General features: G+C 40.7%; 1 protein-coding gene, 1 long non-coding RNA gene and 1 pseudogene across 2 annotated transcripts; 2 read left to right on the top strand and 1 right to left on the bottom strand.

The window, feature by feature from the left end:
• The first annotated feature begins 785 nt into the window (after nucleotides 1-785).
• LOC117508997 lies at nucleotides 786-4,223 on the top strand (annotated as a pseudogene).
• A 37,567-nt stretch (nucleotides 4,224-41,790) lies between these two features.
• On the top strand, nucleotides 41,791-44,032 carry LOC117508996 (odorant receptor 131-2-like). Its single transcript, XM_034168821.1, has 2 exons — nucleotides 41,791-42,491; nucleotides 43,854-44,032. Exons 1-2 carry the CDS (start codon nucleotides 41,861-41,863, stop codon nucleotides 44,030-44,032), a joined length of 810 nt encoding a protein of 269 aa, XP_034024712.1. The 5' UTR covers nucleotides 41,791-41,860.
• A 1,907-nt stretch (nucleotides 44,033-45,939) lies between these two features.
• Nucleotides 45,940-62,993, bottom strand: LOC117509241. Its single transcript, XR_004560326.1, has 3 exons — nucleotides 62,983-62,993; nucleotides 46,828-46,834; nucleotides 45,940-46,012 (listed from the first exon to the last, which is right to left on the bottom strand). It is a non-coding gene; the product is annotated as an uncharacterized LOC117509241 (long non-coding RNA).
• Between the last annotated feature and the right edge of the window lie 9,096 nt (nucleotides 62,994-72,089).

The following is a 72,089-nucleotide window of genomic DNA, read 5'->3' as shown; positions in this document are numbered from 1 at the left end:
CACAAAGCTGATGGCGGAGCAAAAGCGCCACCGTGTTGAAGTCTCACAGGACATGTTGTGACATGCCCACCTCTTCCACCATTCGGAAGGTTCAGACGGCTTTGGTGGCTTTTCAGTCATGTGACTATCCGAGAAATTGTGGAAGAGGTGGACATGTCACAACATGTCCTGTGAGGCTTCAACACGAAGGCGCTTTTGGAAATGATCTGGTCATTTCAGCATGCGATACTTTTCTAACAGACCTCGGATTTACATATTTCCTGCAAATTCTGTTCCCCCACCATTTTTCCCCAACAAGAAAAAAAAAAATGCTGAATATTCCCACATTTCAAGGATCCCCAAAAGGTAAGGAAAAATTTCTTTAAAAAACATTTGAAAAATCTTGCTGACAGACAAACAGCAAGCAAACACCAGTGAAAACATAACCTCTTTGAAGATAACAAAATACACAAAAATGTATTTGGAGGAGCCCAACTGATGAGGTCACATTGGAGTCTCTCCAGGACAAAACTCACCGATACTGAGAGTCACAGTAAATGTCAGTCAGTCTTCTATATGTTTCAGAAAACTGCACAGAGCTCATCAGAAGACATCTACAACACTGTGCTACTCCTGGGAACATTTGGTAAACTGCTGTTGCTGAACTAAGATTGCAGCACCACAGACAAACAGGACTTTGTTTCTGGAACTGGAATTCAGTTTTTTAATGAATTACACATGATATTGATTGTATATTTGCACTGCCACAGATATTTATGTTTTTTTTTCCAGAACTGAAGTAACAAATGGGTGAGAACAGTTCCTTCATTAATGTTGGATATTCAGAACCTAAGTATTGTGTTGGATTCATCGTAATTCACCTTCTGGTGGTGATTTTTTTCCCTATCAATTTGTTAATGATTGTAACCATTTTAAAAATGACTGCTTTCATGCAGTTGCATGTTACATCTTGTTTACCGTCATTTTACATTCTGATAGTTTCATTTTACTAATGAATGATATCTTGATGATTTTAATGCAGTCCCAGATAACCATTCCAGTTTGGCTATGTGTCATTATTTGTATTGTGACAGTTATGTACATGTTAGTCACACCTCTAACACTGACAGCGATGATTCTGGAGCGATATGTGGCCATCTGCATGCCCCTGCGATACGAAGAGCTGTGCTCGACACACCGCTCTGTGCACTGTATCCTCATTATTCACACTCTCAGCTTATTCCCCTGCATGGTTGATTATTCCATATTTTTGCATCAGTTGAACAAAATGTCTATAAGCAACAGCAGTTATGTTCCCTGCAGACATTCATTATTCACAGGGGACAGGGTCACCTTAAGTCAGCGTTACATCAGTTCTACTTTTTGGTCATGTGTATTGTTATTGCATTCTGCTATTTTAAAATCTTGAAAGTAGCCAAAACTGCAGCAGGAGAGGATAAAGAATCAACAAGTAAAGCTCTCAGAACAGTGGCTCTTCATGCTTTCCAGCTGCTCCTCTGCCTCATCCAGCTGTGGAGCCCGTTCATACAACCCCTGGCAAAAATTATGGAATCACCAGCCTCGGAGGATGTTCACTCAGTTGTTTAATTTTGTAGAAAAAAGCAGATCACAGACATGACACAAAACTAAAGTCATTTCAAATGGCAACTTTCTGGCTTTAAGAAACACTATAAGAAATCAAGAAAAAAATTGTGGCAGTCAGTAATGGTTACTTTTTAGACCAAGCAGAGGGAAAAAAAAATATGGACTCACTCAGTTCTGAGGAATAAATTATGGAATCACCCTGTAAATTTTCATCCCCAAAACTAACACCTGCATCAAATCAGATCTGCTCATTAGTCTGCATCTAAAAAGGAGTGAACACACCTTGGAGAGCTGTTGCACCAAGTGGACTGACATGAATCATGGCTCCAACAGGTGAGATGTCAATTGAAACAAAGGAGAGGATTATCAAACTCTTAAAAGAGGGTAAATCATCACGCAATGTTGCAAAGGATGTTGGTTTTTCACAGTCAGCTGTGTCTAAACTCTGGACCAAATACAAACAACATGGGAAGGTTGTTAAAGGCAAACATACTGGTAGACCAAGGAAGACATCAAAGCGTCAAGACAGAAAACTTAAAGCAATATGTCTCAAAAATCGAAAATGCACAACAAAACAAATGAGGAACGAATGGGAGGAAACTGGAGTCAGCGTCTGTGACCGAACTGTAAGAAACTGCCTAAAGGGAATGGGATTTACATACAGAAAAGCTAAACAAAAGCCATCATTAACACCTAAACAAAAAAAACAAGGTTACAATGGGCTAAGGAAAAGCAATCGTGGACTGTGGATGACTGGATGAAAGTCATATTCAGTGATGAATCTCGAATCTGCATTGGGCAAGGTGATGATGCTGGAACTTTTGTTTGGTGCCGTTCCAATGAGATTTATAAAGATGACTGCCTGAAGAGAACATGTAAATTTACACAGTCATTGATGATATGGGGCTGCATGTCTGGTAAAGGCACTGGGGAGATGGCTGTCATTACATCATCAATAAATGCACAAGTTTACGTTGATATTTTGGACACTTTTCTTATCCCATCAATTGAAAGGATGTTTGGGGATGATGAAATCATTTCTCAAGATGATAATGCATCTTGCCATAGAGCAAAAACTGTGAAAACATTCCTTGCAAAAAGACACATAGGGTCAATGTCATGGCCTGCAAATAGACCGGATCTTTTTCCTAATTTCTTATCATGTTTCTTAAAGCCAGAAAGTTGCCATTTGAAATGACTTTAGTTTTGTGTCATGTCTGTGATCTGCTTTTTTTCTACAAAATTAAACAACTGAATGAACATCCTCCGAGGCCGGTGATTCCATAATTTTGCCAGGGGTTGTAGAAGCTGCAGTGTTTCATATGACTTAAAGATGTTTGTCACTGTGAGGTTTATTAACTATTTCTGCTCTAATATTACTCCAAGGTGTCTCAGTTCACTTATTTCTGGATTTAGGGATGACAAATTATTTCATGTACTTAAGAAAAACATGTTTTTCTTGCAGAAATTAAAAGAATAACTATAATAATGATTGTCACACTGGAAATTTGCAACTAAAAATGCCAGTGATTATCAATTTTTATTTATTTATTTATTTATTTTACTTTCCTGAAACATGTCAGAGCATACCAAATCATGTTTCAGATGAAGTATGGTTTAGGAGTCTTGATATGAGCTTGATTTCCTTTGCTTTGGTCATTATCTGTCACATCTGCAAGGAGTGTGATGAAGAAAATAAACTTTGCACTTGATCAAGGTAAAATAATTGTGAAACATATTGTGAGAAATGTAAATGAGAAGTTTACTTCACACACACTGAAAATTTGGTTGCAGTTACAGATCGTGTCAGCACGACCCCCCCATCTCCATGCTGGTGCACAGAGCCGGCTCAAGACATTTTGGTATCCTTGGCAAGATGATGGTATGGTGTCAAACACCCCCCACACACACACACACGCATGCTCCTCCGTGTGAACACACCACTCCAAACAAATGGACAACAGCTGTATGACACACTTTAAAGGTGCAATTGTTGATCAAGCACACAAACACACACTAAAATATCATGAAATAACATGAATAACAATAAAAAATAAATAAATAAAACCAGAGTTCCTGTTCAGATTTAGTGCAGATATTTAGAAAGTCTTGACAGTGTTGTGGTTCCCCCTCACCCTGGTTTTATCTGCTTTTAACATTATTATGTGAGTTTTCCCCCAAATGGCGTCCTCAGTTCTGTTCCTCACCTGCTGCTCCCCACTGCTGATCTTGGCTGCACACCTGCTGTGAATGAGCGGCTGATGAGCGGCAGACTATATAAACTTAGACTTTCAGATCAGTGGTTGCTAGAGTCTTCCAGGCTCTTCCCAGAGCATATGCTTCCATGATTCATGATCGGAGGGCCGAGCCTGATTCCTTTCTGTGACTCCTTGACCTTGATCGCGTCTTCCTGTTGCCCCCAAGTGCTTAAGACTTCGGAGATTCCCACAGCTAAACTCAAGGTCACCTGGACAGCTCTCTAATTCCTGTATTAGAGCGAACTGTCTTTCCTGGTGTTCCAGATGCTATCCTGCACGGTTCCTACCCTGCCCTGGTTCCTGGCTACCTGCACAGCAAAGTCACTTTGGAACTCTCCAGCTCTCCCCTCAGAGCGCGCGGCTCTGCTTCACACCAGTTAAGTCCCTTCATGTCTCAGTGGGATTCTACTCTTACTCATCCTGCCTGTGACTGTGCATGATAAAGAACTGTCCAAGAACTCTTCCTCAGAACTGTATGAACTCTGTCCTGCTGTCAAGTCCTGCGTAATTGGAGCTGCGTCATAAACACACAGCACTTAGCCTCAGACCTCTGGAAACAATTTATAAACTGAACTATTTTGAACAGTAAACCTTATTTTCTAAAAGGAGAACATTATTTCCAGAACAATGAAAAATTTTGTTTCCAGCGTTCAGTGAACTGTGAAAGGCTTCCAGTGTTACGAGTGCTATCACTCACCATCTGTTTCTTTCATTCCCTCAGTTCCTGGTCTCGGCTCCGTGAGTCCCACCTGCTCCTGATCCCAGAATCCAAGTTTTCAGTTCTCCTTCAAGACTGGCTTGGGAACCTGCAGCTTCTATTTTCACCACTAGGAGTGAGCTACCCTCCACTCTGCAGGCACCCCCAGCTCAGCATCATTATTTGTCCTTTGTCAATAAATATCTTCTCTTACAACCAACTCTGTTTCTTGTTCCCAGCGTTTGGGTCCATAGCCTGTACCGGTCCGGTCTCATCTGCACCTCCAACCATAACAGACAGCTCCCACATTAAGAATAATAAAAAGGTGCAATGTTCAAAAATACAAAACAGAGCAACATAATATAAAAATGGAATAAAATAGTTGCAGTGTGAGTTTAACTCAAAGTCTTTCCAGTAACATTTTTCAACAACATAAATGGAACTAGTGCTATGGTCAGTGAATACTTTGTACTTGTATTTGGTAACAATGGGCCTTATAGAAGCAGAATGTGGAAACAAAATGACTGCAGGGGCAGACGGACTGAGGATGAGGGTCCTTGCACTGACGACAAACATGGGAGAACAGGCAATCATGACAGGTGCAGATGTCCTCATTGAAGTTATTACAGATAGCATGGTACTGGAAGTAGTGGACAGGGTGACCCATTTTATCAACACCAGGTGTTAAAGGTGGAGTAGCAGGACTGTGACAAGAGAATGCAGCTTTCAGACACATATACTGTATATAGTATGGCCGTATAAGCCACACATGCTGTGGGCACATTGACTGCCACAATGGCACACTAACAGCTCGGTGTCCACAGTGGACCAATCCATTCTGAGATTCCACATGGTATCGAAGCTAGCTGCCTTGGCGAAGAATGATTTATGATACTCATAAAAGAGCAAACCTCCATACCACCTGCTGAGATCCACAATCAGAGGCAGGTATGTGTGTAGTTCAATGCGACGCTTGGAAAAAACAAAGCACAGCACATCCCGAAAAACTCCAAAATGCAAGAATAAAATTGTCTTCTCTAGAGCAAGATGAAGTCCACAGTCCTGAAGACTCCCTCTTTGGAGTCTGCACTATTGGTACTTACATCCACATGGATGAATTTATAGTTCCCATCCACCAGAGCCAGCAAGATTATGGAGTGGAAGCCTTTGTTATTGCAATAGTATTCCACAACAGCAGCCAGACATGCCACTGCCGGTGGTAGGAATATGGGATTGACTTTGGACTCTGTTGGCTTGGCCTTAAGAGGGACTTGCACCATCATGCACTTTTTTGTAACTGCTTGTAACTTTGTAACTGTTAGAATGGTCTAAGTAGTGGGTAATTTCTCTGAGCCTGGTCTACTTACAGTTTCTTTTTCAAGAACGACAGAGAGAGTTTTTCCTTATCGCTGTCGCCTATGTGCTTGCTCAGGCATGTGAAGTGCCTTGGGGCACCTTTGTTCTGATTTGGTGATATATAAATAAATTGAATTGAATTGAAACATATCATAATAGCCACCAGAGTTATTCATCCCTCCACTTCCCTCTGGTGGCAGGTTTTTCTTCGTGGACTAAAAAGATGCTGTCTTAAGACCATGTGCCAATTTCTGACAGCTCAATACATTGTAATTAAGAACAATGATCTTTTGACTCTTTTTAGACCTCAGCATGGCACTACAATATTTATAAAACCCAACTTCTATAATGATGCCACCTTGTGGATAAAGGAGGGTGATGAGTTGAAGACGGCTTTTAATCCTTTTGGCTTAGCTGATACGCCTGCACCTTTTCAGTCATGAGTAAGAGCCCCTTCACACATAGTACGAATAAGTACAAATCAGGACGAATCATGGAGGAACAGCCAGTATGAGTGAACCACAAAAACACTGAGCCAACGGGCAGGCGTGAACGAACCCCTGCGACAGTTTTGTGCATGTGGAAACACAGTGCGAGAAGCTGTGTGATGTGGTTACCCATCCCGCAGCTGCTGTGAAAAAAATAAAAAAATACATGCCACATTATTTACATTATTTATTTTTTCACACACTGTAAAAAAATAAATAAATACATGCCACCCACGGGATTCAAACCTGAAATTTCCAAAAGCTCTGATTGCTAGCCAGAAACTTTACCACTGAGCTACCATTGCTGTCCTGTATAAGGTGCGGTAAAAGACACCGCATCATGTGGAACAGAGCTCACGTGGGCAACATAATATTCAGATCACCCACTGTGTGTTATGATCTGATGGTCCGTTTTACCTGAGGTAGCCTGCCACGACCTCGCTGCAGCTTGTCACAACAACGATATATGTTTTTATGTATGTCCACGTGAAGACAGCAAGCAGAAACTTGTGCATCACAGTGGACAGTTGGTAGGTCATGCCATACGTGTTCTCCAGCTAGGATGTCCAGATCCACAGATCTCCACAGCAGCTTCTGTCGGCGGCCACACCCCTGTCAGTTCAGCGCACACATCAACATGTCACTGTGTCTGTGTTATGTGAGCTGTCAGTGAGTCTGTGGTCAGCAGCTGACAGGCACCTCGCTGTGCTGTGTGCGCTATGACCTGCCTATCCGGCCCCCATATGATCATGTCTGTGTAGCATATATATCAGCATTTTGAAAGCACGCCACATGTGCGATACACGCACAAGTGCGATACACATGCAGACCACATGGGTGTTCCTGTTTGCAAAGCCACAGTCATGGGGGCACTTAGACAAATTTCCCATCCAGCTCGAAAGTGATCATCTACTGACTGTTTTTGTGCTAATAGTGTAAATGGAAGTGACAAGTAAGCAGTTTTAGATGTTCGTGTGTGTCACCTGGAATTTGGCCGACATCTGCTGCGAGAGGGATCAAATGGGCTCTCACAGGGCACACTCTGTCTTTCAGCTTTTAACAAGCTTAGACATCTGTGCACCACTTCAACAGTTCTTAATCAACCAGAGCCTACTTACCAGTTCATTGAAGAGGTTGATGCCTCTGACAGTGGTAAAGGGGCCATTCTCTTCCAGCAGTCAGACTCAGACCACAGACTTTGCCCATGACTTCACACACAGTGGAGGTCAGACAGCAAGTCTGTGTGTCTGAGTCCAATTATGATGTGGGTAACAGAGAACTGCTTACTGTACTTACTGTGGAGTAATGCATCAAATGTGAAATGGTCAAATATTTTGCCACCGTCAAATCTATATTTTATGGGCGGAAATCTCACATGATTAACCAATCAGATTTGCAGAACAAACAACCCCAATTCCAATGAAGTTGGGACATCGTGTAAAATGTAAATAAAAACAGAATACAATGATTTGCAAATCCTCTTCAACCTATATTCAACTGAATACACCACAAAGCCAAGCTATTTAATGTTAAAACTTATAGACTTTGTTGTTTTTGTGCAAATATTTGCTCATTTTGAAATGGATGCCTGCAACACATTTCAAAAAAGTTGGGATGGAGCAACAAAAGACGGGGAAAATGATGAATACTCAAAGAAAACCTAATTGGAAACAGGTGAGTGTCATGATTGGGTATAAAAGGAGCATCCCCAAAAGGCTCAGCCATTCACACCAAAGATGGGGTGAGGATCACCACTTTGTGAACAACAGCGTGTAAAATAGACCACCAGTTTAAGAACAATGTTTCTCAGTGTTCAGTCGTAAGGAATTCGGGATTCTATCATCTACAGTCCATAATATAATCAGAAGATTCAGAGAATCTGGAGAATTTTCTACCTGTAAGCGGCAAGGCCGAAAACTAACATTGAATGCCCATGACCTTCGATCCCTCAGGTGGCACTGTATTAAAAACCGACATCATTGTGTAAAGGATCTCAGCGTGTGGGCTCAGGAACACTTCAGAAAACCATTGTCAGTTAACACAGTTCGTCGCTACATCTACAAGTGCAAGTTAAAATTCTACCATGCAAAGTGAAAGCCATACATCAACAACATCCAGAAATGCCGCCGCCTTTTCTGGGCCCCAGCTCATTTGAAATGGACAGACGCAAAGTGGAAAAGTGTGCTGTGGTCTGATGAGTCTTCGTTTCAAATTGTTTTTGGAAATCATGGATGTCGTATCCTCCAGACAAAAGAGGACAAAAACCACCCAGACTGTTACCAGCGCAACGTTCAAAAGCCAGCATCTGTGATGGTATGGGGTTGTGTTCGTGCCCATGTCATGGACAACTTACACGTCTGTGATGGCACCATCAATGCTGAAAGGTTCATCCAGGTTTCGAGCAACACATGCTGCCATCCAAGCAATGTCTTTTTCAGGGACGTCCCTGCTTATTTCAGCAAGACAATGCCAAGCCACATTCTGCACGTGTTACAACAGTGTGGCTTCATAGTAAAAGAGAGCGGGTACTAGAATGGCCTGCCTATAGTCCAGACCTGTCGCCCATTGAAAATGTGTGGGGCATTATGAAGCACAAAATATGACAACGGAGACCCAGGACTGTTTAACAACTGAAGTTGTACATCAAGCAAGAATGGGAAAGAATTCCACCTACAAAGCTTCAACAATTAGTGTCCTCAGTTCCCAAATGCTATTGAGTGTTGTTAGAAGGAAACGTGATGCAACACAGTGGTAAACATACCACTGTCCCAGCTTTTTTGAAACATGTTGCAGGCATCCATTTCAAAATGAGCAAATATTTGCACAAAAACAATAAAGTTTATCAGTTTGAACAATAAATAGCTTGTCTTTGTGGTGTATTCAATTGATATAGATTGAAGAGGATTTTCAAATCGTATTCTGTTTTATTTACATTTTTGTGTCATGTCTGTGATCTGCTTTTTTTTTTACAAAATTAAACAACTGAATGAACATCCTTCGAGGCCAGTGATTCCATAATTTTTGCCAGGGTGTATTAGCTCAACCAATAATTTGCACCATGTTTCACCAAAACTGGAGCAACTTTAACTTTCGACCCCTGTACAACCTGAAATTGACCTTTGTCTCCATTTTTGCTGTTTACCCCATAACTCTATAACATTCAGTTACAGACAGTCCAAACTATATCTTTTTGGAATCTTTATGCTCAGAGAAATAATGTGGTGTAGTTTTCAATATGATTGGTGCATCTTCTAATTTTGACCACTATGTAATTCTTCAATTGACCCCTACCTGGGTGCCTATTGAAAATTCAAATGGCCAATCATTTTTTTCAAAAGAATAACGTCTAAGGAGTAGTTGTCCCAAATTTGTTGCTTCTATCACCATTTGCAGGATGTTTCAGTTATCTGCAGCACTATAACCTTATGATGAGCGCTTTCTGTGAAATCATAGTCATATTGTATATCATAGACATGACAATATTGAGATATGATAATTTAGCCTTCTTGTGCAGCCCTACTGTGAACTAGCTGAAAACTTTGAATATTAATTTACATCTACATTAAAAAATGCTTAAAGTCACAGGGGGTTAAACGGGCTGCAATTAGGCTATAATTAATGCTCCCCTGAAACATTTACTCAAAAAAAGGTCTGAAGGGCCTAAATGACATGGTGAGATGCTGAAGAGATTTGCTCGTTCATGTCCGCGACATATACATATTATTGCTTATATAAATTTTATTTAATTGAATGCATAAATTGTCGTGTGTGGTGTTGATGTTTAACTTTGTAATAGTTAGATATTGTTATGGTCAAGCCGATTGAACCAAAATAGAACCCACAAAGCAGGGAGCTGGGATGAAAAGCAAAGTAATAATTATTGGTATGAATGGTCCAACAGATTTTGGAATGTGCAGGAGACACCGGAGGCAGGAGACGCAGACTGGACCAGAACAGGTGTGATAGTGAGTGACAGGAACCAGGTGGCCGCCCACAGAGCTGACTGGGAACAGGAAGCTCGACATAAATAACAACAGTAAATTTTGCAGAGTAAAATTTACTCTGCTGGGATAACATTTGGTCCCACTCCAAATGGAGTCAATATACTCTATCACAGTGCTAAATCAACTCTATCACACAGTAAAATCAACACTTACTGCAGTAGAAACACTTTATTTGACAAGGCGGTAGAGCTGATTTCACTCTATAATACAGTGTATTTTACTCTATTAAGACTGGCACCAAATGCTATCCCAGCAGAGTAAATTTTACTCTGCAAAATTTACTGTGAAGCAGCCTATTAACAAAGCACAGAGGCCAGGTACCATGAAGCAATAACTGAGTTACTGGCAAAGAGGGAAGGGCTGAACCAGAGCTCATCAACAGGTGTTGTGACTGCAGACAGGTGCGGAAATCAGCTCTGTGGCACGGTGCCTGGAAAACGAAGGAAAGGAGGGGGAGTAGAGCAGAGCAAACACCAGGGTAGCACAATTTTACTGCCTAATGTGTGTATTGGTGTTTTCTTTTGCACATTTTCACCCTTATTTTGTCTTTACCCTATCCCAAATTGAAATCACAGCCTACATGTTGTGTGTGGGCCGCCAGAAGAGGAGGTACTGCTGGCCCACCACCAGTGGGCGCCCTGCCTGAAGTGCGGGCTTCAGGCACGAGAGGGCCCTGCCGCCACGGACACAGCCGGGGGTGACAGCTGTCACTCATTACCTCTTGACAGCTGTCACCCATCTACTCAACATCATCTCACTCCATAAAGACCAGACGTCATCTCCATCTCGTTGCCGAGATATCGTACTTCATTGGAGGTAAAACTCTCAGCCGTTGCTTTTGTCTTTTCTGACAAGTGTTTGTTACACAGTGTTTGCAGTCAGTTCCGTGAGTGCTCACAGCCGCAGGCTGAGTGTGAGAGACGTGGAGAGCTGACGTCTTCGCTCCCCACGCTATTCTGTGATAAGTACTCTCAACTGCTGCACGTACCTGTTTTCTGAGTGAGAGGTGGAGGTGGCATTCCCACCGTTGTTGTTACTGGATGTGCACACACCCCACACTTGACTGTCTTTGTTCTCGCCAGCAGTACCAGATCCGACAGTCGGGACAGTGATCACCTGGGAATTCGAGACTTGGCGGCTCCAGTATTCACCAGGTTCGGTGGCGGCGGAAATCGTGTGGTTCCGGCTCTTCTCAGGACAGACGTCTTCTATCCTCGAGCCTGCCCACACGTCACCTTTGTGGATTACTGTAATCATATTCTGTGATTGTCTGTATGTTCGTGCTCCTTCACAACATTAAATTGTTAATTTTTGGCTCATCTATTGACCGTTCATTTGCGCCCCCTGTTGTGGGTCCGTGTCACTACACTTTCACAACACTACACGTCTGATAAGATCACCAAACCCAAGAGCTCAATCAAGTCATATTTATGGCTTTGCCTAACCCTTGTAGCGCCATGGCCTCGATTAGACCTTGATTAAATAAAATATATTAATCCTGTCTCAACCACCAAAATCCACTAGAGACAGAGACTGCGTTTCCACCCCAGTTGAGAAATTCCTAAGTCATCTGGAGATCTCAGATAACTTTTGGAGACATCACCCGATGGTCCAGCACTGCTTTCCAGAGAAAAACAAGGTTATAATTCATGAATTACATGACATGATAATGGCCTCACGTCAGAATCTGAGCCTCTCCAGGCTGGAAAACCCAAACTTTATGATCAAACTAAGGCAGGAACCTCTCAGACTGCAAAACTTCCCCCACAACCAGATGAAGCCATAAATCTTTAAGTCTCCACGACTAACTACTTCTTTGTTTTAAAGCAAAGGAAAAGACCTTTGGTTTGAAATAAAAAATTAGATTAGTATGTCTTTCATTTATATCTAAAGACTTATAATGTTGTTGCATTTATTATTCAAAGTGCTTTGCATGTAATCATTCCAGTTTATTGATATGTGCTCCTTGCAACTGATGTGTGTAAGTGAATCTTCCTGCATTATCTAAATGTTGATGTTGACGTACTCTGTTTATCCAAAGGATGTGTTTAACTGACTAGTAAGAATGATGTGTCCATTTGACTGTCTTAGAACAAATAATATTTCAAATCAATTAATGTGGTTAAATAATTAAATAATTTGAGTTTGCTCTAGGACATGAAGTTTCTGTAAGATTACACACACCCTAATGGGCGGAGTTTGGTGATGTCAGTCCCTTGCCTCTCGCTCTTCTGCCCCTCTTCTGCAGCCTTCTGCCTTCTCTCTTTCCTTTTTCTTTGTAAACGCTTAATTTTTATCTATTTTTGGGGCCAGGCCTCATGCCAAGATAAGCTAAGCTAAGGTACCACGTGGCATTCATTCATCATTCTTTCTTTCCTTTTGACAAAGTTTAACCTGACGCTTTAAGGTGCATCAAGCTTTTGAATTCTTAAGAGAACTTCCGGGCGGAACTTTTCAAATTAAGAGCAAAATTACAGAAAAGCGATTTTTTCCTTTTTCATGATACATTTTTCTAATGCTCTTAAAGTTTTATTCACAATGATTTTTAATCTGGTCCAAACAAACTTTTTGAAAGCTACTAAGAACCATTTTTTCAACAACACCTTCCCACCTCTGGGTCACTGCAAGGTGACAACGTGGTTGATTCCACACCTGACTGCAGCCTTTTTCTTTAAAACATGTAAATATTTTCTACTGTGGTTTATTTTGTGTACAGAAGGAAACTTTGGTCAACCGTATTGTGGGAATTCATGACTTTCAGATCAGAGATTGATTAAATTAAATCAATACTCATTCATTCATTTGAGACTGATAAATTAATGTTTAAATTATAGTACCTGTGCTATATAAAATTAAAAATAGGTGGTGCCCCATTAATGCTTAAACAATAAGTATTAAACCCTAAATTAATATTTTGGTGACCCGTTATTTTGGAGCCTAATCCAGTCTAATTCAATTTGGGAGTTTAATTACTTATTCACTAAAACTAAATACTACATATTGGGAAAGTGAATGCACGGACCCACATTAGGGGGCGTAAATGAGCGGTCAATAGGAGTTCCAATAAATAACAATTTATTATGCAAAAGTGCAAACAGGTTACGAATATGCTGAGTCCAATTAATAACACGTGGGCAGGCCCGAGGGTAGGAGATGCCTATTCAGAGAAGAGCCGGAACCCACGAAGTTCTACCACCAGCCGGAGGCCTGCAATACACCAGAGCCGCCAAGTCCTGGTACCCCAGGTGGCCACCGCTCGAGGCTGTCGGACCGGTACTGCTGGCAGGAGCAAAAACAGATTAGGTGGGTGTGTGTACACCCAGCAAACAGTCAGCAAAACTCAGTAATTCTCCTGAAGGAATAAATCCAATACTCCCAGAGTGCAGAGGAAAACTGGAAAAACGTGCAGTGTCAATTGTTATACTTAGCAAGTAAGAAGTGAGGAGTGGAGACGCCAACTCCTCCAAACTTCCCACAAACCCGGCTACAAGCTGCAAGTATATGAATCACAACTGCAAAGACTTCAGTAGCAATGAATGTGCGTATGGCACAAAACCGTTGAGTAGGTTTACCTGTGTGGTAAGCTAATAACTCTGCAGAGTTGTGGTGTCCTTCCCAGGCTTTTATGGTATGTGTGATGATGATGATGATGGACCACAGCTGATGGCAGCCTCCAGGTGCGCCTCCAGGAGTACCAGAAAAAAGGCCAGTGCGCCCTCCAGAGGCCCAAAGGTGCCAGCATAGCAGCGCGCCATCTGGTGGTGGGCCAGCAGTACCTCCTCTTTGGCGGCCCACACAACACTACATATCATGGGTTCCCATTGTGAGGCCTGATTATATGTAAAGCAAAGTGTCTCCAATCAATAAAATGAAAATGCTACATATATTTTGGTGTGGCCGTGTGGAGATGCATAGATTTAACCAAAATCACTACATATTTATTGGTGCTCCGTGTGAGCGCGATTCAGTAAATAAATTATTAATAAATTTATTCCAATAAATTTATTAAAATCACTACACCCTAAAAGACCTGATTTTAAAGATAGAACTCCCAACAACCCAGTTATCTCTAAGCTCAGACATTGCTTTAAAAAAAGATGCAGAAAAGGTAAAGTAGTAAACATATGATTAACTTGGTTGATCACATTACACTCAGAATAATACAATTCATGTCATGGTTGGAGGTTGCAAAACACAAAGGAACACCTATACGCAGGACAGCCCAGACACACGTGTAGTCAGGTGGGAAATCTGGGTTATGATGAAAGGTTTGGAACCTTGGGAACCATTTCCTACTGATGTAAATAGTTTATTTGCATTAAATTAGGATCATTCACTGTGTTAATAATGTTTCTGTAGACGTTGATGTAGCCGACACAATTGGATGATGTAATGTATGGTGTGGCAGGCTACTGTCAATTGTTAGTGATAATATTTGATTGAAATATTATGACAGTTAAGTGAAGTGTAAAATGAGTTGCACGTGTACTGGCTGGTGAATTGATTGGCTGGTTGGAGGACAAGGTGTGGATGTGTGGCAAGGAGTGATTGGTGGAGTGTGCGAGTGGGGCAGGGGTCTGTGCTTGGTGCCGACAGAATATCAGAGACGGGGAAGTCAAAGGAGGACTGACTGACTGACGCACTCACTCTCTCTGGTCCGACATTGACTGAGGGTGGTGCCCGAGCATGGTTGAGTCCTTCGATGTCGGCCAGAGAATTGTTATCCTGGACCCAGACTCGATGCTGGCAACCACACATTCGACAGGCGAACGTGTGAGAGACACGTCGCAGAGGCTGGCACGCAGACACCTGGTGAGGAAATGCCCGGGATTCAAGACACGTTTCCGATGCATGAAACGCTGAGGTACCACACCTGAGAGCGGTATGAATGGCGGACGGTGAGATGTGAGAAGACCTGGTACAGGGAGGAGGATGCATCCAGAGTGGCTGGAGGAACAGGTGTACCTGGAGCTGGAGAGACATGGCAGAGATGGGAGGAGGAGAGATATGGCTGATATCAATCTGTCAATCAGGTAGCCCATTTCCACACGCTGGCCATGGCTTTGGTTAAACGTTCTGCACAGTGACTGTGTGTTCTCTGCTGAGGTTACCTGCACCTCTGAGGTTGTCCGTGATGTGTCCTTTTTCCCATGGTCTCGTGGTGAATTTCAATGCACTCAAATCAGACAGTCTGTGGTCTCAGTACAGCGGGCCAGTGACTGGTCTGTGTAGGACTTTTATTTTCTTTCACCTTTTTCTCACACTGGGTGGGCATAAGTACTGCCTTGGACTGGGTGAATGTGTGTGTGTGTGTGTGTGGGGGGGGGGGGGGGCTGTATGTTTTGTGTTAAGGGGAATTGGAAATGTTAGTGGGTTTGAAGGTGCACTGAGTTTAAGAGTTGGGAACAAATAATTACCTGTGGGAAAGATGATGTTGATTTTATTATTGTGATTTGTTTGCATGTTAGCAAACGGAGGGATTATTTGTGTGATTTGGGGAAGTATGTTTATTTTGTGTAACGAAACTGAATAAAATGAGTTGATGTGTTGGCAACAAAATATCTCCCCTCTGAGTCACTGCATTCCACACCGGATGTTGGGGAGGGCTCCTAATACCCTTTGTTGGAGATTGGACCTAAAGCACCCTCCCATTCTGAAGTCAGATTTTATAAGGTGTGGTACAGATGCTACACACGGATGATGGAAAAATTCAGTTTATTAAACACATTGGAGTTCACACAAACAGAGTCAATATGAAGTGTAGACAACAGTCAACTGAATCACCACTTTGTTAACAACTGCATGAAAAAAATAGTCCAACAGTTTAAGAACAATGTTTCTCAACGTTCAGTTGCAAGGAATTTAGGGATTCCATCATCTACAGTCCATAATATAATCAGAACATTCAGAGAATCTGGAGAACTTTCTACTTGTAAGTGGCAAGGCTGAAAACCAACACTGAATCCCCATGACCTTCGACCCATCAGGTGGCACTGCATTAAAAACCAACATCATTGTGTAATGGATCTTACCTCGTGAAACACATCAGAAAACCACACAGTTCGTCACTACATCTACAAGTGCAAGTTAAAACTCTACCATGCAAAGCGAAAGCCATACATCAACAACATCCAGAAATGCTGCCGCCTTCTCTGGGCCCAAGCTCATTTGAAATGGACACATGCAAAGTGGAAAAGTGTGCTGTGGTCTGATGAGTCCACATTTCAAATTGTTTTTGGAAATCATGGACGTCGTGTCCTCTGGACAAAAGAGGAAAAACACCATCCAGATTGTTACTAGCGTGAAGTTCAAAAACCACCATTTGTGATGGTATGGGGGTCTGTTAGTGCCCATGGCATGGGCAGCTTACACATCTGTGATGGCACCATCAATGCTGAAAGGCACATCCAGGTTTTGGAGCAACATATGCTGCTATCCAAGCAACATCTTTTTCAGGGATGTCCCTGCTTATTTCAGCAAGACAATGCCAAGCCACATTCTGCACATGTTACAACAGCGTGACTTTGTAGTAAAAGAGTGTGGGTACAAGACCGACCTGCCTGCAGTCCAGACCTGTCGCCCATTGAAAATGTGGCACATTATGAATTGTAAAATATGACTATGGAGACCCCAGAATGTTGAACAACTGAAGTCGTACATCAAGCAAGAATGGGAAAGAATTCCACCTACAAAGCTTCAACAATTAGTGTCCTCAGTTCCCAAACACTTACTGAGTGTTAGAAGGAAAGGTGATGTAAAACAGTGGTAAACATATCACTGTCTTAGCTTTTTTGAAACGTGCTGCAGGCATCCATTTCAAAATGAGCAAATAATTTGCACAAAAACAATGAAGTTTATCAGTTTGAACATTAAATATCTTGTCTTTGATGAGATGATGGATGGATAAGACTGAGATGAAGGCTGGGATGAGAGCAGACATGAAACACAGAAGAGAGACAACCAGACAGACAGAGTGAAGCAGAGAAAACAGAGATTAAGACAGACCCAAACTTGACCCTAACAGGACCGCGGAAAGGGCTGGCCCCCGACAATGCAAAAGCAACAGGTACAACCAGAAAAAACTGGGGACACGGAACAAACATGGGGACACCACCCAATGAAACCAAAAAACATCCCAGACCCAGCAAAAGATACACCGGGCAGGAGGAGGGGGCTGGACACATGTCAGCTCCTTCTAAACTGGGAGGACCCACCCAGAAGACCGTGGGATGACAACCCAGGACTACCATTGAGTTTTGGACTCTGGCAAGGGCGGTCACATCTCCTCCTCTCTCCTCTATCTCTGCTCCAACCTTCAAAGCCCCTACTTCACCAGACTGTGAATTCTTCAAACTATAATGGATTAACCATGGAATTGATTAGCTGGTCTCTGAATGCTATTGACACCCCTTTTTCTACAGGAAGATCAGAGCCAGGGGACCCTGCGTGCCCAGATGGAACCTACCCTGCGGGCTATGTTCTCTACACCTGGGAGACGTGGTGAGTCACATGTTTTGCGCCATTCTCTGTGGAGGATGTCGAGGATTTATTTATATTTGGTTTCATAGTAGGGGGGCTGGTACTTATTGGCTTATGTACTGCCCTGTCCTACTGGAAAATTGGCAAGACGGCTGCCGCCAAAACCATGACCCCTCACTTGTCCATTATGATTAATGAGTTGGGCAAGGCGATACATTCTTAGACTGCGTTAACCCTTGAACTCATGCAAATTGGATAACATCTCGGAGCAAATGTGTACCTTGCAGTGGAAGACTTCAGAGACCGGGGAATATTCATAATTGAGATCTGGATTGTTCATGTGAGACTGTAAAAGTGTTTTTCACTGCTCAACCACAAACACGGCAGGCTTATCAGCCTCTGAAGGACCAAATGCCCCATTGTTTTCCTCCAGAAGAATCTCCACGGCCATGGTGAACATTCGGCTGCCTCCTTATCTTCTCTAACTCCAGTACACAAGGACAGAAACTGACTCACACATGGACAAAGACTGAAAGCATGCTCCACCTCCCCCCCTACCTCCCCTCCTGCCCCCATCACACACCCCATCCTGGCCACTGCTCACGCCACCCCTTTTTCCCTCCGGGGGCTGTGCAGTTTTAGCTGCAGCAGGTCCCGTTCCCCCCAAGCTGGAGGCGGCACGACTCATGTTGCTGCGGCTACCACACACTCACATTGCCTCAATTTGGAAAATGGATTGTTTCAAGTTTAGTGCACATAAACAATGTCAAATGTATCTGTGAAGTCTGATGTGTGCCTTTATTACGGTAAACAAGTAATAATTGTGCATTAATTGCTGTATCTTGTCTGAGGCAATTTGAGTGTGGACGTAATCTTGTTGTTATTGCACTTGTAATGACAATGACAATAAATCTCATCCGAAAGGTCTCACCAAACAGGGGCGAACCAGGCTGAAAACACGGAGACGGAGGAAGAGAAATACGTCCAGGCAGGAAAGGCCCGCCTAACAGGGGTGCATCGGACTGAAAACTAAGGAGATGGGGTGTCACAGACCGAACTGCCCCCCCCCTAAAAATTGGTCCTCCCTGCCTTCACTGTTCATGCGTCATTTGGGACCACAGCAGCACGTCTAAGAGTGACTCTCTACACCCAAAGTGATCAAAGGGAATAATGTGATTATTAACCAACATATAACAAGGTAAAACTTCTTAGATTATTCTGAAGTCAGTTATAAGCACAAAAGAGGCCATTTTAAGCAGAAACAAAGTAATATTCACCTCATTTTGCTACTGGCGCACCAAAATGACATAGGTGCAGCTGCATGTCAGAGGTCTGCCGTGCTGCTGCTGTACTCTGATCAGTCCCCTGTCTTTTATTACTAAACAATTCTGAATTTATGTGGAAATGATTGTTGCACAAAAGCTTCAGATATCTGTTGCTGAGATAGATGATGACTGGAGCGCAGTTTTAAGCAGAAATTAGGTGATAATTGGGAGATTGCAGCTGGCGCTTAGAAGTGACAATGCTGACGCTTTGAAATGATGTATGCGCACTGAAGGCAGGGGAGACCGATTTTTAGGGGGGGGGCCATTCGGTCAACGACAGGGGAAATAGAATCACGCCAAAGTAGGAAAGGCCTGCCAAATCAGGGGAGAACAGTCTGAAAACCAGGGGACGAACAAACAGAAACATGCCCAGGAAGGAAGGGACTACGAATCGGTGGGGTACTGGTCCAAAAACTGGGACTGGCCTGTAGACCAGGAGAAGAAAAACAGGACTGGTCTGGAAACCAGGAGAAGAACAACTGGGGCCAGATTGGGAACTAGGAGACAAACCGGTTTGGAAACCTCTGCTACAAAAGTCCAGGACACATCTGAAAACCCAGAGATGGAAAAACGTGACTGGTCTGGAAACCTGGAGATGAAAAACTGAGGTCAGACTGGGAACCCAGCAACAAAAACCCAGGACTGAGCTGAAAACAGAACTGGTCTGCAAACCAGGTGATGAGAAAATGGGGCTGGTCTAAAAACCAGGAGCGAAACTGCTCTGGAAACCAGGTTATGAAAAAATGGGACTTGTCTGGAAACCAGAGGACGAACTGGTCTGGAAACCGGGAGGCAAAAAATGGGATTGCGCCTGGCAGGAAGAGCCTGCCAACCCTGGGTAACTGGTCTCGACACTAGGAGAAGAAAACACAGGACTGGTCTGGAATCCAGAGCATGAAAAAACGGGACTGGTTTGGAAACCAGAGACTGAAAAAATAGTACTGGTCTGGAAATCAGGTGACGGAAAAATAAGATTACTCCTGGGCAGGAGATGTCTCTCAACTGGGGCAAACTGGCCTGAAACCAAGAGGTGACGACACAGGATTAAGCCTGAGCAGGAGAGGCCTACACAATAGGGCTGGATTGGGCTGATAACCATGACCTTAATATGCCTTCCCACCCTGTACGACTGGGATGAGAGTGACTGAAAGCCTGGAGACACAACCATGTAATTACGACAACCATGAGATAAGGCAACATTGTCATGGCAACCAGGAAGTGAAAACTCCCTTCCCACCCCTGGAATTAGAGGACCTGTGAAACAGAGAGGACCTGTGAGACAGGGGTGAGTTGGCCTGGAGCCCTTGAGATAAATGTACTTTGTCACAATAACCACAAGGAACATTTAGATTGTATATGTGGACTGTGTTGAACCCTGGCATGGTCTAGCAGGACCGGTGACATCTGACGTAGGGATGAGCGAGTACACCACTATCTGTATCTCTATCTGTTCAACCATCTAAATTATCTGTATCCGTATCTGTACTTGTGGTGGGGGGGCCTAAACTGGAAGTGGGCATGGTTTAACCCAAAATGGCTGGGGCTTAAATCAGTACATTATTTTAAGTCTGAAATTGATATGGATTGATCAAAAAGTTGCTATATTTATTATTTATCAGTGTTGGGCACAGTTCTGATAATCCGATAACCGATAATTATCGAAGATAATGTTTTCATTATCGGATTATCTTTTTAGATAACTTTAAAAAACATTATCGGACTAATTATCTTGCAATAAATTTTTGTCTGATAATTTTTAGACCGATAACGTGGTAAATACAGCTAAACAGCTACAAATATTTATAAAGCTTAAAATCAGTTGAGCACCTACCTGTTAAATATTTCATAGCTGATGTGTAGTTCTACCCTCTGCAAAACAGAGGAGAACTGCTTTAAGAAGAAACCACTCTATCCTCTGCAGAGAAAGGAGAACTGAAGAGAATCAACACGATGACAATTGTAAATGAATATTATACTACAAAAATGCAATTTTTTATGCTTTTCATCACGTTAATAAGAGACTGCTGCATGATAGCCTGAAAACTTGCTAAACAATTATAACAAATAATCCATGTCTGTTACATTTAATCGCAAACCGAATTTCAGACATATTGTATACATTAGTTTCAAACAAAGAGGACAAACAGTGTTGTAAAGAACAATAATAAAGACATTAAAGAGCAAACTTCACTTTCCCCCAGAATGACATGGTCAGGAAGCGAGCGTAGCTCCCAGCAGCTCCCATTGAAAATAACGGAGAGACATCCTGTGATTCTCGCATGTTTACATAAAATAAACGTAATAACAATGTCTAAAAACCCAGAGAATATATTCACGAGAGTTTTAGGCACAATATAAAAATAGTTTTATGTTGCGATGTTAATGGTGTTGTCTGTGTGCAGCGATTAAAGTGCAGCATGATCAGAGAGTCTCAATGCAGTTTTCAATGTTACTGAGATCTCGCAGCGCGGCGACCTCTCCGAGGTTTTACGGGATTTGAAACGTCAATAGGGCGAATAGCCAACATTTATGTGTCAAGACAATATTGAGTGCACATTTTACAATATAATAAAATGTGCGCACAACGTCATAAAACATGCGCACAACATCATAAAACGTGTTCACAATATAATAAAACTAGAAGCACTCGGAGAGTGCAAACCTCCGCCAAGGCCATTGCGGTCACTGACGCCATAACATCTACTACACGCCGTGGAATCATTGAACCTAAAAAAGTCTAACAATGATGTTTGCAGTAGTAAAAAACATTTCATCTGCTGTGACTGGATAGCATGTATCCTTAGCGCTTGGTATCACAGTTTATTGCAACTTGCACCTTTCCCAGAAGCTACTGTCATCTGAGCACTGATATTAATATTGCATGTGCTTATAGACAAAAACAAATAAGACACAAAATTTAATTTATTATTCAACTAAACTGCAAATATATGAATTTTTTAACATTTATGAAACACTTCTCTAAATAAATAACAGTAAATTCTGAAATAGAACTATTTTTTTGTGTTGCATGTGCTACACAAGGCCATAAGGTCACTGACCCTAAAGAGATTCCCTCCTTGGCACAGTGATCTATTCAACAATTCAGTGTTACAACCAAAACTATGATACATACACTTTTCTTTCCTTTATATTTGACATCCTTGACCATGAAAACATACCACTAGAACTTGGAATCACTTTTATGTCTTTATTAGTTCAAAAGTTATTGTATAAAAACGATTTTTCGGTAATGGCGGTTTTCTTCTGGATCTAGCTCCATAACATTTGAAGCTACATCAAATCTGATGACACCTTACCGAATCAGTACAGATTCAGCTACAATTTGGTGTTAGTTGTGCATCTCTAGCTTCATTTGTCACCTCACACTGACACATTTTCTATTTTCCCTATATTTTTGCATATTCTGGATCACCAGATCCGGAATCCGGATCCGATCATCACCAAACTTTGTTGTTTGATAGAACATTTGACTATGTTACACCCCAATTTTTTTCAAGCCTTTCTGCCTTGTTTTTGTGGAGTTAGAAACTAGAATGTCAAAATTCCCCCTATCCTGCAATGGTGAAAAATCCTTTAAAAAATTCCTGGATCCGGATCGTGATCCGGGTCACCACTAAAATTTAATCACTTGTTCCTCTTGTCATTTCCAACCACTCCACAAAATTTCATCAACATCTGTTGAAAAAGTTTTGAGTTATCCTGCTGACAAACAGACAAACAAACAAACTTGACCGAAAACATAACCTCCTTGGCGGAGGTAATGAGCGCACAATATAATAAAATGAGCGCACATTCTCTCCACATGCAAAACATTTTGCGATGACACTTCCAGGGCTCCGTAAAATGCCTTTTTTTACAAATAAGAAATAGAATATTTTACTAAAGCACATTTATCTGTAAACACCAACACACGGCACACGTCACATTAACGTGTTGGTTATATAATGAATGACTCAACCAATCAGTGTTTAGCAGAAGAGGCACATTTTACCCAGAATCCTTAGCGATCTGTCTGTGTTTTTTACAAAACTTCAGAATTTGTGCATTATTCAACATTAAAAGATATACGAGGTCTATTAGACAATAAACCGACCCTTTTATTTTTTTTATAACTATATGGATTTGAATGATGTGCGATTACACCAATCATGCTTGAACCCTCGTGCGCATGCGTGAGTTTTTTCACGCGTGTCGGTGACGTCATTTCCCTATGGGCAGGCCTTAAGTGAGATGTGGTCCTGCCCTCTCGGCTGAATTCCTTTGTTTCACACGCTGCTCGAGACGGCGCGCATTGCTTTATCAACATTTTTTTTGGACCTGTGAGGAATATCTGAGTGGACACTATTCGAGAAATTAAGCTGGTTTTCGGTGAAAAGTTTAACGGCTGATGAGAGATTATGGGGTGTTTCTGTCGGTGTAAGGACTTCCCACGGACCGGGACATCGTGCAGCGCTTCCAGGTGCCGTCGTCGGCCTGTTTTGACCTGAAAACATCCTAATTTAAGGCTTAATTCACCCAGGACGTCGTGAGAGAACAGAGAAGATTCAGAAGAGGCCGGCATGAGGACTTTATGCGGACATTCCACTGTTTAAGGACATTTTTTAATGAAAGACGTGCGCGCAAATTTGCCGAGTTGTTTCCGTGACGACTCGGCAAATCTGTGTGCGCCGCGACAGGAAAAACACCTCCGTTTTGAAAACCATTTGTAAAATTCAGGCGGCTTTTGATGGCTTTCAACAAGTGAGTAACTGAGAAATTGTTTAACAGCTTGGGCATGTTCCAGCTTGCCCGTTAGGGTTTCCAACGGAGGTGTTTTTCCTGTCGTGACCCCCCGCGGTCGAGTCCGGCCCGACATGCGACTCTGCCCGCACGTTCTTTCATTACAAAATGTCCGTTAACAATGTTATGTCTGAATAAACTCCTCATGACGACTTCTTCTGAAAGTTCTCTGTTCTCTGACGACTTACTGGGTCAACAGAGCCTGAAATGTGAAAGTTTTCAACTTGAAATGGCGAGACGCTGCCGCCTCGAAGCGCAGATCGCCGTCAGGCACCATGGGCCGTCCTTAAAGCGACACTACCAGACCAAAATCTCTCGTCAGCCGTTAAAATTTTTACCGAAAACCAGCTGAATTTATCAAATGGTGTCCACTCAGTTGTGCCTTACAGTTTTTGAAAAAAATTTTATCAAACAAAGCAGCAGTCTCTGAGCCATTCCTAAACAACAAAAAACGACGAGAGGGTGGGCGACTCCTCACTCAAAGACTGCCCACAGGCGAATGACGTAACCGACAGGCGTGAAAAAACTCTCGCATGCCCACGAGGGTTCAAGCATGTCTGATGTAATCACACGTGATTCAAATCCATATGGTTTTTGAAAAAAATAATAAGGTCGGATACTTTTCTAATAGACCTCGTATGTTATATTTTAACTTTGTACAAATGACAGAATTGACATTAATTGAGTTATTCTATCAGTATTCATTTTATTTATACACCAAACCATAACTCAGCATTGCTTTATTTTCCAAGACCTCCGTCTGACTGGAGCATTGTGATTGGGTAGAGAGCCAGGCTTTGTCGCTGCGCTTAGCTTGCTTCTGTGCTGGAAGCCATGTAGTAAACAAGAGCTTCCAGCAAGGGGCAAGATGTTCAAAGACAGAAGTGTGGGCTCATTGTTTGGGTCTGTTGTTGCTTTTGATACTACCAGAAGCAATCATGGTGTTAAAACTCAAATTCAGTTTGTTATTAATTGTAAATGTACCAGAGACAATACTGGAATTTATAGGTTATCGGTTATCTGTAACTTCTGATACATTTTTGGATGGTTTATTGTTTTATCTATATCAAAGATAACTTTTCAGTTATCTGATTATCTGTTATCGAAGTTAATTTTTTGGTTATCTGTGCCCGCCACTGTTATTTATTTGAAAACTATTTATAGAACAGCCTCAAAATTGAGATTCAAATCAATGTTTTTGATCACAAAAGTAAGAGAACTATTTGCAGAACAAGTTTTTTAATTAACTCAGAACATGAATATTCTTAAGTGTATGAATGAATATTTACAGAACAGCCTCAGAATTTATCGAAGTTAATTTTTTGGTTATCTGTGCCCGCCACTGTTATTTATTTGAAAACTATTTATAGAACAGCCTCAAAATTGAGATTCAAATCAATGTTTTTGATCACAAAAGTAAGAGAACTATTTGCAGAACAAGTTTTTTAATGAACTCAGAACATGAATATTCCTAAGTGTATGAATGAATATTTACAGAACAGCCTCAGAATTGAGAGTCAATGTTTTTGATCACAAAAGTAAAGGAACTATTTTACAGAACAAGTTTTTTTTATAAACTCAGAACATGAATATTCTTAAGTGTATGAACTGTAGGAAGAAAGCCACAGGATGAATATAATAATGTGTTTGGAATATTGAAAATGATCACTTGTGATAATTATCACTCTGCCCACAGTGCTGCATATTGCCAAGGTCAGAAGAATAAAAATCAGCGGTATTACTCTGTCACTGTGACACTGTGAATTCTTAGATGAATTTGGTGAATTCATCTCTAACTTGTTGACTAGTGCAGATAACATTCTGATTATTGGTGACTTCAACATTCATATAAATAAGCCTTCTGATCCCCTCTGCAAATCATTTATGGAAATTGTGGATGCATTAGGATTTCAGCAGTGATTCAAAGCACATTAGTGGAAATACCTTGGATTTGGTTCTCACATGTTGTATTGCTGTCAGAAATATTGACATCATGCCACTTTCATCGGTGGTCTCTGATCACTCACTTATTAGGTTTACAGTTTCACTGCTGTGTTTAGTGGAACAACAACCTTATATATCACTGTGGTGATGCATTAATTCCTCAATTACAACTGAACTCAAAGCTAGACTATCTGATATCTTTGCTTCATATCTGGAAAATGCCCAATCAGTAGATATGCTTGTGGATAGTTTAAACTCAGTGTTCAAAACTACATTCGACATGATTATGCCACCTATATTAAAACCACACACCCCCAAAACACAGTCAGTTTGGTCCAATGATTACTTGCGTGACCTCAAGCATAAGGCTAGAGGTCTAGAACAGAAATGGCATAGTTCAAAATTAGAAGTATTCCACCTCACGTGGCATGATGCTATCTTACACGATAGGCGTGCACTACTAGCTACAAAGCAGATCTATGACTCTGATTTGATCAACAAAAACAAGCATAACTCAAGTTCTTGTTCAACACGTTGGCAGCACTTATTCATGGACAACCACCTGTGAGTCGCTCTCCTTTTACAGCACAAGATTTGTTGGATTACTTTGAGAAGAAAATAGACAACATTAGATTAAACATTGTAAAGAATAAATGAAAATATATGCTATTTTACTCATTAGCTTTGCATGCTAACAATGCTAAAACTTACCAAACTGAATAAAAGGTTTTGTATTCATTATTTTCAAAAAGTAACAAATGTTTAGAAGTATGTACACCATGCAGGTTTAAATGAACTAGATACTGTATTGAATGAATGACGTTGAATAGAGTGTATACTTGTGCCATAATGTGTTTAAGGGTTTTATCATGATGTCAAATGAATGAATATGTGTATACCTATGCTTTGATAGGTGTTCAACTGATTTATGATGGTTTTGAAATTATACAATATAATACGGTTTGATTAATGATTGAAATATGTGCTTATGATGAATTGTATTTAACATGTTGAACTGCTGACAGGTGTGTTGACTCTCAAATCAGTAAAGTGTTTTGGTTTAAGGTTTTCATAAATAACATATGCTTAAGTAGGGTGTAACATGTTGGTTTTAAAACTGTCAGACATTGACCATTTTTATGCCTGACATGATGTTTCATGATATGTTCAAAGGTCATGAGGTCAAGATGTGTACTGCAAATAATATTGTTGTTGCCTCTGTTTATAATCAAATGGTTTGTACATTCATGTTTGAACTATGCTGATCAATAATGAACAGTTGAATGACTGTATTGTTCAAAATTAATTGCTACTTCTGCATTCTGTAAAATGTGAGTGATTTCATACTTTGACTGTGAAAGAACTTTGCTTCCACATGGAGAACAATGACTGGATTATTTGTTATCGGGGAGGCAACCTTGAAAGTGTCTGTACAGACACAATAACGCCACTGAACTGAACACATGGACCTGTTCTCATACGGAGCTGAAAACAAGAAAACAGTGATTCTTTAACACTATTCTACATCAATTAGTTACACTTTGCCACAAAAGGCAGAAAGTGGGGGTGTATGTGCTGGTAAACCTCTGCACCCAGGGCAATTATCAAATCAGTTCCCATCACAATGTTGGATGATTAAGGATTAACAACAATGCCTGCTTTATTCCATGGAGTTACATGTTTGTGCTTAGACTGAGGACGTGTGGGACTGGGCGCCCTGCCCGGACAGATTGATGTGCGGGACTGGGAGCCCCGCCCGGACAGATTTCTGAACTGCAAGCTTAAAAAACTCTGTTTTTGAAAAGAAGAGTGTTCTTTTAGCTGCACATGCTGTGGGTATCGGTTTTGTGGCATTATTAAAGATGTGTATGCATTCTGAACCATTTTTGTGCAAAGATGAATGATTTTTGACGACTGATCTGCTCTGCTGTTTTAATAAACCTGGTAGGATTAACTTGAATTCAAATTATTGTTGTCTGTGTATTCTATTTGCACTGCCCACGGACTCACGAGGGGAAACCTGAGATTTTCTATGTTTTCAGTAAAGGTTATTTTTTAGGTTTTTCCCCAACAAAACTGGTGCCCAACGTGGGGCAGTGGCAAATAGAATTTATTATACAATTTTACAGTATTCTCTGATTTAACCTGCTTTTATCTCTGTTTGTCAAAACTTTTAAGGAACATTGACAGAGACTTTTCCCGGACTTAAAGGAGTCCTAATTTCTCTAAACACCACTTTAAAGGGTACCTGACACAAAGGTAAGGACAAACCGTTTTTTAACAAAATTGTCCTATTGGCCATTTCCAAAAACTGTGGTGTTTGAATAAAAGCAGACGTCTCGCTCGTGCTTAAAGTATGTTTTACAGCAGATCAAATCATATCACAAAAAGTTATTAGTACCGAATTCAAAGCTGGGTGTGTGATCCCTGATACCCAGGTCTTTGATCCTGGAAGGAGGGTGTTTGATCCCTCAATAAGGTGTGTGATCCCTAATACCCAGGTGTTTGATCCTGGAAGGAGGGTGTTTGATCCCTTGATAGGAACAGGGTGTGTGATCCCTGATACCCAGGTGTTTGATCCTGGAAGGAGGGTGTTTGATCCCTCGATAGGAACAGGGTGTGTGATCCCTGATACCCAGGTGTTCGATCCTGGAAGGAGGGTGTTTGATCCCTCAATAGGGTGTGTGATCCCTAATACCCAGGTGTTTGATCCTGGAAGGAGGGTGTTTGATCCCTCATTAGGAACAGGGTGTGTGATCCCTGATACCCAGCTGTTCGATCCTGGAAGGAGGGTGTTTGATCCCTCATTAAAGGTGCCTATCTGGTTTCATCACAAAGCTGAGTGTGTGATCTCTGACGCTTCTGTCTTAAATGTTTGTACGTCTCAAAAACAATTCCGGAATAGAGTAATAAGATGCACAATAATTCATTATAATAGATTTAATTGTTATATGTAATTAGTTTTATATATTTCATTTATTTATATATTTAATTAATTATAATTAGGTTCAGAAAAACTAAAAGAGAACAAGTATCTGTTGATCCATTGGTCCTGTGTTACATTATGATTGCTATTTTGTTTGGGTTTGTATTTTCTGGTGGTACTTTGTGCTGGGCTGGTTCGCTCCTCAGTGATAAGTCCCCTAGGTACCGAAGAGTGTCGTGTTGAGAGGTACCAGAGAAGAATTCAACATTCCTCCACGACTGAAGATTCCTGAAACAATAAAGGGCGCACTGAGGAGTTTCTGTGGGTATTTAATGTGGGTGGTTGAATTGTCGGACTGTTCCCTTTGTTAAAACCAGATCAAGATTGTGAAGTAACACCCAGAATTGATCTGCTGCAATCAGGGATTCTCCCCATTGCATGATTGTAGTAGAAGCTTGATCACTGATCTTGATCTGAGGCCACGTGAGCACAAGGGGGACATTACCGGCAACTGTTAAATTTTTCGTGTGTTTCCGAGAGTAGTTTGTGTGTCTCCGTATCAGTGATATAACACTAAAATTGACAATGTCTGAACCCAGATCATTTATGGACCTTTGATCCACTTTCAAGACATTCTATTTGAAATCTGTGGAAGAAAAAAAATCATAAACCAGAAAAAAATTTTTAGAGATAATTCTCAGTGATATGCAGGGAGAAGAGGAGCTAAAATGGCCTGAAATTAAAAATGCTCTCAGTACTGCTGACTGCATTGGAACACCAGTACAGAGTAGTTCTAAAAAAAAAAAAAAAAAAAATTTGAAGCACAAAAATTGAAAGCAGAAAATAAGGACCTGTTTAAAATCAAGACCAACAAATTGTGCAAAACAGCTGAGAAAAATCATATTCATTATCACAATGCTGTAATACAGCTTCGTGCCTGTAAAGCCTGGGAAGAAACTGTGGCTCAGAGAAAAATGATTAAGAGAAAAATTAAGAAGAATTTTTAAAATGAGCATAAAGCATCTCCAGTCAATGAATCCTTGAAAGTAAATACACCATTATCATCATCAGAGTAAGACCTTTCACATGATACCAACAATGCATCATTTCTTAAACATCAATAAGTGCCACGTTTGTCCAAATACTTTTGGTCCTTTCATCAAAGCATCCCAAATCATATATCATCTTGTTCAGCATAATAAGGACATCTTAATCATGTTAATAACTGTCATATGATTCATTTAAGCAAGCAATCAATGTCTCATCCATGTTTACAACAGATTGATCCTGCTTCTAGTTACTTTCAATTATAATATGGCTAAATGCTATTGATAATGGCTAAATCTGACACAACAAAATCTGAGAAAATACCACTGCCTCTAAAGGGTGAAGTGGCACCGGTGGAACAGAGAATTTATCCTACATTGACAGACATCAACTCACCACCTTATAATAATGCTATGATGATTCAAAATGGCACACTGCCAATGACTCCACAGCCTGTCCAAGCTCCAATTCTAGTGATTAAGTCTGGACTGATGGACTGTGAGGAGACTCCAGGATTGGTCAGCAGTGAGGGTCCTCTAGGTCCTCCACTGTCACCCCAGGGAGATACTGGTGGTGGCCTGAGGGGCGCCTTGGGTTCTATTAGAGGCTCAGTAAGATGCTCTACTCCACAGGGTCCATCAGTCCGAGGGAAACAGAAAGAAAAAACAAACAGGAAGGAGGATTCAGAAAGAGATGACAGATATGACTTGACAGGATGGGAAGGTGGAACTTATTGGGGGAGACTTGCTTGACCCTGACTCGCATAAATTTCTCAGACAAGTAAAACAACACAATAAACATAAACGTGAGGAGAAAGTACATGACAAAATGTATCAGAAATGAGAAAAACAATGTCTCAAACACATGAAACAATACAAAATTGACTCAGACAGTGAGGTTGTCGACCAATGTGGAAGTCCACCCCCTGTTTCTGGAGTGGTTAAAATAAAGGGTCCAAAGGTGTACAGATTATACAAACCACAAAGAGGGTTAGAAAAACTATCTAAAAGACTCAATGAGTTGTCTCTGGAGGACAATAAACAGATACTCAGAGATACTGAAGAAGAAAAATACCTCCAGAAGAAAGCAAGAGACAGGGGGAGACAAGAAGAAAAGTTAAATATCATACATCTAACAGATGAGGACAGTGAGGGGAAGGAAGCTGATCAAATGATGAGTCTCAAAACATTGATGCTAGATCTCAAATGGCCGACTGCTGATCCCTAGTGGTAAATAGTGATAAACACACCCATGAGACATTAGAGTCCAGTAAAAATTTTCATCACAACCTGACAGCTGTAAGCCATCCCATGATGACTAGACAAAAGACTAAAAACACTGCATTAAGTGAATTTGATTTAGAAACTCCTCTGAATGCACCATTGTTTGAAGGAGTAGGAGGACGCCAGGTCTATCAAGCCTGGAAAACACGTGACATGTGTGCAATCAAAGATAGGCTACCGCCCCTGTCTGGGGGTGCAGGCCCCTGGATCAGGAAATTGGAAGACCTCACAGGAGGTATGTATTTAGCATTGGGTGATGTGCGTGCTCTGGTGGCAGCCTGTGCATCCAGAAATGAAAGCGTAGTACTGGAAGAAGCAGCCAAAATTACCACATTTCCTGATGATATGCCATTTGATAAAGTAAGACGTGAGTATTATGCTGCACTCAGAGATAAATACCCTTACAAGATAACATCTGGCACAGCCTCTTACTGACCAAAAGAAGATGAGTCCCCTGAAGGATTCATACAAAGAGCCGGAAATCACTGGATTGACTTAAATGGCCGACATCCGGGTACAGGTGACGCTGGTGCACAGATCTTGTCTAAACAGGCTGTGTTTTCTGGTCTCCCTGCTCCTGTAAAGGCTAAACTGGACGACACACCTGAGATTTCTGTCATGCTGATGGATAGATGAAAGTTACATGTGATACACTTCCTGAAAAATTTCAATGTAAGGCAAGCAGAAGACCAGAGTGAGAAAACAAAAATGGAACTGAAGTTGCTCAAAATGCAACTCAAAGAAGCTGAAGCCAAAATCAGCAAAAAGGCTAAAAATGGCTCAGATCAGCTCCAGATGGCTCAAGTGCTACCACCTGTGGCTGGGGCCTTTGGACAGAACTGGCCATATCCACCTTATGTACCACCACCTCCATGGTCCAGCCAACAGCAATGGCCATCAGGCATGAATCAAAATAGGGGTGGAAAAGGTAGAGGCCATTTCCGCCCGGGAACAGGGCGTGGGGGTCGAGGAGGTTCTATGAGGGGAAGAGGGACAGGTCAGGGTGGACCACAGCCAGGCGTGTGTTACAACTGTGGTCAACCAGGACACTGGACTAAGAACTGTTCATAAGCTGCCCAGGATTATGTACAGCAACCCAAAAAGACATGGCACCATCAGCTGGCAATCCCTTCTGGTCACCACAGGAGGCCAGTTTCCTCAATAGGGAGGCCTAGAAAACCCTACGCAGGAAGCCTTAGCCCCTCCCATGCTGACCGTGTCTGTGAACAACAGGGAAGTGGATTTCATAGTGGACACTGGTGCGACCTACTGACCAAGGCTGACTCCAATATTCCACTATCCTCTACTGCTGTGAGGGTCAAGGGGTTCTCTGGGAAATCTGCAGCTATACCAAAACTGTGCCAGTTCAAGTGGGAAGCCAGAGATTCATGCATCAGTTTCTGGCATCAACAGACTCTCCTGTCAATCGTTTGGGAAGAGACATCATGGTAAAGTGTGGTGTGGAAGTGTCGTGTTCAAAGGCTGGGACTATAGTGAGTCTGAGAGATGGCAAAGTGTTGCCCTGCCACTCCCAGCTCAATGGAGGGATGATGTTGCTGCAACCTGACACTGCACCCACTATACCCAACGAACATGCTGAGATCTCTTGGGGACTGCTTTGTTCAGAATCTGCCACGGCCACAGGCATATTGACTTTCTATCGTAAGTAGGAGCCCTGGATCAAGTTTCTCCAAACTTATGTTCCTCCACCAGACCCTTTTCATGTCACCCTAAATTACACCAGACAAACTGACCATCTGTATGATGAAGCATTTCAAGAGCAGCTTGACCAGACACGTTGGTTCATTGTCTCTGATGGGTTGTTTGTCTGTCCTGAAGGTGTTGTTGTAGTGGTGGAACTAGATGCAGAAAAAAATGAGTGGTTTGCACTCTCTGATGTTTCTTACCCTCATGTCTCGCTTGCATTGCATTCTGGACACCAAGCAAAAGAATTCGGTCCCATGACTAAGAGGCTAAAACAAACTATGGACTGGCAGAATTCTCAGTTGCCCCAAGTCTACTCACCGTCCCCAGAAAGCCTACTACATTCCTTGGTCCTAAGGTGATAGTGTATTTTTGGAAAAACAGTTTTTGGAATGACATCATGGTGCAGAACAAACTGACCATACCATACCTCTGTTGGACAGCTTGCCTCAGAAATTGTGGGCCACCTTTCCAACAGATGTTGGACGTATTGATGTGCCACCTGTTATATTTGAGGTCAAACCTGGTCCACCTGTTTGGATTCCACAGTATCCCATTTTAGACACGGCTGCACAAGGTATAAAGACCACCATTGAAGGGCTAATTGAAGAGTGTTTTGATCGAGACCGAATCTGACTACAACACTCCTCTTTTACCTGTTCCAAAACCAAACACAGACAAATACCGTATGGTGCACGATTTGAGACGTATTAATGACATCATTCAGACAAAGTTCCTCCCTGTTCCTAATCCATACATAGCTTTGTCATTGCTGACACCAAAACATAAGTTCTTCACAGTAACTGATCTGGCAAATGTGTTCTTTAATGTTTCTCTGTCGGTTCAACTCCAAAGATTTTTTTGCATTCACATATTTGGGAAAGCAATACACATACACTTCTCTGCCACAGGGATTTGTATTGTCTCCAGGTTTATTTAATCATGCTCTCAAACATCTGATTAAAGATGTACAGCTGCCCTCTGAAGTACTCCTTGTCCAGTATGTGGATGACATCCTTATTGCAGCTGAATCAGACAGCTCCTGTTTGGAAGCTACACGCATCGTCCTGCAAACATTAGCAGACAAAGGTTTCAAGGTCAGTAAGGCCAAATTACAAGTGGCAAGACCTCAGGTTTCATTCCTGGGCAGAGTAATCTCTTCTGCTGGTAAATCAGTTTCCTCCAGACAGCTGGAAACTATTCTGCATCACAAACGACCTGAAACAGTGAAAGAAATGCTGTCATTTTTGGGACTGATTGGATACAGCAGAAATGATGTAGCATCCTATGTGGACAACAATGCACTCCTGAGGGGACTGGTAAAAGAAAAAGGGCACAGAAACCGGAAAGCAGCTCTGAACTGAACTACAGAAGCAGAGCAACAGTTTATTCAGGTGAAACAACATTTAGCAAAAGCAGCCTCATTGGCTGTACCCAATTATGATGACTCCTTCTTCTTGGATGTTTCTGAAAAAGGGGGAGTTGTTAATGCTGCCCTATATCAGAAAAAAAGGGGATGAGAGAAAGGTACTAATGTACTACAGTTCAAAATTTGACTCAGTGGAACAAGGACAACCTCGCACAAAACATGCAGCAGAGGTGGGTAAAGCAATCACAAAAACAGCACACATAGTGACGTCTCACCCAATGATAATATTGACATCACATACGGTTGCATCATTTGTCTCATCCAAGGCTTTCACCATGACTAGTCTAAGACAAACCAGACTGGAAGCCATTTTGTTGCAGCCACACATCACCTACAGCACTTAAGGTGTAAATATGGCCGACACTATGGATCCTCTACCCGCACACAGATGTGAAGAAAAGGTGGAAGCAGATGTGAAATTAAGGCAGGATTTACAAGCAGAACCACTGTTGGGAGCAAAAAGGATTCTGTTCACAGATGGATGATGCTGGAGAAGCCCATTGGAAGGGCTAAAGGCAGGCTGTAGTTGAACTCTACCAAACTCAGGGACATTCAGGACAGTAGCATCAGGACAGATCCTCAACAAGCCATCCGCGCAGAGAGCAGAATTACAAGCATTAGCTGAAGCGCGAAAACATTCAAAAGGTGAAAATGTGACAATCTACACTGACTCTGCCTATGCTTATGGTGTAGTTCACTATGAGTTGGCAAGATGGTACAGGACTGACTTTCTGACAGTAGCAGGACAACCTTTAAAACATTATGACATAGTGACTCACCTGGCAGAAGCCATGATGGGACCTAACACACTGGTTATAGTAAAATGTAGAGGACATTCAAAAGACCAAGCAGTAAATGTTTATGAAGGAAACAATCAGGCAGACATGGCAGCAAAGGCAACTGCAGGCTACCAAGGAGAGTTAATTATGTACTCAGAAGAGGAAGAAGCAGAGTTGCAAGGACATACATTAACAAAGTGGGATGTGTGTGAAATGCAAGATGATGCAGGAGCATATGAGAAAGCAGTGTGGAAACAATATGAAGCAATAGAAAAGGACAGACGTTGGAGATTTATTGATGGGAGAATCTGCTTACCATCAGCATTGGCACATATCATAATTGATGGAACACATGGTATGGCTCATTTGTCAAGAAGGCAGAGAGAAAAAATCGTGTCAGAACACTGGTGGCATCCCAGACTAACTGAACTGATTAAACATCAATTGGAAAACTGCAAGGTATGTCTGGAGTACAATGCACATCCAGGCATGACCCCCACAATGGGGTCATATTTGGTGCCAACTGCTCTGTTTCAGGACATAGTAATTGATTACACAGACATGGGCCCAGAAAACTGAACTCAAGGTTACAGGTACTTGCTGGTCATTGTTGATTGCTATACAAAGTGGGTAGAGGCCATCCCCACCAAAAAGGAAGATGCTGCACCAGTGTGCAAATATCTGATCAATAAGTTCATACCTAGACATGGGTTTCCAAGATCAATCAGATCAGACAATGGTTCACATTTCAAAAATGAAGATTTGGCTAGAGTCGAGAAAAGTATGGGCATTAAACACAGATTTGGCTCCATCTATCACCCACAGTTTATGATGATGATTTCATACTTTGACTGTGAAAGAACTTTGCTTCCACAGGGAGAACAATGACTGGATTATTTGTTATCGGGGAGGCAACCTTGAAAGTGTCTGTACAGACACAATAACGCCACTGAACTGGACACATGGACCTGTTCTCATACAGAGCTGAAAACAAGAAAACAGTGATTCTTTAACACTATTCTACATCAATTAGTTACACTTTGCCACAAAAGGCAGAAAGTGGGGGTGTATGTGCTGGTAAACCTCTGCACCCAGGGCAATTATCAAATCAGTTCCCATCACAACATTGGACGATTAAGGATTAACAACAATGCCTGCTTTATTCCATGGAGTTACATGTTTGTGCTTAGATTGAGGACGTGTGGGACTGGGCGCCCTGCCCGGACAGATTGATGTGCGGGACTGGGAGCACTACAGATTACCAGCAATTATCGGCATGTATAACTGAGTATCATCTGCATAGCAGTGAAAGGTAATCCCAAAATGGCGCAATATGTGCCCAAGGGGTGCTATATAAAGGGAGAAAAGCAGGGGGCCTAAGACAGACCCCTGTGGAACCCCAAATTTCATGTCACTAAGTTTAGAGGTAGTGTTACTGTACAAAACACAGTGAGAACGACTGGTCAAGTATGACGTCAGTCATGCAAGGGCACTCCCAGTAATCCCAAAATGATTTTCCAGCCTATCAAGTAGAATATGATGATCTGCTGTATCAAATGCAGCACTGAGATCTAACAGCAACAGAACCGTAGTGGTGTCTGAATCCATTGTAAGCAGGAGATCATTCACCACTTTAGTGAGAGCCGTCTCTGTGGAATGATATTTTGTAAAATGATATTTTGTTCCCATGATGCACTGAGTGTTTCTTTCTCTTTTTGCTCTGTATGCACCACTCTGCATTTAATCATTAGTGATTGATCTCTGCTCCCCTCCACAGCATGTCTTTTTCCTGGTTCTCTCCCTCAGCCCCAACCAGTCCCAGCAGAAGACTGCCCCTCCCTGAGCCTGGTTCTGCTGGAGGTTTCTTCCTGTTAAAAGGGAGTTTTTCCTTCCCACTGTCGCCAAGTGCTTGCTCACAGGGGGTCGTTTTGACCGTTGGGGTTTTTCCATAATTATTGTATGGCCTTGCCTTACAATATAAAGTGCCTTGGGCCAACTGTTTGTTGTGATTTGGCGCTATATAAATAAAATTGATTTGATTTGATTTGATTTAAAAGCAGACTGCAGTGGCTCAAAGAGATTATTCTCAGTAAGATAGTCTACGAGCTGCCACTTTTTCCAGAATTTTAGAGAAAAATGACAGATTTGATATCAGCCGATAGTTTGTCAATACACTAGGGCAGGGGTGGCCAAGTTCGGTCCTCGAGAGCCACCTTCCTGACACTCTTAGTTGTCTCCCTGCTCCAACACACCTAAATCCAATGAAAGGCTCATTAAAAGTCTGCTAACGAGTCTTTCATTGGATTCAGGTGTGTTGGAGCAGGGAGACAACTAAGAGTGTCAGGAAGGTGGCTCTCGAGGACCGAACTTGGCCACCCCTGCACTAGGGTCAAGATTAGGTTTCTTAAGTAATGGTTTAATCACTGCAGATTTGAAACATTTAGGAACAGATCCAGAAGTTAAAGAAAGATTAATAATTTCCAGCACAGTCGGCCCAAGAGTGGGCCACAGGTCCTTAAACAGTTTTGTTGGTATAGGATCAAATAAACAGGTTGTGCTTTTTGTTGACATTACGAGTTTTGTCAGCATGCCTAGTGAGATACTATCAAATTCTATAAATCTAGGTAATACCTCAGTAGTGGCGTCCACCTCAATAGCAGGGTGTAGTGGCTGGGTTAAGGCATGCCGGGATATGTTTAACCTGATATCTTCTATTTTCTTCCCAAAGTAATCCAGGAAATCTTGTACTGTAAAAGGAGAGTGAACTACAGGTGGTTGTCCATGCATAAGTGTTGCCACCATGTTGAACAAGAACTTTGAGTTATGCTTGTTTTTGTTGATCAAATCAGAGTAGTATGTCCGCTTTGTAGCCAATAATGCATGCTTATAGTCTAAGATAGCATCACGCCACGCAAGGTGAAATACTTCTAATTTTGAACATGCCATTTCCATTCTAGACCTCTTGCTTTATGCTTGAGGTCACGCAGATAATCATTGAACCAAGGTGACTGTGATTTGGGGGAGCGTGGTTTTAACACAGGTGGTGCAATCATGTCGAGTGTAGTTTTGAGCACTGAGTTTAAACTATCCACAAGTCTGTCTACTGACTGGGTATTTGTCAAATGTGAAGCTAAGACATCAGGCAGTCTAGCTTCGAGTTCAGTCTTAGTTGAGGAGTTGATGCATCACCTGTAATGATATATAAGGTTGTTGTTCTGCTAAACACGGCAGCGAAACTGTAAACTTAATAAGTGAGTGATCAGACACCACTGATGTAAGAGGCATGATGTCAATATTCATGACAGCAATACCACGTGCAAGAACCAGATCCAGGTTATTTCCACTAATGTGCGTTGAATCCCAAATGCATTGCCGAAATCCTAATGCATCCACAATTTTCATAAATGATTTGCAGAGGGGATCAGAAGGCTTATTTATATGAATGTTAAAGTCACCAATGATCAGAATGTTATTTACACTAGTTGACAAGTTAGAGATGAATGCACCAAATTCATCTAAGAATTCAGAATATGGACCAGGAGGCCTATATACAGTGACAAAGTAATGCGACTGATTTTTATTCTTCTAACCTTGGCAATGTGTAATATTCCGAGCAGAGCAGAGAATCAGATGCTCAAACGAGTGATATTTGTAACCCCCAACAGCTAATAAGCTAAACCTAGATTTATAAATAAGAACAACACCCCCGCTTTGCTTCGCATCACGAGGGACATGACTAAATGTATATCCTGGTGGGCAGGCCTCATTTAAGGGGAGGACAGCTGTAGGTTTAAGCCAGGTTTCACATAGCCCAATCATATCTAAGTGAAGATCAATAATTAGATCATTGACCAACAATGATTTTGAGGACAGTGATCTTATGTTAATGAGACCCAGTCTAAGGACCTCAGTGGGGTTGACAGTTGAACTGTTTGGGTTTAGGGGTGGTTCCAGAGTAGCATATATAAGATGCCTAGAAGTAGGTTTAGGTTTGAGACATTCCACGTACTTTGTAGGTAGCAGACATGAAATCTTTGTTGTTGCTGGAACAACCACTGGGCCATCCTCAATTTCAACATTATGCAATATAGTAATGGGTATTAAGTTTGGAAAGCATATCCCTCTGTGATTTTTATGGACACGACTACAGAAGCAGGCCACAGTCTCAACTTGTTAACTAATTAAACCCTACGTACCAGCCCGGGCTCTGCGTTCTCAGTGTGCAAGGCTACTTTGTGTAGGGTGTAGGGTGAATAAAAAATCTACAGGTCACAGAGCTTTCTCTTATCATGCCCCTGTTCTGTGGAATGATCTCCCTGCATCAATAAAACAGTCAGATTCTATAGAGACTTTCAAGTCCAGACTTAAGATGCACCTATTTTCCCTTTTGTATGCCTAGCATACTGGCTTTTTACCCTTTTAAATGAATTTTATTTGGAAACGGAGCGGGCTGCGGCCTCAGCTTTATCTAAATTCTGGGTCTTTTCATGAAGCTTAGGGCTAGTGGCCGATGATCACCTTAGTATTTCTTCTGTTTCTCTTGCTGCTCGATGCTGACAATTTATACTGTATATGTTGTCTTTCTGATGCCTGATTCTGTTTTTTTTCTCTCTCTGTTTGAGGTGCAACTCCATCCAGATGTGGGTGTGGTATTTACTTCTGCAACCCTCTGGTCTTATGCACTGGCAAAATTTCCTGTATTTTCATTTTGTAAATTGTTTTGTGAATTGTTCTGTGAATTGTGTTGGTAGCATTGCCCAAGCAGAGGGTCACCCCTTTCAGTCTTATCTGCTTGAGGTTTCTTCCTCAAATCATCAGAGGGAGTTTTCCTTACCACTGTCGCCTGTGTGCTTGCTCTGGGGGTTCGTAAGGTTACACCTTACTTGTGTGAAGCACCTTGAGGCAACTTTGTCATGATTTGGCGCTATATAAATGAAAATAAATTGAAATTGAAATTAATGCTTGGAAAAAACTAAAGCAGTCAACGTGTGCAGCAGCCCAGTAGGTCCCACCAATAACTTGCTTGTGGGATGTTTTTCGGAATATTAGTAGTTTGGGGCGAGAAGAAACATCCTGAGTTACACAGACTCACCGACAGGCAGCAGTGATAACACAACCTTTGGCATTGGCAAGAATAAACAAAACTGAGTTTGAGAGACTGTGCAAAGCAGGTACAAGTACATCTTTGTTATTTCATTTCTGCACTACTGTGGTGGGATAGTCAGGAAAATTACAAGTGTGTCATTGTCCAAATATTTGTGGATCTGACTATACTTAAAAATGCATATGAGGTCTGTTAGAAAAGTATCGGCCCTTTTTATTTTTTTCAAAAACCTGATGGATTTGAATCATGTGCTTGCATGAGCAAACCTTGAACCTGCGTGCGCATGCTTGAATTTTTTCACGTCTGTCGATTGCGTCATTTGCTTGTAAGCAGCCTTTGTGTGAGGATGGGTGTAGTCTCTCGGCATTTTTTCATTCCAAGGAAAAAGACGGAATGACTGGAGCAGTGACGCATCAAATTTTGCCAGCAACTGGGCGACAGCCAGGTGGAAACCATTCGGATTATTCAGATGGCTTTCGGTGACGATCCTATGGGCATCACACAGATTAAGGAGCGGTACAACCGGTTTAAAGATGTCCGCACAATGGTGGAGAGCGAGCCACGCTCCGGTTGGCCATCAACATGCTGAAATGACCAGATCATTGCCAAAGTGAACGCTGTGGTGATGTGGGACCATCGTCTGACTATCCGAGAAATTGCGGAAGAGGTGGACATCAGCACTTTTTTGGCACATTCCAATTTGGCCATGAAAAGTGTTGCAGCGAAATTCATGCCAATGGCTTCGGCACAAAGCTGATGGCGGAGCAAAAGCGCCACCGTGTTGAAGTCTCACAGGACATGTTGTGACATGCCCACCTCTTCCACCATTCGGAAGATTCAGACGGCTTTTGGTGGCTTTTCAGTCATGTGACTATCCGAGAAATTGTGGAAGAGGTGGACATGTCACAACATGTCCTGTGAGGCTTCAACACGAAGGCGCTTTTGGAAATGATCTGGTCATTTCAGCATGCGATACTTTTCTAACAGACCTCGGATTTACATATTTCCTGCAAATTCTGTTCCCCCACCATTTTTCCCCAACAAGAAAAAAAAAAAAATGCTGAATATTCCCACATTTCAAGGATCCCCAAAAGGTAAGGAAAAATTTCTTTAAAAAACATTTGAAAAATCTTGCTGACAGACAAACAGCAAGCAAACACCAGTGAAAACATAACCTCTTTGTTGAAGATAACAAAAATACACAAAAATGTATTTTGGAGGAGCCCAACTGATGAGGTCACATTGGAGTCTCTCCAGGACAAAACTCACCGATACTGAGAGTCACAGTAAATGTCAGTCAGTCTTCTATATGTTTCAGAAAACTGCACAGAGCTCATCAGAAGACATCTACAACACTGTGCTACTCCTGGGAACATTTGGTAAACTGCTGTTGCTGAACTAAGATTGCAGCACCACAGACAAACAGGACTTTGTTTCTGGAACTGGAATTCAGTTTTTTAATGAATTACACATGATATTTGATTGTATATTTGCACTGCCACAGATATTTATGTTTTTTTTTTCCAGAACTGAAGTAACAAATGGGTGAGAACAGTTCCTTCATTAATGTTGGATATTCAGAACCTAAGTATTGTGTTGGATTCATCGTAATTCACCTTCTGGTGGTGATTTTTTTTCCCTATCAATTTGTTAATGATTGTAACCATTTTTAAAAATGACTGCTTTCATGCAGTTGCATGTTACATCTTGTTTACCGTCATTTTACATTCTGATAGTTTCATTTTACTAATGAATGATATCTTGATGATTTTAATGCAGTCCCAGATAACCATTCCAGTTTGGCTATGTGTCATTATTTGTATTGTGACAGTTATGTACATGTTAGTCACACCTCTAACACTGACAGCGATGATTCTGGAGCGATATGTGGCCATCTGCATGCCCCTGCGATACGAAGAGCTGTGCTCGACACACCGCTCTGTGCACTGTATCCTCATTATTCACACTCTCAGCTTATTCCCCTGCATGGTTGATTATTCCATATTTTTTGCATCAGTTGAACAAAATGTCTATAAGCAACAGCAGTTATGTTCCCTGCAGACATTCATTATTCACAGGGGACAGGGTCACCTTAAGTCAGCGTTACATCAGTTCTACTTTTTGGTCATGTGTATTGTTATTGCATTCTGCTATTTTAAAATCTTGAAAGTAGCCAAAACTGCAGCAGGAGAGGATAAAGAATCAACAAGTAAAGCTCTCAGAACAGTGGCTCTTCATGCTTTCCAGCTGCTCCTCTGCCTCATCCAGCTGTGGAGCCCGTTCATACAACCCCTGGCAAAAATTATGGAATCACCAGCCTCGGAGGATGTTCACTCAGTTGTTTAATTTTGTAGAAAAAAGCAGATCACAGACATGACACAAAACTAAAGTCATTTCAAATGGCAACTTTCTGGCTTTAAGAAACACTATAAGAAATCAAGAAAAAAATTGTGGCAGTCAGTAATGGTTACTTTTTAGACCAAGCAGAGGGAAAAAAAAATATGGACTCACTCAGTTCTGAGGAATAAATTATGGAATCACCCTGTAAATTTTCATCCCCAAAACTAACACCTGCATCAAATCAGATCTGCTCATTAGTCTGCATCTAAAAAGGAGTGAACACACCTTGGAGAGCTGTTGCACCAAGTGGACTGACATGAATCATGGCTCCAACAGGTGAGATGTCAATTGAAACAAAGGAGAGGATTATCAAACTCTTAAAAGAGGGTAAATCATCACGCAATGTTGCAAAGGATGTTGGTTTTTCACAGTCAGCTGTGTCTAAACTCTGGACCAAATACAAACAACATGGGAAGGTTGTTAAAGGCAAACATACTGGTAGACCAAGGAAGACATCAAAGCGTCAAGACAGAAAACTTAAAGCAATATGTCTCAAAAATCGAAAATGCACAACAAAACAAATGAGGAACGAATGGGAGGAAACTGGAGTCAGCGTCTGTGACCGAACTGTAAGAAACTGCCTAAAGGGAATGGGATTTACATACAGAAAAGCTAAACAAAAGCCATCATTAACACCTAAACAAAAAAAACAAGGTTACAATGGGCTAAGGAAAAGCAATCGTGGACTGTGGATGACTGGATGAAAGTCATATTCAGTGATGAATCTCGAATCTGCATTGGGCAAGGTGATGATGCTGGAACTTTTGTTTGGTGCCGTTCCAATGAGATTTATAAAGATGACTGCCTGAAGAGAACATGTAAATTTACACAGTCATTGATGATATGGGGCTGCATGTCTGGTAAAGGCACTGGGGAGATGGCTGTCATTACATCATCAATAAATGCACAAGTTTACGTTGATATTTTGGACACTTTTCTTATCCCATCAATTGAAAGGATGTTTGGGGATGATGAAATCATTTCTCAAGATGATAATGCATCTTGCCATAGAGCAAAAACTGTGAAAACATTCCTTGCAAAAAGACACATAGGGTCAATGTCATGGCCTGCAAATAGACCGGATCTTTTTCCTAATTTCTTATCATGTTTCTTAAAGCCAGAAAGTTGCCATTTGAAATGACTTTAGTTTTGTGTCATGTCTGTGATCTGCTTTTTTTCTACAAAATTAAACAACTGAATGAACATCCTCCGAGGCCGGTGATTCCATAATTTTTGCCAGGGGTTGTAGAAGCTGCAGTGTTTCATATTGACTTAAAGATGTTTGTCACTGTGAGGTTTATTAACTATTTCTGCTCTAATATTACTCCAAGGTGTCTCAGTTCACTTATTTCTGGATTTAGGGATGACAAATTATTTCATGTACTTAAGAAAAACATGTTTTTCTTGCAGAAATTAAAAGAATAACTATAATAAATGATTGTCACACTGGAAATTTGCAACTAAAAATGCCAGTGATTATCAATTTTTATTTATTTATTTATTTATTTTTACTTTCCTGAAACATGTCAGAGCATACCAAATCATGTTTCAGATGAAGTATGGTTTAGGAGTCTTGATATGAGCTTGATTTCCTTTGCTTTGGTCATTATCTGTCACATCTGCAAGGAGTGTGATGAAGAAAATAAACTTTGCACTTGATCAAGGTAAAATAATTGTGAAACATATTGTGAGAAATGTAAATGAGAAGTTTACTTCACACACACTGAAAATTTGGTTGCAGTTACAGATCGTGTCAGCACGACCCACCCCATCTCCATGCTGGTGCACAGAGCCGGCTCAAGACATTTTGGTATCCTTGGCAAGATGATGGTATGGTGTCAAACAACCCCCCCACACACACACACACGCATGCTCCTCCGTGTGAACACACCACTCCAAACAAATGGACAACAGCTGTATGACACACTTTAAAGGTGCAATTGTTGATCAAGCACACAAACACACACTAAAATATCATGAAATAACATGAATAACAATAAAAAATAAATAAATAAAACCAGAGTTCCTGTTCAGATTTAGTGCAGATATTTAGAAAGTCTTGACAGTGTTGTGGTTCCCCCTCACCCCTGGTTTTTATCTGCTTTTAACATTATTATGTGTGAGTTTTCCCCCAAATGGCGTCCTCAGTTCTGTTCCTCACCTGCTGCTCCCCACTGCTGATCTTGGCTGCACACCTGCTGTGAATGAGCGGCTGATGAGCGGCAGACTATATAAACTTAGACTTTCAGATCAGTGGTTGCTAGAGTCTTCCAGGCTCTTCCCAGAGCCATATGCTTCCATGATTCATGATCGGAGGGCCGAGCCTGATTCCTTTCTGTGACTCCTTGACCTTGATCGCGTCTTCCTGTTGCCCCCAAGTGCTTAAGACTTCGGAGATTCCCACAGCTAAACTCAAGGTCACCTGGACAGCTCTCTAATTCCTGTATTAGAGCGAACTGTCTTTCCTGGTGTTCCAGATGCTATCCTGCACGGTTCCTACCCTGCCCTGGTTCCTGGCTACCTGCACAGCAAAGTCACTTTGGAACTCTCCAGCTCTCCCCTCAGAGCGCGCGGCTCTGCTTCACACCAGTTAAGTCCCTTCATGTCTCAGTGGGATTCTACTCTTACTCATCCTGCCTGTGACTGTGCATGATAAAGAACTGTCCAAGAACTCTTCCTCAGAACTGTATGAACTCTGTCCTGCTGTCAAGTCCTGCGTAATTGGAGCTGCGTCATAAACACACAGCACTTAGCCTCAGACCTCTGGAAACAATTTATAAACTGAACTATTTTTGAACAGTAAACCTTATTTTCTAAAAGGAGAACATTATTTCCAGAACAATGAAAAATTTTGTTTCCAGCGTTCAGTGAACTGTGAAAGGCTTCCAGTGTTACGAGTGCTATCACTCACCATCTGTTTCTTCATTCCCTCAGTTCCTGGTCTCGGCTCCGTGAGTCCCACCTGCTCCTGATCCCAGAATCCAAGTTTTCAGTTCTCCTTCAAGACTGGCTTGGGAACCTGCAGCTTCTATTTTCACCACTAGGAGTGAGCTACCCTCCACTCTGCAGGCACCCCCAGCTCAGCATCATTATTTGTCCTTTGTCAATAAATATCTTCTCTTTACAACCAACTCTGTTTCTTGTTCCCAGCGTTTGGGTCCATAGCCTGTACCGGTCCGGTCTCATCTGCACCTCCAACCATAACAGACAGCTCCCACATTAAGAATAATAAAAAGGTGCAATGTTCAAAAAATACAAAACAGAGCAACATAATATAAAAATGGAATAAAATAGTTGCAGTGTGAGTTTAACTCAAAGTCTTTCCAGTAACATTTTTCAACAACATAAATGGAACTAGTGCTATGGTCAGTGAATACTTTGTACTTGTATTTGGTAACAATGGGCCTTATAGAAGCAGAATGTGGAAACAAAATGACTGCAGGGGCAGACGGACTGAGGATGAGGGTCCTTGCACTGACGACAAACATGGGAGAACAGGCAATCATGACAGGTGCAGATGTCCTCATTGAAGTTATTACAGATAGCATGGTACTGGAAGTAGTGGACAGGGTGACCCATTTTATCAACACCAGGTGTTAAAGGTGGAGTAGCAGGACTGTGACAAGAGAATGCAGCTTTCAGACACATATACTGTATATAGTATGGCCGTATAAGCCACACATGCTGTGGGCACATTGACTGCCACAATGGCACACTAACAGCTCGGTGTCCACAGTGGACCAATCCATTCTGAGATTCCACATGGTATCGAAGCTAGCTGCCTTGGCGAAGAATGATTTATGATACTCATAAAAGAGCAAACCTCCATACCACCTGCTGAGATCCACAATCAGAGGCAGGTATGTGTGTAGTTCAATGCGACGCTTGGAAAAAACAAAGCACAGCACATCCCGAAAAACTCCAAAATGCAAGAATAAAATTGTCTTCTCTAGAGCAAGATGAAGTCCACAGTCCTGAAGACTCCCTCTTTGGAGTCTGCACTATTGGTACTTACATCCACATGGATGAATTTATAGTTCCCATCCACCAGAGCCAGCAAGATTATGGAGTGGAAGCCTTTGTTATTGCAATAGTATTCCACAACAGCAGCCAGACATGCCACTGCCGGTGGTAGGAATATGGGATTGACTTTGGACTCTGTTGGCTTGGCCTTAAGAGGGACTTGCACCATCATGCACTTTTTTGTAACTGCTTGTAACTTTGTAACTGTTAGAATGGTCTAAGTAGTGGGTAATTTCTCTGAGCCTGGTCTACTTACAGTTTCTTTTTCAAGAACGACAGAGAGAGTTTTTCCTTATCGCTGTCGCCTATGTGCTTGCTCAGGCATGTGAAGTGCCTTGGGGCACCTTTGTTCTGATTTGGTGATATATAAATAAATTGAATTGAATTGAAACATATCATAATAGCCACCAGAGTTATTCATCCCTCCACTTCCCCTCTGGTGGCAGGTTTTTCTTCGTGGACTAAAAAAGATGCTGTCTTAAGACCATGTGCCAATTTCTGACAGCTCAATAACATTGTAATTAAGAACAATGATCTTTTGACTCTTTTTAGACCTCAGCATGGCACTACAATATTTATAAAACCCAACTTCTATAATGATGCCACCTTGTGTGGATAAAGGAGGGTGATGAGTTGAAGACGGCTTTTAATATCCTTTTGGCTTAGCTGATACGCCTGCACCTTTTCAGTCATGAGTAAGAGCCCCTTCACACATAGTACGAATAAGTACAAATCAGGACGAATCATGGAGGAACAGCCAGTATGAGTGAACCACAAAAACACTGAGCCAACGGGCAGGCGTGAACGAACCCACTGCGACAGTTTTGTGCATGTGGAAACACAGTGCGAGAAGCTGTGTGATGTGGTTACCCATCCCGCAGCTGCTGTGAAAAAAATAAAAAAATACATGCCACATTATTTACATTATTTATTTTTTCACACACTGTAAAAAAATAAATAAATAATACATGCCACCCACGGGATTCAAACCTGAAATTTCCAAAAGCTCTGATTGCTAGCCAGAAACTTTACCACTGAGCTACCATTGCTGTCCTGTATAAGGTGCGGTAAAAGACACCGCATCATGTGGAACAGAGCTCACGTGGGCAACATAATATTCAGATCACCCACTGTGTGTTATGATCTGATGGTCCGTTTTACCTGAGGTAGCCTGCCACGACCTCGCTGCAGCTTGTCACAACAACGATATATGTTTTTATGTATGTCCACGTGAAGACAGCAAGCAGAAACTTGTGCATCACAGTGGACAGTTGGTAGGTCATGCCATACGTGTTCTCCAGCTAGGATGTCCAGATCCACAGATCTCCACAGCAGCTTCTGTCGGCGGCCACACCCCCTGTCAGTTCAGCGCACACATCAACATGTCACTGTGTCTGTGTTATGTGAGCTGTCAGTGAGTCTGTGGTCAGCAGCTGACAGGCACCTCGCTGTGCTGTGTGCGCTATGACCTGCCTATCCGGCCCCCATATGATCATGTCTGTGTAGCATATATATCAGCATTTTGAAAGCACGCCACATGTGCGATACACGCACAAGTGCGATACACATGCAGACCACATGGGTGTTCCTGTTTGCAAAGCCACAGTCATGGGGGCACTTAGACAAATTTCCCATCCAGCTCGAAAGTGATCATCTACTGACTGTTTTTGTGCTAATAGTGTAAATGGAAGTGACAAGTAAGCAGTTTTAGATGTTCGTGTGTGTCACCTGGAATTTGGCCGACATCTGCTGCGAGAGGGATCAAATGGGCTCTCACAGGGCACACTCTGTCTTTCAGCTTTTAACAAGCTTAGACATCTGTGCACCACTTCAACAGTTCTTAATCAACCAGAGCCTACTTACCAGTTCATTGAAGAGGTTGATGCCTCTGACAGTGGTAAAGGGGCCATTCTCTTCCAGCAGTCAGACTCAGACCACAGACTTTGCCCATGACTTCACACACAGTGGAGGTCAGACAGCAAGTCTGTGTGTCTGAGTCCAATTATGATGTGGGTAACAGAGAACTGCTTACTGTACTTACTGTGGAGTAATGCATCAAATGTGAAATGGTCAAATATTTTGCCACCGTCAAATCTATATTTTATGGGCGGAAATCTCACATGATTAACCAATCAGATTTGCAGAACAAATACAACCCCAATTCCAATGAAGTTGGGACATCGTGTAAAATGTAAATAAAAACAGAATACAATGATTTGCAAATCCTCTTCAACCTATATTCAACTGAATACACCACAAAGCCAAGCTATTTAATGTTAAAACTTATAGACTTTGTTGTTTTTGTGCAAATATTTGCTCATTTTGAAATGGATGCCTGCAACACATTTCAAAAAAGTTGGGATGGAGCAACAAAAGACGGGGAAAATTGATGAATACTCAAAGAAAACCTAATTGGAAACAGGTGAGTGTCATGATTGGGTATAAAAGGAGCATCCCCAAAAGGCTCAGCCATTCACAACCAAAGATGGGGTGAGGATCACCACTTTGTGAACAACAGCGTGTAAAAATAGACCACCAGTTTAAGAACAATGTTTCTCAGTGTTCAGTCGTAAGGAATTTCGGGATTCTATCATCTACAGTCCATAATATAATCAGAAGATTCAGAGAATCTGGAGAATTTTCTACCTGTAAGCGGCAAGGCCGAAAACTAACATTGAATGCCCATGACCTTCGATCCCTCAGGTGGCACTGTATTAAAAACCGACATCATTGTGTAAAGGATCTCAGCGTGTGGGCTCAGGAACACTTCAGAAAACCATTGTCAGTTAACACAGTTCGTCGCTACATCTACAAGTGCAAGTTAAAATTCTACCATGCAAAGTGAAAGCCATACATCAACAACATCCAGAAATGCCGCCGCCTTTTCTGGGCCCCAGCTCATTTGAAATGGACAGACGCAAAGTGGAAAAGTGTGCTGTGGTCTGATGAGTCTTCGTTTCAAATTGTTTTTGGAAATCATGGATGTCGTATCCTCCAGACAAAAGAGGACAAAAACCACCCAGACTGTTACCAGCGCAACGTTCAAAAGCCAGCATCTGTGATGGTATGGGGTTGTGTTCGTGCCCATGTCATGGACAACTTACACGTCTGTGATGGCACCATCAATGCTGAAAGGTTCATCCAGGTTTTCGAGCAACACATGCTGCCATCCAAGCAATGTCTTTTTCAGGGACGTCCCTGCTTATTTCAGCAAGACAATGCCAAGCCACATTCTGCACGTGTTACAACAGTGTGGCTTCATAGTAAAAGAGAGCGGGTACTAGAATGGCCTGCCTATAGTCCAGACCTGTCGCCCATTGAAAATGTGTGGGGCATTATGAAGCACAAAATATGACAACGGAGACCCAGGACTGTTTAACAACTGAAGTTGTACATCAAGCAAGAATGGGAAAGAATTCCACCTACAAAGCTTCAACAATTAGTGTCCTCAGTTCCCAAATGCTATTGAGTGTTGTTAGAAGGAAACGTGATGCAACACAGTGGTAAACATACCACTGTCCCAGCTTTTTTGAAACATGTTGCAGGCATCCATTTCAAAATGAGCAAATATTTGCACAAAAACAATAAAGTTTATCAGTTTGAACAATAAATAGCTTGTCTTTGTGGTGTATTCAATTGAATATAGATTGAAGAGGATTTTCAAATCGTATTCTGTTTTTATTTACATTTTACACAACGTCCCAACTTCATTGGAACTGGGGTGGTACAGTTGAACTAGAATGTATGTTACAGACAACAAAAGAGCACTGTATGAAGGAAAATAAAGAAGGATCTAAATAAGACACTTTCAGTTTTTTAAATTTGTTATTGTTACAAGGAAAACTGTTTTCAATACATTGTCAATATATGTTTAAAAAACATGATCTGTGTTATGCACATGCCACTGCATTTTCCATTTTCCACCATAAGCATCAGAAAAAAACATGATTATTCCAGAGAGAGAAACAGCCACTAAATACTTTACTGTGTTATTTGCATAATACTGTAGTGTCTGTATGACACATCTTCAATCCAGTTTTTTGCTCTTTGTAAAACTGTCTTTGTGCAGTCAATTACACAGGTTGTGTGAGCAATGTGGTCTTTAAAAGCTTTTGGCAAGGTTGCTTTGATTGTTTACTCATATCCTCTCTGTCTTGCTGACCTGAGCTTGTGATATTTTAAATCGGTGTGCTAAATCAGCCATATCAAAATTTTGTCTTAGTTTCATCAAAGTCATTAGAATTTGATCCACATTTATGGTGAAGTGTTTGAAATTCTGTGAGTGGAATCCATGCATACAGACAGGAGTCTGCATCACTCTCTAAGATACAGTTAGCTACAGGGTGTGACGGTCCTGGTAGTGGGTGCATTTCACACGTGATGGTGAGCCGGGACACTTCAGAAAACCATTACACTTCAGAAAACCGTCCATGCCGTCGCACACAATGACAGATATTCGCCCTCGTCTAACTCAGGCGAATATCTGTCATTGTGGGCGAATGGGCATGGACATCGGGCCTCTGAAAATGCATACTCTCCAAAAGCATGTTATTGTATTGTCATATATATATATATATATATATATATATATATATATAGTTTTTAAAAAAATAAAACGGTCGGTTTCTTTTCTAATAGACCTCGTATATACACAGTGGTGGGCACAGATAACCAAAAAATTAACTTTGATAACAGATAATCAGATAACTGAAAAGTTATCTTTGATAAAGATAAACCACCCAAAAATGTATCAGAAGTTACAGATAACTAATAAACTCCAGTATTGTTTCTAGTATATTTGCAATTACTAATAAACTAAATTCGAGTTTTAACAACACGATCACTTTTGGAAACATCAAAGCTACAGCAGACCCAAACAATGAGCCCACACTTCCATGTTTGAACATCTTGCTGCAAGTTCTTAGTTACTACATGGTTTACAGTGTAAAGACAAGCTGAGAGCAGCCCAACTCTCTAACACTCACAACACTCCGGTCAGGCGGAGGTCTTGGAAAATAAAGTCATACTGACTTATGGTCTGGTGTATAAATAAAATGAATACTGATAGAATAACTCCATTAATGTCATTTCTGTCATTTGTACAAAGTTAAAATATAACATATATCTTTTAATGTTGAATAATGCACTAATTCTGAAGTTTTGTAACAAACACAGACAGATCGCAAAGGATTCTGGATAAAATGTACCTCTGCTAAACACTGATTGGTTCAGTCATTCACTATGTAAGCCAACACGTTAATGTGATGTGTGTTGTGTGTTGTTGTTTACAGATGTGCTTTTGTAAAATATTCCATTTTTTATTTGTAAAAATAAACATTTTTACAGAGCCCTGGAAGTGTCATCACAACATGTTTTTCATGTGGAGAGAATGTGAGAATGTTCAGATGATTTTTTTATTCATGTGAGAATTTTTTGGACAAAGTTTCAGGTTAATCGAGCGTCCTGCATCGTGTAGTGTACATGGAATAACAAGCTGCATTTAACATCTCACGACCACCTCCTGATTACTGATCGTATGGTCGACCTGTTTGATATTATTCTGGTTGGCCGTCGTGAGGGTTTCCTGCTGCTGAGGGGCAACAAGCGTCCTACCGCTCGCACTGTGCATGTGCAAACACCGCAGAGCTGTCTTGTAATGGTTTTTTTTGTGTCGTTTTGTTTTTAAACTTTGATGTCTCCCATCGAGAGTTTTTGTAAATTAAGTCTGAAAAAACTTAACTTGTGATTTAAAATATACAGTGTCTGCTCATCTTCAGGACGAATACTGCCATGAACTGCCATGAACACTACTGGGCAGTAGATGGCAGTAGAGGCCTTGAAATCTTTCCAAAACAAAATTCCAGATAATCCACGTCTGCTGCGACATTTAAGATGCGTGGAATTTAACAAACGCAAATACAATAATGTCTATAAACCAAGAGAATATATTCACAAGAGTTTTAGGCACTAGAATTTAATGCTGTTGTCCGTGGAGCCTGAACAGAGTGTCTGAAATGCATTTGTCCTGTCGTGAACGTACTAATCCTACCCATAATGCACTGCTCGGCACAGCATGTCCACACTAAAACCTTAAAAATTAGCACATTACTTTAAAACTAAAACATATATTTGTTATTTTCACTTTATAAAACTTCAGACATGACAGTAATTTTAAATAACTTGTCCAAAATTAGTTTGGTTAAAATCTGAACCATAAGTTAAAAATGTATGCCTCTGGATGACTTGGGTGATATTGCCTATGTATCAGTATGGGATTAAAGGAAATGTTTTTTTTTTTCTCTTTTCTTTTCTTTTCTTAAAAGCTGGTTTTTGTTATTGTTATTATTGTTGTTGTTGTTGTTGTAGTAGTAGTACAGGATAGTGTAGTTCTTCATAGAAACAGCTGTTTTCTGTTTGCAGAGGTTGGAACCATACATCTGGTAGGAAACTTTTATCAGGTAGGTGTTTGCTGCTGTTTAGCTTTGTTTACTACATTATCGGTCTAAAAGTTATCGGACAAAAATTCATTGGAAGATACTTAGTCCGATAATGGTTTTTAAAGTTATCTAAAAAGATAATCCGATAATGAAAACATTATCTTCGATAATTATCTGTTATCGGATTATCGGAACTGTGCCCACCACTGTATATATATATATATATCTGGCGTGCCATCCACTTGAGACACGTGTCAAGCTGGACGCACATGCAGGCCAGCTGGACGCGCCAGCAGATGTGAATATGAGAAGAGCGTACTGCTTCTCATTCATGCCATTTCATGACGGTATGTCTGTGACCATGGGTCATCTACAGAGGAACAGACGGATCATATTGGTATTGCCCGCTTGATAAGAGGGATTCAATATAAAATGCTGTGTTTTTTATGGTTTATGGTTTTATTTATTTATTTTTTTAAATACGTCCATGTCTTTGTTGATTTCAGGCATTTTCCAACACACCATTTACAGGCCAGTGATGGTAGCTCAGTGGTAAAGTTTTGTGCTGGCAAATTTTTTTTTTTAGTATATTCCACATCAGCAGCGCAATGTGGTTCCACATGTACCAGCTGCTTTTTATGTGTTATTTATTCCACGGTGCGATGTGGTGCAACTCGCACTGTGTTCCTGCTCAAAAGAGACCATTACGTGCACGAACCCTTGCACCGGGATCGTGCATGCTGTTAAGGATTTTATATATATATATATATATGTTATCACTGTTAAACATTTGTACCTTTTGTCTTCTTTCTGATGAGAACGGTGTTGTGCTGTTTGCACTTAACCCCGAGAATGTACGTGTTATTCAACCTTGTTTTAGCATGCTGGGGTCAATCTGAACTGGGAATGAGGAGCTGGATGTACTTATTATTATTATTATACAACTTGTTTTCGTAGCCGCTAACGACTGGGAGTAAAAGAACTGAAGGTTGAATTTTGACTGATTGTGATGTGATGCTTAATGTTCCAGGCAGATGCAGAACAGCTGATAACTGCGAACAAGATGTGCTGACCTTCGACGATAAGAGTAAAAGAAAGAAACTGTTTTATGCTTACAGCTGTACTTATTGACGTGTGTGTTTATGTTACGGGAAGAAACTTGTCTTGCGTCATTCCCCCACCCTTAGGACAAGTTTTTGTTTATGTGATGAGGGATTCACTAATAAAAAGAGCGAAGCGCAGGCCAGACTTTAGTGTAGCCTTGGTGTACAGCCTGACTGCACTCCGTGCGTAAAATTTGACTTTCTGTCTCACTGGTGTTTCTTGACTCTGTTTGTCTTGTTAAAGGTTTTAAAAATGTTTGGAGGAGAAAATACCCAACACATGCCTACTCGTCGGCGCGATGTTTCGTGGTGCGCTAATTCGAACTGTTTTGTGCTGTTTCACCATATTCGACCAAACTTTGCACTATGTGTGAAGGGGCCTGAAGGAAAACAGCAGACCAGACTCAAAGGGGTGACCCTCTGCTTGGGCCATGCTACCGACACAAATTACAAAACAATTCACAAAACGAATATACAGGAAATGTTGCCAGTGCACAGGACAGGAGGGTTTCCAGAACAGATACCACACCCATCTCAGGATGGTGTCGTACCTGAAACAGAGAGAAAAAATGGTGAAATCCCAGGAACAGTAAGAAAATATATACAAAAACATATAAACAAATAAAAAACCCACCCTCCACATGGTGGAAACCCAGAAAGAATATGAACAATACAAACGATATAAAGCAAATACACATATATACAAAAACCCACCCTCCACATAGTGTGTATATGGCACAATGAGGTGGCTCATCCTGTCCCCCATGTCCTTGGTTGGCCTGCTCAGTCTGTGGTGTATGTGTGATGGTACATTCCTGGGGGGGCATCCTGGCGTGTGGGATGGCACACTTGCATAACATGCTGATAATTGAATGAATGAATGAATGAATGAATGAATGAATGAATGAATGAATGAAAACTGTTTATTTCGAACATTTGATACAACAACAATTACAAGATAGATCAGTAAAGACAACAACAAAAAAGTTCCTACTGTGTACCCAACATGTCCGAAAAGGGGTAGGGTGAAGCATCAGCTTATTTATCCCTACCCCTTCTTCCCCACAACCAGTAATACCCTTTGCCACATATACACATAAATTCCTACACACCTAAACCGATATCAATATATATATATATACATATATATACACACACATACATATACACATCAACATACACATATATACACATATACATATATACACATATATATACACAAACATAAATATACACCTACACATACCTACTTACATACAAAATACTATATATTTACAAGCCGAAGCAAACAACAAAAACACCCTAACCCTCATTACCCTTCCTCCTCCCTATACCCAGAAAAAAACATATTTTTGTACCGCTGTTTGAACTGGTTCATGCTTGGACATTGCTTGAGCCCCACTCCCAATCTGTTCCACATCCTCACCCCACAGACAGAAATACAGAAACCTTTTAATGTTGTTCGTGCCCACTGATGCTTTAAATTAAATTTCCCCCTCAGACTGTAATCCCCTGATCTGTTAAAAAACATATTTTTAATATTTGCTGGAAGTAAATTGTTTATTGCTTTATACACAATTTGTACTGTTTGAAAATGAACCAAGTCTGTGAATTTTAAGAATTTGGATTGTAAAAATAGTGGATTTGTATGATCTCTATAGCCAGTATTATGAATAATTCTTATAGCTCTTTTCTGCATTACTGATAGTGATTGTGTTGTACCTTTATAAGTATTACCCCATACCTCTGCACAGTACTGTAAATATGGTAAAACCAGTGAGCAGTAAAGAATGCGGAGTGAGTTGTGGTCCAGAATATGTTTCGCTTTGTTTAGAACTGAAATGCTTCTTGACAGTTTACTTTGTATATGTTTTATATGAGTCTTCCAGTTTATCTTATCATCTATTATCACCCCCAGAAACTTATTTTCATGTACCCTTTCAATATCTACCCCCTCGACTTGTAACTGAACCTGTATATCTGTATTACAATAGCCAAATAACATGTATTTTGTTTTACTTAAGTTTAATGATAATTTATTTCTGTCAAACCATATTTTCAATTTTCCCATTTCCATACTGATCCTCCTCAGTAACTCCTGCAAATCCCCCCCCTGAACAAAAAATGCTTGTGTCATCTGCAAATAATACTAATTTTAATATTTTGGAAACATTGACAATATCATTTATATAAATTAGAAACAGTTTTGGACCCAATACTGACCCCTGTGGGACGCCACAAGCATTGTCCAAGCATGATGATGTATATTCCCCCAACTTCACAAACTGTTTTCTGTTACTTAAGTAGCTTCTCACCCAGTGCAACACCAACCCCCTAATCCCATACTGTTCAAGTTTATTGATTAATATGTCATGATTAATTGTATCAAAAGCCTTTTTAAGATCTATAAATATTCCAACTGAATGTAATTTGTGGTCTATGGCGTTTGTAATCTCCTCAACTGATTCTATTAATGCAAGTGATGTTGAACTATGTGCTCTGAATCCATATTGACTATCAGTAAGTAATTTATGTTTATTTATGAATTTGTCTAATCTATTATTGAATAACTTTTCTAATAATTTGGAAAATTGTGGAAGCAAAGAAACAGGTCTATAATTTGTGAAGTGGTGTCTATCCCCAGTCTTATACAGCGGCACAACCTTAGCTATTTTCATTTGATTGGGAAATTTACCGGTTTGAAATGATAAGTTACAGATGTATGTTAATGGTTCTACAATCCATTCAATGACCTGTTTTACCACCACCATATCAATTTCATTTAAATCGGTAGATGTTTTATATTTACAATTATTCACAATGTCTATAATTTCATTTCCATCCACTGCTGTGAGGAACATTGAACAGGGATTTCTTTCTATGAGATTATTATCCCAATCCTCAGGTTGGGAATCGGGAATTTTTTCTGCCAAGCTTGGTCCAATATTTACAAAAAAATTATTAAAACCGTTGACTACCTCATCCTTATTTTCCTTCTTGACATTATTATCAATGAAATACTGAGGGTAACTCTGTTTTTTATTACCATTTTTGATAATGCTATTTAATATATCCCATATTCCTTTAATATTGTTTTTGTTATTATATAATATGTTACTATAATATTCCTTCCTACATACCCGTATAATATTAGTTAATCTATTTTTGTATTTCTTATATCTATTTTCTGCCTCTTTAGTCTTTAGTTTTATGAATTCTCTATACAGTGTATTTTTCTTATTACATGCATTTCGTAACCCTTTCGTCATCCATGGTCGAGCTTGGATTTTTTGTTTTCTGTAGTCTTGTTTAATTGGACAATTTTTATCATATAATGATGTAAATATTTGTAAAAAAGTTTCATATGCACTATCAACATCACTTTCACTGTATACCTTTTCCCAGTTTTGCTCCTGTAAATCCTTCTTTAGTGTGTTCATGTTTTCCTCTGTCCGCACTCGCCTGTATTTTATTTTCTCCTCTGGCTGATTCCGCCGATGGTTTCTATTATAAACGATGAAAACTGGTAGATGATCACTAATGTCATTGATTAATAATCCACTCACAGTGTTATTCTCAATATCATTGCTGAATATATTATCAATTAAGGTGGCACTATGGGATGTAATTCTGCTTGGCCTGGTGATTTTTGGATATAAACTCATACTGTACATTATACTGATAAATTCATCTGTTATTTTATGCTTATTTGGATTGAGCAGATCAATATTTAAGTCACCACAAATGAACACAGTTTTTTGATTAGTTTTTGAGAACATTTTTCCCATACAGTCAGTGAATGTTTCAATACTAGATCCTGGTGCTCTATATATACAGCTGACTAATACATTTTTGCTTTTTTCTTCACATATTTCAATAGTTATACATTCTAATAAGTTATCAATCACAGTTGTCATATTGTCTACTATTTTATAATCCATGTTCTTATCCACATACACAGCCACTCCTCCTCCACTCTTATTCTTTCTGTTTACACAATTAAATTCATATCCATCCAGTTCAAAATCCATTCCTTTATCTTCATTGATCCATGTTTCTGATATAGCAATTATGTTAAATATTTTTTTAAACTGACTTAAATATTCTTTAATGTTGTTAAAGTTTGCATATAGACTTCTGCTGTTGAAATGGATTATTGATAATTTGTTATCCGTTTTAATGATCCGATTAAACTGTTCATCTGTATAATAGCAACAACTGTCATTGATATTTGAGAAGAAATTATTGTCTGGGTCTATATCGTGCTCCAAGTCCAGTACATTGTGGTCTGTGTATTTAAATGTTCTCAGTTCTACTTTTCCATGATCAGCAATCCTTTGAGTTATATCCTTCTTGTCTCCAGATGTAGATGAATAGGTAGTAGATGAATAGGTTCCTCTGGTCTGTGTCATGGTGTTGTGATGTGTTTGTGTCCTCATACCTTATTGGTCATATCTGTCCAGATCCTCGCTTTAAGAAACACTATTGTTCATATTTGTCCAGCTCCTCGATGTTCCTTATTGCCATGACTTTTGCTTGTTCTGGTGATCCGTTCAGTTTGATGAATATTTTACAGTTTGAAGTCCATGTGTGCTGGATTTTTCCCTGTTTCTTCAAGAAGCGTGCTTTCCTGGCGATGTCGGCATTCCGTTTGGTGAGATGTTCATTGATGAATACGTTTGTCCCTTTCAGTTTTCTTCCTTGTTTTAACAGTGCTGTTTTGTGTTTTCTGTTGATGAATCTCATGATGACGGTTCGTTTATCACCGTCATTTCTCCGGGGCAGAGGGTGGCACGCTTCAATGTTATTTAAATCCATTTCTATACCTTTAGATAGGAGGAAATCAGCAACCTGTTTTTCCACAGAGCTGACCTCCTGTTCACTGGGCTCCCCTCCGCTCTCATCTGTTACCGCCCGTGCGTAGGACCGTGGTTTGATGTGAAGACCTGTGATGATGACGTCGTTAATTCTGGTGTACTGCTCCAATTCAGCCACTCTATTTTCCAGCTGCACCAGATGCCGGTCTTTCTCGGCATTCTGGAGCCGTAATGCCTTCACCTCCTCCACCAGATCCATGATTGATTTCTGTTGCTGCTTCACAACAGAAATCTCCTCTGATAAAAAGTCCAGAGATTTTTTAATATCGTCACCTTCCTCCGCTGTCAGAACCTTCTTAGGCCCCATGGTCGGTTTATGAGCAGCTTGTCGATCGCCGATGTTAACAGCCTGTGTTGTTTATCACCGGGATGGATCTGCACTGCGCTGGTGCCGCGCGGCCTCGGTGTTTCCGCGCTGATGGATCCGCGGTGGCTGCACGAGGCCTCGGGGAAGCGGCACTCGTGACGCGCGGCTCTAATGACGCAGCGCGCGGCCTCAGTGAATTCACCACGTTGGGCCTCGGACGTTGTTGCTGTCCAGTCGCGGGGCTAAGTTGCCGGTTGAGGTGGTATTCCCACTGTCCGGGTTGGCAAACACCGGCGTGGCAGATGGCAACTACAAACACCACCTCTGAAAACTCAGGTACAAACTTTTTGCAGCTCGCTCTGACGACACGCAGCTCTGACTGACTAATTATATACAGACAAGATCATATGGGGACCAGCCAGCCACATCTGAGTGCACACAGCACGGCAAGGCACCTCTCACCTGCCAGCCAGTCACTGACAGCTGGAAATGACTCCATGTGAAATGAACCATGTGATCATGTGAACACTCAACTGGCAGTCGGGCTGTTACATCCACCACGTGAGTTATGGGCCATATGACACGGTGTCCTTCGGCGCGACGCTCACTGGACACCTGAACACGTGGCACCAGCTGATGTGTCCACGTTATGAGCACATGGCTTCATTCATGCCACTCAAGCAGCGTGTCTACATGCATGACCATGAGTCATGTGGAACAGGAGGATGACCTGTATTTATTGTCCGTTTCTCATAACAGGAATGAATTATTAGAGACTGCAGTGTTTTCTGTTCTTTCTTTATACAGTGATGACAAATTCATGACCACTAATGTGACTGTGTTGCATTTAAACAGTACATTAATTGAGCCTCTTATGTTCAGAATCTGTGCTTCGCATTATGTGGCCTTCCATATATTTGGTGATTTATGTCCAACATATATCCAGCATCTAATTGCTCCACTGCTGTGGGAGCGCAATGTGGTGTCACATGTTCCAGGTGCACGCACTGTGTTCATGCGCGTGCACGAGCGGGCACAAAACCGTCGCCATGGTATCGTGCATGCCTGTCTGACCGTGTGTCCCACCCAACAACAGGTGGAATGTTTCGCGGTTCCCAATTTCTTTTTTGCTTGCGGATTTTCAGATGGTTTCTGCTTCTTTAGCCCAGCTTCATGTTATGTGTGATGGGAGCCTTAAATTGCAGCATTATATTTAAGTTTCATTGCATTTCTCAATATTGTCGACATCTTGCAGAGTGGCGACCTGTCTGAGATTTTGCGATATTTTACGGGATTTGAAACCTCAATAGTGCTAATAGAGGAGGATTTTCTTAAAAAGAACCCATGAAAGTTCACCTACAATTTGCCAGAAGGTACATCTGAGATGCAAGCCTAGATTTGATGTTTTGGTGAAAGACAATCCTCCTGTATACCACTTCATCATGAAGCTGCAATATGCATATGTTGCGGACATGAATGAACGAAGCTCGTCAGCATCTCACCATGTCATTTAGGTCCTTCAGACTTTATTTTGAGTAAATGCTTCAGGGGAGCATTAGCATGGCAAAAACCTTTCAGCTTCTGGGGGCAGGGGTGTGCTCTGCTCCCCCCCATACCCCCCGCCTTTTTAAGCATTCTTCTTTATTTGCCTCTCACATGCCTGGAAAAGCTCTTCACCATCTAACAATGTCCTTTAGGTCCTTCAGACTTTTTTCAGAACAATGGTTCTTGGGAGCATGAGCATGACTAAAACATTTCAGCTTTTTAAACACCCCCCACCTTTTTAAGCATTTTTCTTTTTTGCTTTTCAGCTGACTCTCCTAATTACAGCCCTTTTAACCCCCTGCCACTTTAAGTATTTTTTTTAATGTAGATGTAAATTAATATTCAAAGTTTTCAGCTAGTTACAGCCCTTTTAACCCCCTGCCACTTTAAGTATTTTTTTTTAATGTAGATGTAAATTAATATTCAAAGTTTTCAGCTAGTTGACAGTAGGGCTGTACAATATGGCCAAATTATCGTATCTCAATATCGTCATATAAAATGTCATGTAAATGTCACTTACATACATGCTGTCCATATTCTTGAGCCGCTTAGGTGAGTAGGGAGAGTTCCCATGGGATAAAAAAAACTTTTCCACCTACCATCCCTGGTTCTCAAGACCAGGCACCAAAATGGGTCAACTCTTTTTTTTTGTTTTGTTTTGTTTTGTTTTTTAAAGATATTTCGGTGTACCTTAGTAAACACGAGTAGAGTTCCACCTTCGATTTGGAATGTATAATAGAAGATATACCTTACTGAATTTTCATATCAATATGATCTACGATATGACTATGATTTGACACAAAGTGCAGCAACAGTGAAAATTAAATATTCTTAAACAAAACAGTAATAATACCACACTCATTTTGCACTCATCATAAGGTTAGGATACTGTGCCCTCCACAAGTATTGGAACACTTGGAATTTCACACATTTTAATTTGTTTCTGACATTTTAAATGCAAGAAATACAAAAAATAATGAATACAAATTTCTAAAATGATCTTTCTCAAACTCAAACAAAGCAAATCTCTAAAACTTGAACTTTTCTTTAGACAAGTCAGGGGATGAAAACATGAACATTTCCAAGTCAATGAATATGTCTTGGACTTTATTTACATCAATTATGAAGAAATACAAAAGTTTATTTCACCAAAACATCAAATCTAGGCTTTCATCTAAAAATGTACTTTCTGTCAAATTGTAGCTGAACTTTCGGGTCTTCTTTTTAAGAAAATCCTTCTCTACGCCACTTCATCAGGAAGCTGGATTTTATATTTTTAATTAATTTATATTAAGTGGCATAGATTTGCTTTCAGTTTGAGTTAAGGAAGATAATTTTAGAAAAAAAAGTATTTGAAATGGAATAAACAAATTAAAATGTGTGAAATACTAAGTTTTCCAATACCTTTGAGGGTAACTGAGAAACACTGAGGAGCAGCATCCTACAACTCCAATTCCACTGAAGTTGGGACGTTGTGTAAAATAATAGAGAACCTTGAATCTTTGACTGGACTGGTTTGCTTGACACAAGCGCGTTTCGCATCAAATCGCAGACGCTTCCTCAGCTAAAATTCTTGCTCTGGTATTCTGACCTCTGTCTTGACTCTTGTAGAGAAGAACAGACAGAAGCCACTAAAGTTGGAGTTTTAAACCTAACCAGACCCCTCCTACCGAGAGGCAGACTGCTATTGGCTAGTGACGAAACAATTGCTTTAATTAGTACCTATTGTGCTCTAGTTAGCACCCTCCTAATGACAGGGTAGCTGTCCCTCCTAATGATGGGACTGACGCTTCTCCTGACGGCTCTCCTGACGACTTCTGCACTTTATCCAGGGACCATCATGGGTACCCACATATTGTGAGGGCTTTCCGCACAAGTTGTTGTTCTTTATCCCTTCCCTCTGTAGTTGTGGGCACCTGTAGGGCCCTGTGTTGAATTAATTATTTATTTCTAAACGGATGGCTGTGTGGAGCTGACGCACAAAGCCTCTGCGCAGCTTTCCACGACAAAATCTCTTGTTAAAAGTGAAATCTGTCGGAAAATGGTTGATGTCCAGCTCTTGTGATAACCAGAGAAAGTGCACACAATGGTCCCAGCTCCACACAGCCATCCGTTTAGAAATAATCTGGTAGTTCGTGCCTGTCGTCGCGGCTCGGAGCGCGGCGCGCCGAGCGCCATTGTGGGCCGTCCTTAAAGCTGTAGTAACAGTTCTTATTCTCTGTGAAGCCCGTAAAAATTTTCACCGAAAGCCGGATAAATTTTTCGAATGGTTTCCAGGTGCCAGTCTCTAACAGCTTCTGAAAAAATTCAGATGGAAAAAAACCCCAAATCATTCCGCCATTTCCAGACAATGAAAATCCGACGATGGGGCGGGACCACTCCTTCCACAAGGCGTGCTCACAGGCGAATGATGTCACCAACAGGCGTGGAAAAACTCACGCATGCCCACGAGGGTTCAAGCTTGTATGATGTGAAAACACATGAATCAAATCCATATAGTTTAAAAAAAAAATGAAAAGGTACGATACTTTATGGACAGACCTCGTATTCAACTGAATACACCACAAAGACAAGATATTTAATGTTCATACTGATAAACTTGTGTTAGCAAGTTAATTAATTGATTATGATACATTGCTAAATTGTTTTTGTGCAAATATTTGCTCATTTTATGGGTTGCTTGGGTGTCTTGGTGGCTTTCCTCACTCTTTTCCTTCTTGCACAGACAGTTTTTAAGAACTGTCTGCTCCACACAGATTTACCATAGAGTGCCATACTGTTTGTATTTCTTCACACAACTCAACTCATCTCAACTCAACTAAAACTTTGCTTATAAAGCACATTTAAAACAAGTGCTATACATATTTCAGTCACCAAATCAATAAAAGATATACAATAAAACTAACACAATACTATAAATAGAACTTAACATTTTAAATAATTAAGTTAAAATTTTGCCAAAAAGAGACACTTAGACTTTATCAAAAACCAGGGGAAAAAAAGATGCCTTTAAAGATGATTTAAAAACCTCAAATGATCCTGCAAAGTGGATATGCCAGGGTAAATTGTTCCATATCCTGGGTGCTGCAGCCTTAAAGACCCTATGACCTTTACCTTTTAATCTCATTTTAGGGGTAACCAATAACAATTGATTGGCAGATCTCAGTGCTCTAGCAGAGGCATAAACACAAAGAGGCTCAGACAAATAATGAGGTGCAAAGCCATTGAGAGCTTTTAAAACAAATAATCTCATGTTTAAGTCAATTCTAAAAGCAACTGGATAACTGATGTAAATAAAGTCCAAGACATATTCAGTGACTTGTAAATGTTCATGTATCCATCCACTGACTTGTCTGAATTAAACTGGCAATAAAACTGATTATTTACTGGTACTATACCAAATGGGTCCATTACTTATGCAACCCATCATCTTGGCTTTTATATTTTTAATTAATTTTTAACAAGTTGTAGAAATTTGCTTTGAGTTTGAATTTAACAAAGATAATTTTAGAAAGTTTTATATTGACAAGCCTGATTTAGGTTTTGTATTTGAAATGGCATAAATAAATTAAAATATGTGAAACACCAAGGGGCAGAATACTTTTGCAAGTGACTGTAAATATGTTTATTGCCAATCTGAAGTTGAACATTTTAACATGGAGTTCAATGGGAACCTGCTTGCCTTCGAAGCCTCAAGTGGTCAGTTAAGGAACTGAAGCCTTTTCTTCTTTTACATGGGCTTCGTCTGAGCCCATCAAAGCTCAGAATGCTTGGAATAAACTGAAGCAGTCACCATGTGCATCAGCCCAGTAGGTCCCACCAATAAACTGCATGTGAGGTGTTTCTGGAATGTTAGTAGTTTACAGTGGTGGGCACAGATAACCAAAAAATTAACTTTGATAACAATCAGATAGCTGAAAAGTTAAAACAATAAACCACCCAAAAATGTATCGGAAGTTACAGATAACCAATAAATTCCAATATTGTCTCCGGTACACTTACAACTACTAACAAGCTGATTTTGAGTTTTAACACCACAATCACTTTTGGAAGCATCAAAAGCAACAACAAACCCAAACAATGAGTCAGCACTTCTGGCATTGAGCATCCTGCCCTCTGCTGGAAGCTTCTGTTTACTACATGGCTTCCAGCACAGAATCAACTGAGAAGAACCGCAAAGCTCAGCTCTCTACCTGATCACAGCACTGCCATCAGGCTGAGGTCTTGGAAAATAAATCAGTGCTGAGTTATGGTTTGGTGTATAAATAAAAGCAATACTGATAGAATAGCTCCATTAATGTTATTTCTGTCATTTGTGCAAAGTTAAGATATAACATATATCTTTTAATGTTGAATAATGCACTAAATCTGAAGTTTTGTAACAAACACAGACAAATGGCATTCTGGGTAAAATGTGCCTCTTCTCACACTGATTGGATAATTCATTCTACATAAATCAACACGTTAATGTGACGTGTGTCGTGTGCTGGTGTTTACAGATAAATGTGCTTTTGTAAAATATGCCATTTTTTTATTTGTAAAAAAAAGGCATTTTCAAAAAAAAAAAAAAAAAGCCAAGTTGTAATCAGATAACCGTCTGATATAACCGGTGTCAAAATAAATTAGATGTATCCCATAATCCCTTGCACGCCAGAGAGTCGCTGCAGTCAAATAACATATAGAGAATCCACATGATGACAACTGTATATTAATATACTACAAAAATGCATTTTTATGCTTTTCATCACGTTAATAAGAAACTGCATGCATGATACCCTGAAAACTTGCTAAAACAATTATAACAAATAATCCGTGTCTGCCTACGTTTAATCTGTGTTGAATTAATAAACGCAAACCGAATTTCAGACATCTTATATATATATTAGTCTGGAACAAAGAGGACAAACAGTGTTGTAAAGTACAATAATCAAGACGTTAAAGAGCAAACTTGACTTTCCCCCAGAATGACATGATCAGGAAGCGAGCGTAGCTCACAGCAGCTCCCACTGAAAATAACGGAGAGACAGCCTGTGATTCTCCCATGTTTACATAAAACAAATGCAATAATGTCTATAAACCCAGAGAATATATTCATGAGAGTTTTAGGCACAATATAAAAATAGTTTTATGTTGTAATGTTAATGGTGTTGTCCATGTGCAGTGGTTAAAGTGCAGCCCGATCAAAGCATCTCAATGTTTTTTTTCTTGTTGTTTTTTTTTTAACTTTGATGTCTTCCATTGAGAGCTTTTGTAAATTAAATTTGAAAAAAAAAGCTTCTGTTTACGTTTTGCTTCTGGAAACACGAGTCCAACGTGTGGTTTTTGAATGTACAATGAGAAAATATTAGCCCAGCTTCAGTTTGAATACTGCCATGAACACTACTGGCCAGTAGATGGCAGTAGAGACCTTGAAAACTTGCAAACACAAAATTCCAGATAATCTGTGTTGCTACTTGCTACGTTTAAGATGCATGGAATTTAATAAAAGCAAACACAATAAAAATGTCTATAAACCCAGAGAATATATTCACGTGAGTTTTAGGCACTAGAGTGCCTGATCAGAGTGTCCTGATCAGAGTGTCTGAAATGCATTTCTCCTGTCGTGAACATACTGAGATTACTGTACTGAGATTACTGTACTGAGATTACCCTACCCATAATGCACCTGGACACAGCATGCCCCACACTAAAACCTTAAAAATTAGCATATTACTTTAAAACTAAAACATATATCTGATATTTTCACTTTATAAAACTTCAGAAGTGACGTTAATTTATATAACTTGTCCAAAATAAGTTTGGTTAAAGTTTGAACCATAAGTTAAAAATGTATGCCTCTGGATGATTTGGGTGATATTGGCAGTATATCAGTATGGGGTTAAAAAATTTATGTAAGATAATTAGTCCAATAACGGTTTTCAAAGTTATCTGAAAAGATAATTCGATAATGAAAGCTTTGTCTTCAATGGTTATCGGGTTATTGGAGCTGTGCCCACCACTGGTAGTTTATGGCTAGAAGAAATATCCTGAATTATACAGACTGACAGACAGCAGTGCTAACACAACCTTTGGCATTGGCAATGTAATTTCTCCCAGCTCTTTTATGTAATTTACTGCCCCTTCACAAGAACCAAAACATGACATTCCTCATTTTGAATTTATTGAAGGTCACGTGAAAACCAGGCCTGTGTCCTTCACAGACAGCGTCCATCTTGTGAATCTCATCTCTGCTGTTTGCGGATGATATGGTTCTGTTTTCTTCGTCAAATCAGGACCTTCAGTGTGCACTGGGGCGGTTTGCAGCTGAGTGTGAGCGTCCGGGATGAAAATCAGCACCCCCAAATCCGAGGCCATGGTTCTCGACCGGGAAAAAGGTGCTTTGCCCTCCTCAGGTCGGTGGAGTGTCCTTGCCTCAGGTGGAGGAATTTAAGTATCTGGGGGTCTTGTTCACGAGTGAAGGACGGATGGAGCGTGAGATCGACAGACGTATCGGTGCAGCATCTGCAGTGATGCGGCCGCTGTATCGGACCGTCATGGTGAAGAGAGAGCTGAGTAGGGGGCAAAGCTCTCGATTTACCAATCGATCTACATTCCGATCCTCACCTATGGTCATGAGATTTGGCTCATGACCGAATGAACGAGATCACGAGTACAAGCAGCTGAGATGAGTTTCCTTCGCAGGGTGGCTGGGCGCTCCCTTAGAGATAGGGTGAGGAGCTCGATCACTCGGGAGGAGCTCAGAGTTGAGCCGCTGCTCCTCCATGTCGAAAGGAGCCAGTTGAGGTGGCTCGGGCATCTTTTCCGGATGCCCCCTGGACGCCTCGCTGGAGAGGTGTTCCGGGCACGTCCCGTCGGGAGGAGGCCCCAGGGAAGACCCAGGACACACTGAAGGGACTACGTCTCTCGGCTGGCTTGGGAACGCCTTAGGGTTCCCCCGGAGGAGCTGGGGGAGGTGTGTGTGGATCGGGAGGTCTGGGCGGCTTTGCTTGAGCTGCTGCTCCACGACCCGAACTCCAGATAAAGCGGAAGAAAATGGATGGATGGATGGATGGATGGATGGATGGATGGATGGATGGATGAAATGGCTGAGAATTATCCAGTCACAGCGTATCTGGTCAGATTACTCAGCTTTGCACATTAAAATAAACATAACTGATTCCGTCCACATTTTTTGCAATTTAGAACCACCAATTTAGATTCATCAGGCACCCACCTGAACACTGAAGTGGCATATTTTTCAAATGCTATATGTAAAATACTAACAGGCCTTCTTTTTACTCTATAATCCCAAGAATACTGAATTAAGTCCCTTACCATCATATTAATAATAGTTAATGGAGCAATAAGGACATGATGGTGGATATTCCATTCCAATCTTCTGAAAGGGCATATTTTAATATATGTACCCCTCAATATCAATATGAATCAGCACAAACCTTCACTAACTTGGTGGTATTATCTGCCTGAAATTCCATACATTATTTTGTGTCCCAAGATAAATGGTAACAAGGTCCTTTAAGCATCCCCAATCATTTTGAAATTGTAGGAATACAACTGTGCTATAACAATCATCCAAATAAGTCTCACAAATTATTACAGCTATTATTAATTTTCATCTCCATCAGTGAAGTCTGCATATTGTATTCGCTGAAAATGTAATATGGATTATTCCTTTATTCAATTTGACATGTCTATCTTTTTTACAAAGCCAATTTGCAACAATCAAACAATGAAATTAATGTAAATAATTATTCAACACGCCCCTGACATTAGCCACTCACCAGGGGCCGGTCCACACCAGTTCCAAGAAACACACAGACACCAACACCCACTGCATCGTAAAGGAGCGTTCGACTCAAATCCATGCTATCCACACATGCACGCCCATATCATATATGGTTATGATATATGGTACCCGTCCTTAGGTACCATACCTTTGATGTTCAGGGTCTACATCAGAAAATTTAGTTACTCTACCAGTTACCAATACCATAGCCAGACCGATTCTATTCATCATTGTCCACGTAAGAACAGTGGCTCGCCAACCTCTAACAGTGGGTAGCCAGACATGTTGTCAACCCTAAAAAAAAAGAAATTAAAGTACATTTGTAGTCAAGAACTACGGTCCTTCTGGTGAATATGCAAAGTGACAGATTCAATAATAACCCAGGTATAGCGACCCCACGCGCCCTCTGGAGGTGGCCTAAAAAAAAAATGTAAAATAACAGATGTCCACCACTCCCAACATACCTCATCCAAACCACCCAAAACAACGGGAACAATCCACACATCTACCATTAAATCCAAACTAAGCAAACCCTGAAAGCCCAAACTCTTCTTTATGATCAAGTCATAAGATAGCACTTCCCATAAATGCGCGATCAGCAGCTGAAAACATATGACGAAGAAACCACCAAAGAAACGTTACAAGAAAATATCCTCTTATGGAAAATGAACACGCAGACCAGTGGTCACATTTCACAAGGTGGTCCATAATGTGTAACATAAACCTAAACTGCCGGTATTTCTTATTTTTCAAATATGTGATTCACCTTATATGTATAGCGCCTATTCAAAACCGTACGAGCCAGCTAATATCTGTTTCAATCAGGTCAAAACCAAGAAATCACACATTAAAATACAATAAATCTGAAATTTTAAAACTGTTTTTCTTATGTTCTACTTTTCTGCAAAATATCTCCATATCCCAAAATCTTCTGCGATTACTATTTCAAGTTACAAAATTAAGTGTTAACAAATGATCTACAGGTAGTGAAATTAGGTTTGTACGCAGAGCGCACAAAAAATTGGCATAGCTATTTTAGTACAAAATCTGTATGCATTCTAGAAAGTCCGCCTACAAAAATGTGCATCTGTTACTATTTGTCTTTAAACCCACCAAACTGTAACAAAAGCCATAAAACAAAAACACATATCATGTCAATAAAGTTTAGAAAAGTAATCACATGTTGTCATCATGAAGGTTAATCCGACACACAAAATAGAGTCCGCATGGATATAACTTAAACTGAAATCCTGATTACATGCCTTTAGGATAATCAAAGAGTGTCCTCCAAACACTGTTGAATCTGCAAGAAATAGTCATAGATTGAGGATCGGGGGGGTAACAGCTATTATACCAACCTCTGTCCCTTCCAGGCAGATCTTTTTTCTTCTCCCTGTGTCCCCTGACTTTCAGTGCTTTCTTTTACTCAGACTTTCTCATTTTGTGGTACTTTACATTTGACTATAGCATTTTACATTTGACTGTAGCAGTTTTGGGTCTTGCTTTATTTGCTTAGCCTTAGCCAGATGTTCCGTCTCATGCATATCAAGTTGATCTGTTCCTCTTATTTTTTCGGTAACACTTTATTTGAAGGTATCGTCATAATCGTGACATGACACTGTCATAACTATTACATGACAGTCATGCATGTGTCATAAACATATGTGAATGTCAATAAATGTTTATGACTGCTGTCAAAAGTGTCATTCAGTTTTAGTCATGACAAGTTGACATTTGTTGGGTTGTCTTGATTATGACAACTTGACATGAATCAAAGTGACATTACCAGAAGTTGTCTTTGTCATGACATCTTGACATTAAATTTGTTTGTGATGTCCTTATTATGACACCTTCACATTAATGAAACTGACATTACCAGAAAATGTCTTTGTCTTGACAACTTGACATTAAATTTGTTTGAGATGTCCTTATTATGACAACTTGACATTACCAGAAAATGTCTTTGTCATGATAACTTGACATTAAATTTGTGTGAGATGTCCTTATTATGACAACTTGACATTAATGAATGTCACATTACCAGATAATGTCTTTGACAACTTGACATTAAATTTGTCTGGGATGTCCTCATTATGTATTTGTGTCTTTATGGCAAGCTGACATAATGACTATTCGGTAGCACTTTATAATAACTACACCTTATTTAACCTTAATTAAGCATGAACAAATACATAATGAATTAGTAACGAATAATTAATTAAGAATGACTTCATACTTAATAGTAATTAACTAATATATTTAATTAATGCTTTACTTCTAATGAATAGTCTCCTGCATTATGTGTTTACTAAATTGTTTCTATAAATAATAAACCATGAACAAACTATTTGTAAGTGCACGTATGTATGTATTATTACGCCATGAGTTAGAAATGTATTAATGATCAGGAAGTGTCTGAATAAATGATTTACCAATTGTGCAATGCATGTATAATTCACACAGTTGCTAATACCGAGCAGCGTGAGGTGGCAGAGCCGCCGAGCTTAGCAAGGATCATGACAAACGAGCACGAGCATGTTTCTCGCAGTCCATCAGCTCAGTTTCTGTCATGACCGCAAACCGTACACGTTTGCCACCGCAAACAGGAAGTTCATACATGAAGTACACAGAAAGTACACAAGAAGAATGATGGAAGAGACCGAGGTGCATGATGGGAGAACTTCTTCCCAGAAATGTGTAGAAACGGCGTTACGTCATCCCACTGGACACGAGCGAAGGGCTGGTGTAGGAATACACTGAGTGAGCCGTATTACCGCCATAAATCTATAGCTTCAGTCAAGAAAGTACTTCGGAAAAATTAATGAGCCAGTTTTGAGATTCTCAGTGTGCATGTGCAGTGAGATAGCTAACACTTCTGGTTCACAGGTCAATGCATGCAAACTTGCTGCCAACGTCATTAACTTCTGGTAAGAAGTGTTTCTTGAAGCAACATAACAGCTTAAAGAGCTGAAAGGAATTACACTGTGGACATAAAACGGTATGAAACATTTCTAAAGTCAGTAGTTGTTCTACGGAGGCCCCATTCTATGACAAGCCACTTCCAGAGTTTGTAAACAACGTAGCAAAATTATCAAGCTATTAATGAGCCATTTGTGGGACTAATTAAGTGGCAACGGAACACCTACATACAGGTTTTTTTTTGGTTGTTTTTTTTTTATCTGAAAGTCAAATATAAAGGCCTGTTAGTGAGATTTCAGGTGGATTCCTGGGATATATAAACCAATGAGAAGACGTAGTGACACGTGAATAGATTACTATCTAATGGATCAGCTTCTTAAAAAAGTGCTTCAGTGGTAATTAGTCATTTATAATAAAATTTGTGAATTAGGCATAATAATATATTGTCGTGGCATTAATTACAGGTCTCAAAGAAAGAATCAAAT

Source organism: Thalassophryne amazonica, chromosome 4, assembly GCF_902500255.1.
Source record: "Thalassophryne amazonica chromosome 4, fThaAma1.1, whole genome shotgun sequence".
Lineage (NCBI taxonomy): Eukaryota > Metazoa > Chordata > Actinopteri > Batrachoidiformes > Batrachoididae > Thalassophryne > Thalassophryne amazonica.
Note: the sequence above shows the minus strand (reverse complement) of the source record. Positions and strands in the feature narration are given on the sequence as shown.

Bases quoted from the DNA above. Each gene is read 5' to 3' on its own strand.
- LOC117508996 (XM_034168821.1), top strand. From the start codon at position 41,861: ATGATTGTAACCATTTTTAAAAATGACTGCTTTCATGCAGTTGCATGT. The intron at 42,492-43,853 runs TACAACCCCTGG...TGCCAGGGGTTG, and splicing joins CCAGCTGTGGAGCCCGTTCA to TAGAAGCTGCAGTGTTTCAT.